Source organism: Adiantum capillus-veneris, chromosome 3 (assembly GCF_014529385.1).
Source record: "Adiantum capillus-veneris isolate H3 chromosome 3, ASM1452938v2, whole genome shotgun sequence".
NCBI classification, from domain to species: domain Eukaryota; kingdom Viridiplantae; phylum Streptophyta; class Polypodiopsida; order Polypodiales; family Pteridaceae; genus Adiantum; species Adiantum capillus-veneris.
Window position 1 is genome coordinate 103,789,331 of NC_140933.1, and position 72,089 is coordinate 103,861,419.

General features: G+C 43.4%; 2 protein-coding genes across 3 annotated transcripts in view; both read right to left on the bottom strand.

Annotated features, from left to right (window-relative positions):
- Positions 1–1,691: 1,691 nt before the first annotated feature.
- Positions 1,692–31,542, bottom strand: LOC147461422 (uncharacterized). Of its 2 annotated transcripts, none has more exons than XM_086508986.1 (4): positions 30,388–31,542; positions 3,085–3,301; positions 2,547–2,888; positions 1,692–2,420 (listed from the first exon to the last, which is right to left on the bottom strand). In XM_086508986.1, the coding sequence occupies exons 1-4, from the start codon at positions 31,339–31,341 to the stop codon at positions 2,314–2,316; spliced, it is 1,620 nt and encodes a 539-aa protein (XP_086365112.1). In that variant the 5' UTR covers positions 31,342–31,542; the 3' UTR covers positions 1,692–2,313. The 2 variants fall into 2 exon arrangements, with proteins under 2 accessions (XP_086365112.1, XP_086365111.1); XM_086508985.1 differs by having other exon boundaries at positions 1,784–2,426; positions 30,388–31,538.
- A 27,480-nt stretch (positions 31,543–59,022) lies between these two features.
- LOC147461423 (autophagy-related protein 11-like) overlaps positions 59,023–72,089 on the bottom strand; it is a 19,397-nt gene continuing 6,330 nt past the window's right edge. The window contains exons 2-5 of the mRNA XM_086508987.1: positions 60,288–61,821; positions 59,999–60,213; positions 59,692–59,893; positions 59,023–59,556 (exon numbers count right to left, since the gene is read on the bottom strand). Coding sequence (XP_086365113.1) covers positions 59,551–59,556; positions 59,692–59,893; positions 59,999–60,213; positions 60,288–61,821 — 1,957 coding nt within the window. The 3' untranslated portion in view covers positions 59,023–59,550. The remainder of the gene's footprint in view (positions 59,557–59,691; positions 59,894–59,998; positions 60,214–60,287; positions 61,822–72,089) is intronic.

Below are 72,089 nucleotides of genomic sequence, written 5' to 3' on the forward strand. Positions count from 1 at the left end.
GGGAAAAGTTACTAAACTTTCACCACGCTATTGTGGACCGTTTACCATTCTCAACCGTATAGGTCAAGTGGCCTATAAGTTAGCTCTTCCTGAGCACTCACGAGTTCATCATGTTTTTCATGTTAGCTGTTTACGAAAACAACTAGGACAGAATGATAACGTCATTGACACAGGTGTGTTAGTTGACCTTATCGAACCGCCAAGCATTCCTCATGAACCCGAAAAGATTTTGGATTCTCATGAGCTTTGCACTAGACACCATGTCAGATGACAGGTATTGGTAAAATGACTAGATAGACCTAAACAAAGTTCTACATGGGAGAATGTCTCCGCATTTAAAAAACGTTTTCCTACGTTCGTTTTCGTGGACAAAAACGATTCTCGAAGGGGGGGGGGGGAATGTAATGACATGGGTCCTATGGGCAAGGCCACCAACACGACCAGACAGTGTGTACACTAGGAAACTAGCACACGCATTACCACCGCCCTTTCACTAATGCTAACTAATTCTTTTCCACTCGCTTGGCATGCTGAACTTGGTTTGTGCAATCATGTTCTAGTTCTTCTTGACTAGCAATTTCCCATGACCTCTCTTTCATCTCACAAGGAGTTGCATCATCTTGGGTCTTTGAAGAGAAAAATCAGTGCTTGAAAACCTCTCAATGTTTATAACATACTTAGAAGTACTATGTCTCCCCTTGTCATAAAATAAAAGACTCCTCAATTGACATGATGTGAATAAAGTATGTAATAGATTTGGTGAATAGTAATTGTGCTACTGTCTTCTCATCATTTCAAGTTTCCATGGAGTCCTGATGTCAATAGAGCCTTTGCACTCTGAAGACTCTTCACATAAGAGCACTTTGTTCTGTGCTGTGAGATGAATATTAAACTACTTACCTTCCTAGTTTTGAATTGATCACACTTGCAGGCAAAGGTGTAGAAAGGCCACTCCTCAGCATTGAAGAGAGACATCTCATACCTCTACTTGCACATTGAGAGGAGGTGCCACAATGGAACATGTATGCCAAAGTGCCTCCCCCCCCCCTGCCGAGGCACTAGTATTGTACTGATTGCAGAGAAGGTGAAGTTGACCACTTTAGGTACTAAAAGCATATAAAGACGCCAGAGCAGAACTGGTGATGCAGGACGAACCAAAAGCCAGGCTACAATGCTGAACTGCGCAGTAACCTAAGGTTCTTCAACTAGCAGCAATACCTGTTAAATGGACTAATCAATCAGTTCCACTTACAACATGAATTTGTAGGCCACCACCACCAGGTAACATGTCTTTTTCACTACGTTGGGGGATAAACTAAGGACATTCAGCAACCTGTTCTCCACTGGATGCAGAAGACATTGCATATCTAGCTTTGCACATGCTGAAATTCTAAGAACATCATATGCAATTTCTGGATGAGTTGATGTATTTCATATCTCAATGATGGCGTACATAACAAATAATGTTGCCACCCATCGTTCGATGCCTAACCGCCGTTGCTGTCAAAAGCAGGATATTGCAAGGTGGGTTGTCTGGGCAAATGCCTCCAAAGTGTAACCATAGCTCATCAATTGTTCACAAAAAAATATGTTGTAAACATAATCTGCACGGTCCAAACAGCAGCTCACCATTTGGACACGAACAAGAAATAAGATGTGTCAATAAAGTTACCTTAATTAAACACTTGGACTGCAGCACAACACAGCTTTGAGACTTTATTACAAAATTATTTTGACAAGAAACGTTCTGATTTGCACCATCTTGGTGATGCTTGACATAAGGAAAGATAAATCAGTTCTCACTTACCTTGATACCATGACAAAATATACAACTTGCCCAGAAAAGCCATAGAGCCTCCATTGCAGTGTTTTCCAAAGGAAATAAACACCATGAACCTCAAAACTCCCTCTTGACTATCCACAACCTCTTGCAGCTATATCTTCAGAAGTAGCCTCGTTTACCTTCTTTATATGTATCTTCTGCAGACAATCTACTTCTCTAGAGTCAAGTACATTTATGAACCCCAAGCACGCCCATCAAGAGCACCTCAGAGCCTGTTCGATTAATTCAATGAACAATGTGTTTTACAGGGTTTACAACTTGCTTCTAGCATGCAGTGTCTTCCTCATCCCCGCTGAGTGCAAGAAGGAGCATGTTGTGCGAGACGCATTTGGTCCACCGCCAACCTCCAAACTTTCTCAGAGGTGGTTTGATGAGGGAAATAGTCTAGAATCACTACCGGCTCTGCCATGCTTCTTTGTCATGGTCCTATGATCAGAAAGGTTGCAAAATAAAGCTTCAAAATGCCTTTGTTATGTTGAGAGACAGGTGGTTGGAAGCTCCTGTGATATACAATTGGCCCATAGATTGGCCAAAGGCAGAAGATAGTTTGATCCAGACCATTCTATCAAGTGTAAACCTGTACCTACAGGAGATAATGACATCTGTTAGGGCAAACCTTGACCAAACCATTGCAATTGCTTCAAAAATGAAGGAGCTACACCTCATGTTAAATGAAGTTGCAGTTTTGGTTATATTTGCTTACAACTAAAAGAAGCCATTGGCAACAAGCAAATTTCGCAGATGGAGTCGTCAGAAGTGCTTGCAGCTTGTAGGTAGGCCTCCAGTGCAACTCCACTGAACCGCTCAATGCCCTTCCATGATACCACCGAGGTTGGTATGAAACCTTCAAGCCCATCAAGTGCAAGACGAACTCCTTCCTTCAGATCAGTTTCCAGCCATACTGCCTTGCAACGCTCCAGATCTGCACATAAACTCTCGCCCTTCTTTGTAGCCACCTGTAGCCATGCCTTATAGACATTTGAGGTTGCAGCCAGAATCAAAGCGACTATGTAAATTTGCCCAATTGCTGCAAAATATCTTTTACCTGACAGAACAATTTTCAAGTGATTATCAGCAAGTAAGAAAAGAAAAAAAGAAAGAACGAGACGTCTATTAGAGGCCAAAGTCGGCTTATGAGACAAATCAAATATACACGTGTGTGTCCTCCATCTATCGGGAAAGGACAAGAGTACAAAGTTACAAAATGTGGTTCTGAAGATGAATCGATCAAAAAGAGGTACCTTGCAGATCAGCCAACAATGCCAGATGGACACCCGCAACTCGTGCTTGCTTCCAGATATCCAATGCAAGCTCCAGCTCCGAGGCACAGACTGCCAAGATGGACGCCCATGCCTCCACAAAAGAAAATCGATCAGCCTCGGATAAAGAGTCCAATCTGAAGGAGGTGGTAGCCTCCTCTAACTGCAGAGCTGCTCCAGCAGGAATGCCACTATCGCCCTACAACAACCCATACTGCTAAATTAAATGGTTGAGAACTAAGCCATTCAGCTACCATAGTCACACAGAAATGTAACAATATTTGAATCCCTTAAATTCCAAAAACACCAAAAGCGCAAAAGTGCAACCTCATTCTCCAAGAACCTTGGATTCTTGATTCAAAAGCATATTTATGCAATTAAAGAGGTTATTTCAAAGGAAGACACAACCAGTTGCCCATCAAAGGCACCCAATTCAGCCACTGATTCATCCATAAACCTTACCATTTACTGAATAAGCAACATCCAAGCTCAAGAAAACCCTGGACTTCCAAAACGTCGAAGCATATTCAAGACACAAGTTCAAATATTTCTATGAACCATCAGGTTTGAGGGCAACTCAAAACCTGTCTTATGAAACCAAGACAAGAGTTACACTCGCATAAAAGAGACAATCAAGCGGCACTTATACACTTGTAAGAGACAGAAACTTTAAACTTGAGCACTAGTTTGAGTGAACAAAAATGAAAGCAAAAGCAATGGCGGAAGCTTGCTTGAATAAAATTCATCTGCGTGTTACAAAAATTAAACATTTCACTATCTTACAATAACAAAGACAACACACAAAAAAGTCTCTTATTTCCTAGCATAAGCTGAGAGTGTAAGCCCTTACCTAGATGAAGCATTACAACCAAGTTTGAGCACAATCTACAGAAGACGATGTTTGACTGTAACTCACTGCTTGTCCAACCAGGAAGTGAAAACATGCATAGCACCTCCTCACGACGTCAGGGCTCAAGAGCAGGTGTCACTTCGCATGATGTTGGTTACTTACCAACTTGCTTTTTATAACCAATTGAATTCCTATCACATTCCAAAGGTGATTGACAAAGGCTAACACTTGAAAACAGTAAGGAAAAATGCACTCAAACTCACAATGAGTAAGTCACTAAGCTAAAGCTTTTCTAAGTTCCCCACTTCTATTGAATCTGCTATTTTCCACAAGTCAGAATCATGTTGAAAGTAAACTTACTATGTTGCAACAAAGAGCAAACTTTTTGGAAAATTTTCAATCCAGTAACCTTCTTTAACAAGGAAACAAGACAGTAAGGGTGACAACAAAAGCACAGTTACTAGAACAAACTCGAGAAAACCTAAATGGCTGAGAATAAAAATCACCATACTTCTCGGAGAAATGCTGGAAATACTTCCGGCTCAAGGCTTTTATCTTTGATATCTACTTCCAAGTGGCCTTGAAATCCACCCAATACAATTATTAAAAAAACCTTCACCCTAACATCCATCACATACCCCCGGTGAATGATAAAATTACAGCAATCATCCTTGCTTTCCTGGTAATCAGAAAAACAGAACAAAAATTAAAGCAAAAGATTTGCATCCTTGTGGATCACACAATTTGCGGCTCAAGCATGATGTAAGAGAAAAAAGGATGTCACTGACGATGTCAAGTGAAGATATCTGGAAAGTCCACAAAGATTTCCTCAAGGTATGATTGTACCAAGGGCCAGTGTGAAGGCTTCCAATAAATGGGGTTGGTGCTCTTTTAGTCTGTTTTCTTGTTATCAGCTATGGAGCGTGACCTTTATGCTTATCAACCTCCATAGCCAACAACCTTTCAACTGGTATCAGAGCTTAAGAGTTGGAACAACTTATAACTTTAACTCTGGTCACTTTCCAATGCGAACATGCCACGTCATTATTTTGTGACGGTTCCCATGCAATGCTTTACTAACTGATGATGCCAATGGTGACCCACAGGGTCACCACTAGCAGGGTGAGGTAGGGCAAACCAGAAACCCCGTGACTCCTATTAATGCAGGTCAAATGTCACTTACTAATAATACTATCATTATTAATAAGAGGTTATAAGAGAGAATAAAGCACTCATAAAACTAAAAGGACACAAGAAAAGAAAAGAAAAAACAAAAAGAAAGAAACAAACAAACTGAATCACTTTGTTTGCTACGAAACAAAACTAGATAAAACAAAACATTATTAATAACCTTAAAAATGTTTTTAGAAAAGGCATGCGTAAAATAAGTTGACGCAACTTACTTGGCTTGAAACAAGTACTCAACTTTAAGCAAAAAAGGATAAGACATCTTAAAAACTTAATCCTAGACATCAAACTTCACACAACAACTTCTAAAGGAACACATTCTTAAGTCCTCAGGTAAGCTAAATACGAAATCGATAAATGAATACTACCACAAACCTACGAAGAGCAAAGATCCAAACTTGACAATATGTGACCTCAACTTCGTTGCTTGTCCAAACAAAAAGCGTCCTACATTGCATAACTTGTGCAAAAATATCGAGCTAGTGTTAGCAAGGACAAGACGCTCCATAAAATCAAACTCAAAAGTAAAAAGATAGAAATTAGCAAGAAAAACAGCACAATCGGTGCCCATAAGGATACCAATTGTTTACTTGAAAAGAGAGTCGTCGATGGTTATATATAAATTGTCTAAAAGAAAATTGTCACATGCACATCTAACCCTACGTGCATGTGGACAAGCTACTTCATGACAAGGGTTCCGTCAACATAGCTTAGGAAATGTTCTGGCACTTTTGTGAGTCTGTTCGCAGACCGTGCATGTCCAGACACTTAAAGTAGATGCATATCCTCTGGTTGCACACAGCATGATCATCAACATTACCATCAGAATCCATCGGGAGCATTTTACAGTGAACAGAACCTATTTTCCCTATTTTTGCCATTTTTCACTTATTTGTTGGGAAACTGGGTAGGGCAAATTTGCTAAGTTAATATAATAGAAAACTGGCAGTCACTCAGTAGAGCAAAAGAAGCAAGGAGAGCACAAGAAATCTCTTGCAGCAGGCCCTCTAGCGCGACTTCTCAAGCAAGAACCTTCCCCAAGAACCCAGCGTTTTCTACAAATTAAGCCCTCAGTCTAGCGTTTTTGGATCCTTCAACAAACGCCAGCAAACAGCAAGATTCAGCCAGCGTTTTGTTTTAAGATCGCTCCAGATCAGCCCCAAGATTAGCTAGCAAAACCCTTGTTGCAGATCCCTACCGCAAGGGTGTCGTCGCGAAGAAAACCTCAGCACTCCAGCGTTTTTACAGCCTGCTGTCCAGCGTTTTCAGAAATAAGAAACGGCGTTTTTCAGCCCTACGAAGCAGCGTTTTTCTCAGCCATCAAGTTAGCACATCAGCCCCCGACTGGTGCAGCAGTTACCGATTCGCAGCATTCAGTTTTCAGCCTTTGCATCGTCATCGTCGTCCTCACCGTCGACATCGACATAGCATCATTTAGTACTCACAACATCAGTACCTTGTATCAGATTTGTGTAATCAATAGCAATAGACCACTCTCGCCATAGAGAGTGGGGCCTTCGGAGGAGGGTTTCACATTTTCTGGTGTCGTATTTTTCTCTCTCTATCTCTCAGTCTCAACACCTTCACTCACAATGTTTACCACTTTGTTTGTGATCATTTACACTCTCTCACTAAAGAAACAGAAGGCTCTCCCTTCCGTAAGTAAAAGGAACCCTTGAGCACAATACGGAGCACTCATTCTCAGAAAAGTTCAACATTCACTTCCGTTGCACCTTACATTGGTATCAGAGCTTTGGCAGTGTTCTGTATCACTCAAGGAAAGAACCACAAGAATTTTTTTTTCTTGTTGCGGTCGCACGTAACCCAAGTCCTCTTGGGCGTATCGATTCCTTATCGTGTTTTTGAAGAGTGACGGGAATCCCAAGAAAGAAGGGCTTGTCCAGCCTTCCCTTGTGCCTCTTTTCAATCATTGAGAGCAGACCCTGCACTTAGCGGCCGGCCAATCGACGTGAGGTGGGAAAAAGCAACCTTGGTGTGAGTGCAAGGCTGCCAAGGGGTGCGCCTGCAGGAAAAAATAGAACTCGGGTAAGAGAAGATCCTTCTCTAACACAGATTCCAAGCTAAAGAAAGAACCTCAAGGACTCAAGAACCGAAGACCCCAAGTTCCTCGTGAACTTACGAACCCAAGATCTCAGTGTATGGTCATCACCCGTAGCGGAATGGATACTTTGCATGAAGGTGATGAGCATGAGGGTGGCAAAGAAGAATTTTCCCCACCAAAAGGTTTTTCCGACTCTCTCCCTTCCCCGTCTACGCCACGGTTTGCACCAAATCCGATGGAGGCTTTGGTCAAGTCAATGATGGACATGATGCTACAGCAAGAGGCGCAACGCACCACCTTTGATCGCGAGCGCGAGCAAGCGCGCTTAGCGGCTGAAGAAAGACAGTTAGCCTTGGAGCGTGAGCACGCAGACGACGACAAAAGGGTAGCCTTGGAGCGTGAGCGTGAGCAAGCGTGCTTGGCGGCCGAAGAAAGAAAGGCAGAATTGGATCGCGAGGGCAAAGAAAGAAAGGCAGCATTGGATTGCGAGCACAAAGAAAGACGAGCAGCCTTGGAGTGAGGCGCAGAGAGACCAACGCATGCAAGAGTTTGTCCTACAGGTACTCACCTCGAAGTTCAAGCCGGTCAAAGAAGTTGGTTGTTCATCAAGTAGCACAAGCAGAGATTCGGACTCCAACAACCCCGTCACAAAGAAGCTGACGTTCAGTAAGTATGACGGTAAGATGGATGCTACTACTATTCATTCTTGGTTGCATCAATTTAATGCTTACTTTGCGACAACTAAGAAGACAGGAAATAGCAAGGTTTTGACGATAGCTATATACCTTGACGGTGATGCAATTAATTGGTACCACGAATGGCAAGAGGCACAATTGGCCGCGCACCTAGAGGCAGCCGACGAAGACGCGCCCCTTTCCTTCAATTGGGCCGACTTCCAAGACAAGCTCAAGGCGCGGTTTATGCCACCCCAGTACCTAGCACGATTGAAGGACGATTGGCACGGCCTCAAGCGAAATGGTATGCCCGTTATGTCTTTCATTAATCGTGTTTTGCAGCTGGGCACCCAATTACGCAAATCAAATACTGAGCGCAAGGAGGCATTCCTTTATGGATTGGACAACTATATCAAGTATGATGTCGAGGTACTCGATCCAATCGATCTCAACAAGGCGGTAAAGATTGCTCTCGCACAGGAGATGAAGCACAATAAGGGAAAGCCTAAGGAAAACAAGACTTCTCAAAGTACCTCTCAAAACCCTCAGAACGGTAAGAACGGTAAGAATGGTAACTCTTCTAGTCAATCTTCCTCTAATCCTTCGGAAAAGAACTCACAAAATGAATCTAAGGGTAATGCTAAAACACCTGCTAAACCTAAGCTAACCCTGGATGAAAAATCCGCAAAAGGAATTATAGGAGGATACATAACGGCAGAAGAACAAGTCATTTATGCTAAGGAGGGTCGTTGTTATCAATGTCACGTCAAGGGTCACATTAAAGCGGCTTGTCCTAAGACAACCCCACCTAAAGAACCAACAGCTACCACAAGCACTTTAATGAATCAATTTGAGTCTTCACATGTTTCTGACACACACATCTATGAGTCTCTCATGAAGTGTTATGGTCATGTAAAGGGTCGGCGTTTTGTCATACTGTTTGATCCGGGTAGTATGTATGATGTGATTAGTGCCTCTCTTGTCGAGAGAGCCCACCTAGAGGTTAGTCAGACATCTCCTCTCGATGTGTCTGGCTTCGCTCCCGGTATGGACTCTCTCATCACGCAAGAGTGCCGTGATGTGTTGTTTACAATTCAACAAGCTGCCTTCCGTAGATAATTTATCGTGTCTCCTCTTTCAGGATGTGATATGCTTTTGGGCATTCGATGGTTTTGTGAGCATAACCCTCTCATTGATTGGGAGGACAATACTCTCATATTAAATGCCAAAAGTGACTCTCCCATGATCATTCGTGCTGAGGAGAGTTTGCATTCTTTGCCTCTCATTCTCATGTACAGGCAAAGCGTGAATGATGACGAGGAGTACAAGCGGCATTCATCTATGCCTCCAGTTACCCAGAGCATTCAGGCTCCAGTAAGGTATTCAGCTTTGTTTACCAAGTTTAAGCATCTCTTTTGGCAAGATGATCTTCCACCCCGTCTCCCACCCAAGCGGCTGGAGGACCATCACATCGAGCTTACGGAGGGGGCACATCTGTCAATAAGGTTCCCTACCGTTTGAACAAGACTCACGAAGAAGAGTTAGAGCGGCAACTCACGGTGTTGGTGGCCAGAGGATTCATACGTCCTAGTGTAAGTCCTTTTGCTGCTCCTATTTTGTTTGTCCGCAAGAAGGATGGTTCGTCTCGTTTGTGTGTTGATTACAGGGCATTGAACAAGATGACCGTCAAGAAAAAGTTTCCGATGCCTTGCATTGAGTATATCCTCGATAGGCTCAATGGGGCAAAGGTCTTCAGTAAGGTTGATCTCAAAAGTGGATACCATCAGGTAAGAATATTCAAAGGCGACATCTTCAAGACCGCTTTTCGCACAGAGCGAGGGCAATGGATAGTCATGCCTTTTGGATTAACAGATGCCGTGGGTACATTCAATCGTCTCATGATAGGCCGTTTTGGCGATATGGTTGGTGTACGTGGGTTCATCTTTCTTGATGATATTCTCATTTTTTTGCATCATGGGAACAACATGAAAAGGATGTAGAAAGGGTACTAACCCGTTTGGATGAGTGTCAGTTGTACATTGCAGCTAAGAAATCTAAGTTTTTGTCACTAAAGTTACTTATCTGGGTTATATCATTTTGCAAAAAGCGTCAAGCTAGACCCCGCGAAGGTGGAACGAGTACGTAATTGGAATTTGTCCAAAACTGCATATGATGTGCGTTCTTTTCTTGGTTTATGTCAAGCATATAGTTCGCACATAGAGAATTTTGCACGCATTGCCGCACCCATGACTGATGTTTTGAAAGGGGTAAAGACTCGCCAACAACGCGTGAATTTACGCGAGGCAGCCATTGAGGTTTTCGCAGCTCTCAAGGTTGTGGTGACAGAAGCGCCGTGTCTCATCCTTGCCTCTTGGGATGACCCCTTTGAGGTATGGACGGATGCGAGTAATGTCGCCATAGGCGATGTGCTTCAGCAGCATGGTCGTCCAATAGCTTTCCTTAGTCAGAAGCTCAATAGTGCAGAAAAGAACTATCCAGTTAATGATAAAGAACTATTGTCTATCATTCACTCTCTTAAGCATTGGAAGCATTTTCTGTATGGTAGAGAGTTCACAGTTCGCACAGATCACCAAGCCCTCAAGTGGCTCCAGTCTATGCCTAGTGCACATTGGAGTGATCGCCAAGCACGGTGGTCACAATTTTTTGAGCAATTTGGAGGTTTGATTCAGTATGTGCCTGGAAAAGCTAACCCTGTTGTAGATGCGTTAAGTCGCAAAGGACAGATTTTGGCTCTTGAGTCAAGATCCACAGTTTCTCTTCAGGGTGTGTCTTTCGACAGCATGAAGAACCAGTATGCGGATTCCAAGTTTGGTAAGCAATGGTTGCAAGCTCTTGCTTAACAAGGGCCAAGCAACTATCTCATTCGTGATGGTTTATTGTATTTTCGTCAACGTCTATGTGTGTTGCTCTCTCTCAGGCCAACCATATTGCATGATGCACATGACTCTCTCACGGGTGGGCACAGGGGAATGAACACCACTCTGGAAAAAAATAGAAAGATTCTTTTATTGGCCTAAAATACGAAAAGATGTGTTTCGTTATGTCACACAGTGCACTATTTGTCAAAAGGTAAAAGCTCCTCGGGGTAAGCAGCAAGGCCTCTTGCTTCCGCTGCCTATTCTCGATGGACCTTTTCAAGATATTTCCATGGATTTTGTGACTAACCTTCCACTTAGTTTGCATTCAAGGAACACTCAATATACCTAGATGAATTCAAGATAAGCCCAGATTCACCCTTAAAGGAAAGTGCAAGGTATAGACCCATGGTAGTCACCCACAAGACAATATAACCATCAGCTTCATCATGCACAGTATTGACTACATACCACGACATTCCCACTAACGTCGTCAGTGCCCAATAGCGGGTGTAGAACTAGGTACTAACATATGCTCCCAAACACAACACACACCACACGCACACACACATAAGCATACATCAACACAAAGTTCAGCGTATTGAGTTTCTGTCATGACTCTGGAGATCAAGGGCAGACTCAGCCATAATGAAGCCTAGCACTAAAAGAAGCATTAAATCGAAAAAATTAGCACAAAAATGAGGTAGTTGATAGGACATATGCACCACAAAAGATAGAAAGAATTAGCACAATATCAACTGGTCGTAACTCGGACGAAAACTTCACAATGTGAAGTCTGCATGTCTGCTATACGACTAAAAAATATACCTAGATGAATCCAGGATAAGCCCAGATTCACCCTTAAAGGAAAGTGCAAGGTATAGACCCATGGTAGTCACCCACAAGACAATATAACCATCAGCTCCATCATGCATAGTATTGACTAAATACCACGACATCCCCACTAACGTCGTCAGTGCCTAATAGTGGGTGTAGAACTAGGTACTAACATATGCTCCCAAACACTCAATGTTTGACAATTGTTGATCGTTTCAGCAAGTTTTGCATGTTAATTCCTTGTAAGGTCACAATCACCACACAAGATGTGGCACGGTTGTTCATAAAGCATTGGTACCCCCTGTGTGGTTTGCCAAAATCGATTGTTTCAGATAGGGATGTTAAGTTCACGTCCAATTTTTGGCGCGCACTCTTTGAAAATTTTGACACTAAGTTGAATTTTTCATCGGCTTTTCATCCACAGTCATATGGTCAGACAGAGATTTACAATCAATTGGCTTTTGATGTTTTAAAGTCATATATGCATGATCATCAGTCTCATTAGGAGCTCTATCTCCCACTGGTTCAAGCTATTTTGAATGACTCTTTTTCCTCTGCCATTGGTCGAACTCCGTACGAGGCAGCTTTCGACCGTCCGTTCCAGTCACTTTCGACTCGCTCGATCGGTCAAATGCCTGATGCCAATGCTGAAAGTCAGTCATTGGATGAGATTTCTGAGAGTGTGAAGCTTCGACTAAGCAAGGCTCAAGAGTCTTACTCACGCCAGGCTAACAAGCATCATCAGGATGTTTCGATCAAGGAAGGGGATTGAGTGTATTTAAGAATCATGAAGCAACGTCTTAAGCAAGTTGGAAAGAAGCGTCCAAAGTTGTCTTTCAGAATGTACGGTCCATTTCCTAAATGAGGTTTCGATGAAATTGCAATTGCCTACCTCATGATCAATGCACAACGTTTTCCATGTTTCTTGGTTGAAAGTGTTTCAAGGAACACCTCCAAAGGACATTTCCGAAGAAGAAGAGCCGGAGATCATCGATGAAGCAAAAGTCATGGAGCCGGAGCAAGTGTTGTTGCATCGGTTTCGCCATGGTTCAAAGAAGCAAGTGAGACAGTACTTTTTGAAGTTCAAGAATCGAGGAACACACGAAGCAGTGTGGGTTGATAAAGAGTTTTTCAAAGATTATCCCGAAATGTTGGTAGCCTACAAGTAAGCCATGCAGATCGGTACCAGTATCTCACTTTAAAAAGGAGGGGATGTCACGTGCACATCTAACCCTATGTGCATGTGGACAAGCTACTTCATGACAAGGGTTCACTCAACCTAGCTTAAGAAGTGTTCTGGCACTTTTGTGAGTCTGTTTGCAAATCGTGCATGTCCAGACACTTACAGTAGATGCATATCCTCTGGTTGCACACAGCATGGTAATCAGCATTACCATCGGGAGCATTTTACAGTGAACAGAACCTAATTTCCCTCTTTTTGCCATTTTTTACTTATTATTAATAAGTGACTTTGTTGGGAAACTAGGTAGGGCAAATTTGCTAAGTTAATATAAAAGAAAACTAGCAGTCACTCAGTAGAGCAGAAGAAGCAAGGAGAGCACCGGCACTCTTGCAGCTGGCCCTCTAGCGCGACTTCTCAAGCAAGAACCTTCCCCAAGAACCCAGAGTTTTCTGCAAATTCAGCCCTCATGTTCGTGGACAAGGTACAGCATGATCAGGGTTCAGTCCGTCCAGTCAGTCTAGATTAGAAGTGATCTGGCACTTTTTGTGAGTCTATTCGTAGACCGTGCATGCCCAGACACTTAGTGTAAATGCATATCCTCTGGTTGCACACAGCATGATCATCAGTATTCCCATTAGAATCCATTAGAATCAGTTAGGGGATTTTTCCAATGCATTTAGCCTATTTTCCCTATCTTTGACATTTTTCACTTATTATTTTTAAGTGACTTTCCAACAAAAGTAGGTAGGGCAATTTTGCTAAGTTTGTATATAAGCAAACCCAAGTTAGTACTAAATGGCAGAAGAGGCAGCAGGAGCTTTCCGCTCATCAGGCATCTTCTCAGCAAGAACCCCTCAGCACCCACAAGCACCTGGCATTTTTCAGCTTTGCCGTCTTCGCCAACACCCCTTCAGCCCTAGCGTTTTTGCATAGCGCTAGCTTCTCCAATAGCCTGGCGTTTTCAGTTCCTGCATCGCCATCATCCCCAGATTGGCCAGCGTTTTCACTAACGCTATCAGATCAGCCTAGCGTTTTCCATTTTCAACCTCATATGCAGCAGATGGTCAGCGTTTTCAGCATGCATGAACAGCAATAGATTCAGCCCTAGTCATTGCAGAAGAACCTCATTTCCAGCCCCCCAAAACGCAGCAAACCAGCGTTTTTCAGCCACCCGAATCAACCCCGAAATTCAGCAGATAGAAGACCACAGATTTCAGCCCTAAAGTCGTCTTCGTCATCCCCGTCGTCGTCACCGACACAGCCCCAGGTTGCATCAGTCCATTGCATCGTCATTGTACCACTTTGTGCAATCAATAAGTAGACCACTCTCGCCGACGAGAGTGGGGCCTTCGGAGGAGGGTTTTACAACGTCTCTGGTGTCGTATCTCTCTTCTCTCTCTATCTCTTAGTCTCATACACTTGCACGCACAGTGTCCATTCACTTTGTTTGTGATCATAGCACTCTCTCATTAAGAACGGAAGGCTCTACCTTCCATAAGAACAAAAGGAACCTTGAGCACAGTTCGGAGCACTCATCTTGAGCAAAGCGCAAACAATCATTCCGCTGCACCTAACATTGGTATTAGAGCTTTGGCAGTGTTCTATATCACTCAAGGAAAGAACCACAAGAATCACAAGAACTTTTTTTTGCTTGTTGCGGTCGCACGAACCCAAGTTCGCTTGGGCGTGTCGATTCCTAATTGTGTTTTTTGAAGAGTGACAGGAATCCCGAGAAAGAAGAGCTTGTCCAGCCTCCCCTTGTGTCTCTTTTCACTCATTGAGAGCGGACCGTGCACTTAGCGGCCGGCCAATTGACGTGAGGTCGGAAAAAGCAACCTTGGTGTGAGCGCAAGGCCGCCAAGGGATGCGCCCGCAGAAAGGAGTAGAACTCGGGTGAAGAGAAGATCCTTCTCAAACACGGTTTGCAAGCGAAAGAAAACCTCAAGATCCTCAAGAACCCAAGAACCCAAGACCCTCAAGAACCCCAGTTCCTCGTGAACTTAAGAACCAAAGATCATAGTGCATGGTCGTCACCCGAAGTGGAATGGATACTTCACATATAGGTGATGAGCATGAGAGAGGCGGCGAAGATTTTTCCCCACCAAGAGATTTTTTCGACCCTCCCCCGTCGCCATCTACGCCACGAGTTGTACTAACTCCTATGGAGATGATGGTCAAGTCAATGATGGACATGATGCTGGCACAACAAGAACGAAATGAAAGAAATGCAATACAACAACAAGAAGCGAATCGAGTTGCGTTGGCACAACAAGAAACCAATCGCCTTGCTTTCGAACGTGAGCGCGATGAAAGAAATGAACGAAAAGCAGAAAGGGAGGCCGAGCGTGCAGCTCAAAGAGAGCTACGCACTCAAGAATTGCTTCGACAAGTGCTAGCCTCGAAGACCGAACCACCCAAAGATCGTGGGAGTTCCTCAAGTGGTGCAAGCTACAATGCGGATTCCAACCATCCAGTCACAGAGAAGTTGACTTTCAGTAAGTATGACGGTAAGATGGATGCTACGGTTATTCATTCTTGGTTGCATCAATTTAATGCTTATTTTGCGACAACTAAGAAGACACGAAATAGCAAAGTTTTGACAGCAGTTATGTACCTTGCCAGTGATGCCATTAATTGATACCACGCATGGCAAGAGGCACAGTTAGCCACGCACCTAGAGGAAGCCGACGAATTCACGCCCCTTTCCTTCAATTGGGTTGATTTCCAAGACAAGCTCAAGGTGCGGTTTATGCCACCTCAGTACCTTGCACGATTGAAGGACGATTGGCACGCTCTCAAGCAAAATGGTATGCCGGTTATGTCTTTTTCTAATCGTGTTTTGCAGCTAGGTACTCAATTACACAAATCGGATGATGAGCGCAAAGAGGCTTTTCTCTTTGGATTGGAGGAGTATACCAAGTACGATGTCGAGGTACTCGATCCAATCGATCTCAACAAGGTGGTAGCCATTGCTCTCGCACAGGAGATGAAGCACAACAAGGGAAAGCCTAAGGAGAACAAGACTTCCACAAGTACCTCGCAGACTTCTCAGAACCCTCAGAACGGTAAGAACAGTAAGAATGGCAACTCTTCTACCCAATCTTCCAACAGTCTCTCAAAAAAGAATTCTTCCAATGAATCTAAGGGTAAGGCTAACACAATTGCTAAACCTAAGCTTACTCCAGATGAAAAGGTGGCACAAGGAATTGTAGGAGGATACATCACGTCGGAAGAGCAAAGCACTTCTTCTAAGGAAGGTCGTATTTTCATTGTCACATTAAGGGTCACATAAAAAGAACATATCCTAAGCTTGAATCGAATGAATCTAAAGAATCCACAGAACCCACTTCCTCTGTCAATGCAATTAATGATAACACGAATGTGCCCCAAGTTTCTCATGACCCTCCCATTGATGATTCTCTCATTAAATGTTATGGTCATACGTCGGGGCAGCGTTTTGTCATATTGTTTGACCCAAGTAGTATGCATGATGTGATCAGTCCCTCTCTTGTTGAGAGAGCCCGCCTCGAAGTTAGTCCGAGATCTCTTATGGAGGTCTCTGGCTTTCTTCCCGATATGGACGCTCTCATCACGGAGGAATGCCTTGATGTGTTGTTTGGAATTCAACAAGCTGCCTTCACTAGAAGATTTGTTGTTTCTCCTCTCTCAGGATGTGATATGATTTTGGGCATTCGATGGTTTCGTGATAATAACCCTTTCATTGATTTTGAAGCTAACACTTTCACTCTCAATGCCAAAAGTGGTTCTCCCATTGTCATTCAAGGAGAAGACATTGTTCACTCTCCCTCTCTCATTGCTAACATGCAGGACAAGATTGAAAGGATTCGGGAAAAGGAGACTCTCTCAGTCTCTTCTTCTCCCAAGCCTAACACAGAATTTGCATCTTTGTAAGCAGTATGATGATTTGATTAATAATGATGAGTATGATGATTTGCATGATCAAGATGTGATTTCTCACAAGCATGATGATTTGCACGATCAAGATGTGATTTCTCACAAGCATGAGGATTTTCATGAAGATGATGTGATTGTTCACAAGGATGATGTGTTAGTTGATGCTTTTTCTAGCGACGCTAATCTCGTTGCAGATTCGATCAATCACGAAGGATCGATCTTGGCTCTCGAGCCTAGGTCCACAGAACCCTCACAGGAAGTATTATGTATTCGCATGATTGATACGCACGCATGGATGAGCACGAATGTATGCGGATTTTTCATGAAAAGCTGAAAAGTATGTATCTAAGGAAGTCACATTTCATGTCTCTTCCTTGGCATGACACAGTTTTCGAGCGAGCACATGAAAGTATGAGCACCAAGCATGGGCATTTCCGTAGTGTTTTGCCACAGTTGATTGATTTTGATCAGCACGACAAGATTAGATCTCATTGTTTGCATGTGTGTGGTGAATGGTTTAGCACTCCGTCTATTTGTTCATCTGCATTGCATGCACAGTCTTTCGAGAAGACAAGATTTTTTCCACGTACTTTACATGGAATGGGTATGTTCATGTTTTTGTGTTGGAAATGGTTTCAGGAATTTTCAGCCATGGAGATTCTTGAAGAAGAAGTAAGCAGGTCTCTAGACGAAGTTGAAGCAAGGAAGGAGCCACAGAAGCCTTTGTGTCGCTTTCGGCGCGGCCCAAAGAAGCAAGCATTGCAGACCTTTATGAAGTTCAAGTACCGCACAACCCATATATCCGAGTGGGCCGACGAAGAGTCCCTTCCAAGATTCCGGATGCTATTGGCGATCTCCCTCGACCCCATACAGTTCGGTACCAATACATCACTTTGAAAAGAAGGAGATGTCATGTGACACAACCAACCCTATGTGTTCGTGGACAAGCTACAGCATGATCAGGGTTCAATCAGTCCAGTCAGTCTAGATTAGAAGTGATCTGGCACTTTTTGTGAGTCTATTCGTAGACCGTGCATGCCCAGACACTTAGTGTAGATGCAAATCCTCTTGTTGCACACAGCATGATCATCAGTATTCCCATCAGAATCCATTAGAATCAGTTAGGGGATTTTTCCAGTCCATTTAGCCTATTTTTCCTATTTTTGACATTTTTCACTTATTATTTTTAAGTGACTTTCCAACAAAAGTAGGTAGGGCAATTTTGCTGAGTTTGTATATAAGCAAACCCAAGTTAGCACTAAATAGCAGAAGAGGCAGCAGGAGCTTCCCGCTCATCAGGCATCTTCTCAGCAAGAAACCCTCAGCACCCACAAGCACCTGGTGTTTTTCAGCTTCGCCGTCTTCGCCAACATCCCTTCAGCCCTAGCGTTTTTCCATAGCGCTAGCTTCTCCAATAGCCTGGTGTTTTCAGTTCCTGCATCGCCATCATCCCCAGATTGGCCAGCGTTTTCACTAACGCTATCAAATCAGCCTAGCGTTTCCATTTTCAGCCTCATATGCAACAGATGGTCAGCGTTTTCAACATGCATGAACAGCAGTAGATTCAGCCCTAGTCATTGCAAAAGAACCTCATTTTCAGCCCCCAAAAACGCAGCAAACCAACGTTTTTCAGCCACCGGAATCAACCCCAAAATTCAGCAAATAGAAGACCACAGATTTCAGCCCTAAAGTCGTCGTCGTCACCGACACAGCCCCAGGTTGCATCAGTCCATTGCATCGTCATTGTGCCACTTTGTGCAATCAATAAGTAGACCACTCTCGCCGACGAGAGTGGGGCCTTCGGAGGAGGGTTTTACAACGTCTCTGGTGTCGTATCTCTCTTCTCTCTCTATCTCTTAGTCTCATACACTTGCACGCACAGTGTCCATTCACTTTGTTTGTGATCATAGCACTCTCTCATTAAGAACGGAAGGTTCTACCTTCCATAAGAACAAAAGGAACCTTGAGCACAGTTCGGAGCACTCATCTTGAGCAAAGCGCAAACAATCATTCCGCTGCACCTAACACCTCAGCCTAGCGTTTTTGGATCCTTCAACAAACGCCAGCAAACAACAAGATTCAGCCAGCGTTTTTTTTCAGATCGCTCCAAATCAGCCCCAAGATTATCTAGCGAAACCCTTGTTGCAGATCCCTACCGCAACGGTGTCGTCGCGAAGAAAACCTCAGTACTCTAGCATTTTCACAACTTGCTGTCCAGCGTTTTCAGCCATAAGAAACAGCGTTTTTCAGCCCTAAGAAGCAGCATTTTTATCAGCCATCAAGTTAGCCGATCAGCCCCCGACTTGGTGCAACAGTTACCGATTCGCAGCATTCAGTTTTCAGCCTTAGCATCCTCATCGTCGTCCTCACCGTCGACATCGACATAGCAATCAATAGCAATAGACCGCTCTCGTCATAGAGAGTGGGGCCTTCGGAGGAGGGTTTGACAACCTTTCTGGTGTCGTATTCTTCTCTCTATCTCTCAATCTCAACACCTTCACTCACAGTGTTTATCACTTTGTTTGTGATCATTTACACTCTCTCACTAAAGAAACGGAAGGCCCTCCCTTCTCTAAGTAAAAGGAACCCTTGAGCACAGTACAAAGCACTCATTCTGGGCACAGTTCAACATTCACTTTCGCTGCACCTTACATTGGTATCAAAGCTTTGGCAGTGTTTTGTATCACTCAAGGAAAGAACCACAAGAATTTTTTTTGCTTGTTGCGATCGCACGTAACCCAAGTCCTCTTGGGTGTGTTGATTCCTAATCGTGTTTTTGAAGAGTGACAAGAATCCCAAGAAAGAAGGACTTGTCCAGCCTTCCCTTGTGCCTCTTTTCACTCATTGAGAACGAACCGTGCACTTAGCGGCGGCCAATTGCCGTGAGGTGGAAAAAAGCAACCTTGGTGTGAGCGCAAGGCCGCCAAGGGGTGCACCCGCAGGAAAAAATATAACTCGGGTAAGAGAAGATCATTCTCTAACACAGATTCCAAGCTAAAGAAAGAACCTCAAGGGCTCAAGAACCCAAGACCCCAAGTTCCTCGTGAACTTACGAACCCAAGATCTCAGTGTATGGTCATCACCCGAACGGAATGGATACTTTGCATGAAGGTGATGAGCATGAGGGTGGTGAAGAAGAATTTTCCCCACCAAGAGGTTTTTTCGACCCTCCCCCTTCCCCATCTACGCCACAGCTTGCACTAAAGCCAATGGAGGCTTTGGTCAAGTCGATGATGGACATGATGCTACAACAAGAGGCGCAACGCGCAGCTATAAATCTAGGCTTTATAGGGTGGAACTTCCAAACGTATATAAAAAAGGTAATTTAGACTGGCACTTGAAACCAAAAGACTTACAAAAGTCTTGATGTTTCAAGATAACCTCTTGCATCGCAAGATCACAATCATTGTAAATTTGAGAGTTTACTTCACCTAGCAAGCATTCTAAATAAAACTTTTTGCACGTAACAACAAAGTTATTAGAGCACTTATCTACGTAAGAGATTACAAAATCACGATGAAATTTCCTAAGAGCATCACGATTAGAAGAAGATAAGCTATTCCTTCATAAAGAAACGTTCCTAGAGTAAGATGCTAATTTCAAAGAAGCTTTCTTGAGGACTACAAACTTCAAATGGATAAAAATACCTTGAACTCCTAAAGACTCCTCAACCTTTACTACGAAACTATAAATTCCTTTCTCTATGGCTTTGACAAGGCAAGAGTCATTTGAGGAAGGGAGCCTATATTTAGTACCTCTTGAGAAAAGGTCTTTCAAGGAGTCTGAAGAAAGAATAGAACAATCGGAAGTAACTACATGACCCAAAGATCCATTTACGTAAGAAGAAAAGGCAGTTTTACTACAAGGGCAATCAATACTTGAGATTGCTAGCCTTTCTTGCTTTTTAAGATTACGTCCGATGTCACTATAGTTGAAAGCTTTTTGTCCTAAAGTTTTCACATATTTGAAAGCTAGGATGGGATGGTTCCATACCTTTCTTACACAAGGAGGGAGAGCATCCAAAGCTTCTTGAGATCTCAAAATAGAGCTTAATCCAATCTTGTCTAAGTCAGGGGAGGTAAAGATAGTTATCAACAAATCTTTCTTTCCAACCAAGGGATTTTTCAAACTGGGACACTTGGACTTCAGAAATTTGCCTAACATTACTCAAAGTTGAGTACTATGAGACTCTTTTAGCTCCAAATCTTCATAAGAGTGGTTCTCAAGGGTATACAAGAGCTTAAATAGGATCCTTATATTATACCTTTCGAATAATTTATAAGAAAAAGAACCCAACTATAAATCAATCTCCGTTCGAAATCCCTATAAGCAAAAATACTATGGTTAGAAGGGCCATCACTCTCAATTCTAGAGATTGAAGCCTTAGGGAGACCTTGTGCAAGAGCCGAAGCTTCTTCACTGTTAGGGGACAACAAGATGTCACCCCAGCAGGTACTCCAGAGGGACTCATCGAGGTCAGGCTAAATATCCCCCTCATCCAGTAGCATCAACAGCAACGAGGTAGGTGCCAAGGATGGCCCTCCTCATCATCGGCGAATACAAGCCGGCAAGGAAAAGTGCCGCGCTAGATCAGCCTGAGGTCAAGAGTACCTCTTGAGAAGAACTCAATCAGGCAGGTGAAGGCAAGAAGTCCCGATCCTAGCCCAACGATCAACGGGTGAGCCAAGCAAGGCAATATCCCCCAACTCAATCCAGACGCGGTCAACAACATCCAAGCCCCAAAACTTCAAAAGCAGGACCGAGTGCCTGTCGAATATCAGGCTATATCCAGAGCCTCAGTATAACAGCAAACAAGATCTTCATAAGCAGGTCAGTGTGCCTGCAGACCATCTCGCTATGTAAGAGCCAAGATTATCATAAGCGAGGCCGGGATCCGAAACGACTCGGGTGGACCGTGCACAAAGACAGAGCGGTGAAGCCGAGGACCCAAATCGACTTGGGTGGACCAAGCAAAAGAGACAGCGAAGCCGGGTACCTGCGAGCGGGTGGACCGTGCATCCAATCGAAGCCGGATGACCCAGAGGTGGTGAACCGAGCACCACAGCGAAGCTGGAGGCCTGCAAGCGGACGGGCCATGCATTTTTTTCAAGCATAGAGATTTGGGGATAGCCCCCCATAAAGACCGCTCAACGCAAGGGCCACATGAGGAAGGCCCCCTCACAAGAAGGCCGCAGGTTGAGTGATGCCTCCCGCAGTGACTGTCCTGGAGGACAGCACTGCTCATGAACCAAAGCCAATATCAGCCCAATCAGAGTAGGCTATGTCGAGTCACTGTGCGACATAGACCTAACAAGAAACGTATGTAGTGCACCACATCGGGCTCGAGAGGATGAGCCTCTCCATCAAATCCTCTTCTTTAAACTGCACCATCGACCTTCATCAGGTTCGCAGCGGATCCAAAGCAAGTGAAAACAGGAAGATCCAAGATGAGCGATTCTCAAGTTTTGTTTTCGGTGGCCAACGAAGACAGGTTTGTGAAGAGCAAGTCAAAGTTCTTAAAGAGCAAGACAGATACATGTGAGCATTCAGGCTCAATACAAAGACAAGCTTAGAGCAGATAGCGAGGACAAAAGCAGATTGGCCATCTTCTTATCTAAGAATTAACTACTTCAAGTCTTGCCCTCATGTTTAAAAGACTCAGATCAAAACATTCAGGTTCAACCAAGTCCTGAAGTATATCAAAGTTTCACGGAATCAATGAGAGTTTCCTCCTCGGGTGGCAATTCTCACGAAAATCTTGACTTGTATGGTAAAGAGAAATCAGATAAACTTCATCTATTTGGTCAACGGGGTGACCAGCGCTCAATGAGTCTAGCAGACGACTCGTAAACATACCTTACTTCTACAGCACGTAAGACTCACATCAAGACTTCCGGTCTACATGAGCACTCAGTAAGTGCTTCAAGAAGGCAAATCCGAAGCCAAATCTTTAGGAGGTAGCCAACAGCCTCGGCATTCAAGCCGAAGGATCCAATTCGGTAGAGTATCTTACTCTCATGGAACGCAAAGCGGGCAAATCTATTTGGTGCACACTACTCCCACACCCATGCAATCAACATAGCTTAACGCGAAGTGGACCTTCGTCGCCATTTAGGAAGGAACAAGCACGAAGACATCCGAATCGACTTTCAAAGAAGTAGTCGGAATCAACGCGACTTGGTTCTTACACTCGAGACGAGTGCTGCATCGTCACAACAACATCAGGTATGATATCTGGAACAGACAGGTTCCTCGGCATGGATCAACACAGCAACGTGGTCTATGCCACTATGTAAATTCTTACCCTATCAGCCCCATTTAAAAGTGCCAAGCGGACTTGGTACTCACAACTTCCTGCCTTGAACCAGCACGACTGCTTGAGACAAACACTGCCTTCTCGGTAAGACCGCTCATGCATCCCATTTTACAATAAGTAGACGCACTACGTTCTACGCCCTCCAAAGCATTAACCAGGGAGATTCATGCCCTACCAATGCTACTCTCGGGACGAGAGTTTTCTAAGTGGGGGGTGTATGTTAGACTCCGCTCGAGCGGGGGTCTCCGGGGTGACGGTGGGACGCGACCACCCGATCTTGGCAAACCACGGCCCGGTGCCACGGGGCGCGTGATGGACCCGGCCGGTATAGGGACGACGGACGATGGGGTATAGTCTTGACCATCATTTCTCAACTCACCGTTTGGCCACTACGGACGCGTGATTGGGTATGAGAGCGCCCGGTAACGGGAGTGTCCCCCTCCATTTCACAACATGGAGGTATCGGGGAAGTCCGCCTCGCACGGGGACTCCATGACCCAGTTTCGGGGCCGTTGGCTCTTCGTGGGCGAGTCTCATTGGTGAGCGTCCGCTCGGCGCTACCGCGGACGGGTTGTCCGTTTTGGACGTTTAGGTACTCCACACGGAGGCCTCGACTTCCTCCTCGAGATCAGCCATGCACATTCATGAACGCGCGCCCGAAGCGCTCCTCGTTCGCGACCGACGGCTGTCGACAGATTCGGCACGCCGGCCCAGGCCCGAGGCGGTCCGAAGCATTTTGGGTGATTTTTCAAGTTTGCCCAAAGTGGCCTAAGAGAGTTCCAGAGGGACCTCTTAGACATGCGCTCAAGGCCCGAATAGCCTCGTTCGTTCAATATGATCCTAAAGACGCTTCCGCACTCAACTTAAACTTCATGAACACGCGGTGCCAAGAAGGCTCCAGCAGGCAACGAGCTATACGTGATCTCGATTCTCGGGCCGTTTTCTGGACGAGCCCACCAGCGAGCCGCCAAAGGGAACTCAAGTCAGCTAGACGCGAGCCTCCCAGCCCGCGTGCTCTAAGTTGCGAACACTCGGTCTCTTGGTAAAGGTGTCACCTTGAGTGTCCCGGGCACACCGGTGGGCCGTAACACTGTCCCCTTTGGCGGCTCGTTGATGGGCTCGTCCAAAAAACGGCCCGAGATCACGTATAGCTCAAAGCGCGCAGGAGCCTTCTTGGCACCGCACGTTCATGAAGTTTGCTTTGAGTGCAGAAGCGTCTTTAGGATCATGTTGAGCAAACGAGGCTATTCGGGCCTTGAGCGCATGTCTAAGAGGTCCCTGAGGAACGCTCTCAGGCCACTTTGGGCAAACTTGAAAAATAGTCGAAAATGCCCTGGACCAGGCCAGGCCAAATCTGCCAACAGCCGTCAGTCGCGAATGAGGAGCGCCTCGGGCGCGCGTTCATGAATGTGCATGGTTGAACTCGAAGAGGAAGTCAAGGCCTTCGCGTGGAGTACCTAAACATCCAAAACGGACAACCTGTCTGCGTGTAGCGCCGAGCCGACGCTCACCGATGAGACCCGCCGACAAAGAGCCGACAGCCCCGAAACTGGGTCCTAGAGTCTCCGTGCGAGGCGGACTCCCCCGATACCTCCACGTTGTGAAATGGAGGGGGACACTCCCGTTACCGGGCGCTCTCATACCCAATCACACGTCCGTAGTAGCCAAACCGTCAGTTGAGGAGAAATGAAGGTTAGGACTATGCCCCATCGTCCGTCGTCCCCAAACCGGGTCCATCGTGCGCCCAACGGCATCGAGCCGTGGTTTGCCAAGATCGGATGGTCGCGTCCCACCGTCACCCCGGAGACCCCAGCTCGAGCGGAGTCTAACATACACCCCCCCCTTAGAGAACTCTCGTCCCGAGAGTAGCATTGGTAGGGCAGGAATCTCCATGGTTAATGCTTTGGAGAGTGTAGAACGTAGTGCGTCTACTTATTCCAAAATGGGTTGCAGGAGCGGTCTTACTGAGAAGGAGGTGTCTATCTCAAACAGCCGTGCTGGTTCAAAGGCAGAAAGTTGTGAGTACCAAGTCCGTTGGCACTTTTGATGGGGCTGATATAGAGTGGCATAGATCACGTTGCTGCATTGATCCATGCCGAGGAACCTGTTTGTTCCAGATATCATACCTGATGCTGCAGTGACGATGCAGCACTCGTTTTGAGTGTGAGAACCAAGTCATGTTGATTCCCACTGCTTCTTTGAAAGCAGATTTGGATGTCTTCGTGCTTGTCCCTTCCTGAATGGCGATGAAGGTCCACTTCGCGTTAAGCTGAGTTGATTGCATGGGTGCAGGAGTAGTGCGCACCAAATAGATTTGCTCGCTTCGCGTTCTATGGAGAGTAAGGTACTCTGCCGAATTGGATCCTTAGGCTTGATTGCCTAGGCTGTTCGCTACCTCCTGAAGATTTGGCCTTCAGATTTGCCTTCTTCAAGCACTTACTTGAGTGCTCTTGTAGACCTGGAAGTCTTGATCTGAGCTTACCTGCTCGTTGAAGTAAGGTACGTTGCAGAAGATACCTTCTAGGCTTATTGAGCGCCAATCCGCCGGCCCTTGACCAAATAGATAAATCCTGTCCGATTCCTTCCTTGGCATACAAACCAAGGTTTTTGTGAGATTGTTGGAGAGTCAATCCCATTGATCCCTCGAAGCTTTGACATACTTCAAGACTCGGTTGAACCTGAATGTTCTAATCTGAGTCTTGCAAACTTGAGGGCAAGACTTGAAGTAGCCAACTCGTAGAGAAGAAGATAGCCAATCCGCTTTTGTCCTTGCTATCTGCTTTAAGCTTGTCTTTAGTTGAGCCTGAATGCTCACATGTATCCGTTCTGCTCTTCAAGAACTTTGACTTGCTCTTCACAAACCTGTATTCATTGGCCACCGGTAACAAACCTGAGAATCACTCATCTTGGATCTTCCTGTTTTCACTTGCTTTGGATCCGCTGCGATCCTGATGAAGGGTTGATGGTGTAGTTTGAAGAAGAGGGTTTGATGGTGGGGCTCATCCTCTCTAGTCCAATGTGGCGCACCACATTCCTTTCTTGTTAGGTCTATGTCGCACAATGACTCGACATAACCTTGAGCCAGTCTTCGTCTGAAGATGAGCCCACTCTGATTGGGCTGATATTAGCTTTGGTTCATGAGCAATGCTATCCTCCAAGACCCTCACTACGGGAGACATCACTCAACCTCCGGCCTTCTTGTGAGGGAACGTTCCTCTTGTGGCCCTTGCGTTGAGCTGTCTTTATGGGGGGCTATCCTCAAATGTCTGTGCTTGACAAAAAAGTACAAAGCAAAGGACATGGACGTTTATCTGGCGCCATAAAGGATTGTTTGACAGATGACATTAGAAGAATGCATGGCCCGTCCGCTCGCAGGCCTCCAGCTTCGCTGTGGTGCACGGTCCACCACCTCTGGGTCATCCGGCTTCGATTGAATGCACGTTCCATCCGCTCGTAGATACCCAGCTTCGCTGTCTCTTTTGCTCGGTCAACCCACGTCGATTTGGATCCCCGGCTTCGCTGCTCTGTCTTTGTGCACGTTCATCCGAGTTGTTTCGGGTCCCCGGCTTCGCCGATGATAAACTTGGCTCTTACGTAGCCTGATGGTCTGCAAGCACACTGACCTGCTTATGAAGATCATGTCTCTCTGTTTGTTGGGGCTCTAGATATAGCCTGATATTTCGTAGGCACTCGGACTTGCTTTTGATGAACTGGGACTTTGGTTGATGCTGCAGAATGCATCTTGGTTGAGTTGGGGGATTGTTGCCTTGCTTGGCTCACCCGCTTATGATTGGGCTACGATCCGGACGCCTTGCCTTCCCCTGCCGATTGACTTCTCCTCAAGAGGTACTCTTGACCTCACTATGATCTAGCGCGGCGCTTTCCCTCGCCGGCTTGTTTCGCCGATGATGAGGAGGGCCATCCTTGGCACCTACCTCGGTGCTGCTGATGCTGTTGGATAAGGGGGCTATCTAGCTTGACCTCAATGAGTCCCTCTAGACTACCTACTGGGGTGACATCTCGTTGTCCCCTGACGGTGAAGAAGCTTCGGCTCTTGCTCCTTTGCTCTGATTGCGTCGAAGCAACCCGTCATCTTACGATAAACGCTAGCTGGCGGCTTGCTGCTGATGTTGTCTTACTTCAAGACGCCGCGTCTCCGAGCTGTCCCATTCCAATCCAGAGATACGTAGAAGGATGAGCGACCCCGTCCCATCCCGAGTGCTTTAGAACTCGCGGCTTCATTGTGCTCGATTTGATGATGATACATTTTGATGGTAGCATCCTTGTACCTGTTGATTCGTTTTCCTCTCAAGTGGCTCTTTAATCCAGTCCTTCCATTCCCAACCATGAGGGTGGAGTACTCCCCACACGCCCTCCATCCAAGGCGCAAACTGATGTTCCGATTTCTCATGGGGCTTCCTCTGGAATTCTGGTGAGCTCCACTTAGCTCCACTGTTATGACGACAAAGGTTTCCAGGCCTAGGCCGCTGAATTGTGTTGCTTTTCTTTCCTACCTGTGAATACTTGAGTTGATAATGCCGTCCAAACTTGTTTGCCATTCGGGTTCCCATGCCCTACTGGACAATCTACACTTGCTGTCGATGTTCGTGTCAAGGATCCCACTCCCTGTACATTCTTCATTCCATTTACCCTTTAAGCTCGATAAATGCTTTGACTGCATTTTCTGAACGAGGGACAATCGTGACCTTGCCACAAGGGTCTATGTGCATATGGTTTGCATTTTGATGATAAGCCATTGCCACAATGACTCATAGCCTGTGCCACAGGCTTGAAGTGCCAATGCTAAATTCATTTCGCAGTCCATGCTGACTACGAAGGCTATATCTTTGATTGAGTCGGCCCCTTACCTTGGGCCGCTCTGCCAAGCCATACCAATACCAGGTTGAAGCTCAATGGATGATGGTCACATTTGACTCCGGGTCAGCTTACCTCTTCACAAGGTGCTTGACAACTCCTAACGAGCCTGATTGATGAGAAATTTCATATCTGGGGGCCGATCCAACTGGTTCGCCTGTTTGAAGGTGATTGCTCAGGGGGACACTTAGCATTGTGCCCCCGCGGCTGCCCGATGGCTAGCCGCTGACTTGCTTTCTTGATTCATGCTTGCTGATCATGGAGGGACTCTTCACCTAGAGCCCCAACCAAAGAAAATTGGAGCCGACGTCTCCTGCCGACTCGAATACCCCTGTCGGGCATGTATTTGATGTATTCCTTGAGCCACAGCTGAGCCACTGCCGCCGGGCTTCCCCTTTCCATTGGAGTCGCATCACTTTGCAACCCCGGTCACATTCCTAGTGACCCAGTGCGTTTGCATTGCTAGCTCGCACCTTTCGTGATTCATCTTGGCAGTAGATATTGCGTACTTTGCTTATGATGTCCCGCCGTTGGCTGACGGGGATGACTAGGGTCCTATAATGGAAACACTCCCCAGTGCCTACACCTAGCAGACACCGGCGGACCGCGATGCTCGTGCAATCAGAAGGTATGCAACTAATTAAGTGCCTGGACATGTACGTCCTGCGAACAGGCTCACAAAGGTGTCAGAACACTTCCTAGGCTGTCCTAAACCTAGAAGTAGGAGTTACAGCTTGTCCACATGCACATAGGTGCCTGTGACAACCTAAAGAAAGTCAGCACAGGTCCGCAAAGATTAGTGTGAACCAACTCCAAAACTGTAGTAGCTCGACGTGTAGAGTGCTTTGGTATAGCCTCTCTATGCTGCTTCCCACAAATGCATGAAGTGCATTGTCCTTGCTTACTCCCAACATCTAGTAAGCCTTCTATCATCTAATCACAAAAAGCATGAAGAAGACCATGAACATTCAAATGGCCAAACCGATAATGCCAAAGATCACCTATAGAAGAACTTGTAATTCAGGGAAGAGCTGGGAGCTTGTACAAACTATTATCCACCGCGCCTCCTCTGACCTCCATGCCGAAGTCAAGGTCCCGTATACACACTGCATCTTCTGTAAAGACCACCTCCATGCCTAACTTACACACTTCATGCACCGACATGAGATGGAAATCCAACTTTGGATCATAAAATACCTTGGAGGTGTGCATAACACTCTACCATTTGGAATCAATTCCATAGTGCCCTTATTGTGAACAAGAATCACCGATTTGTCGCCATTGAAAATAGAACCATAGTGTCACCACATGTTGGATAATTGATCCTTTGAAGGTGTCATGTGCCGTGAAGCACCACTATCAAAAATCAATCTCTGATAATCTAGAACCACAAGAGCGCTCTCAACCTCCGACGTCGCTAGAGAAGTCTCAAAAAGTTTACTTACTATCCATCCCATCACTTGCCTGAAGTACTTACAATAATAGCATAGCTCAGTTGCTTCCTTGTCCCCTACAAATCGAAGCACTCTCTTTCCAATGAACTATCATGGCTTCGGACCACGGAGAACAACGAAGAGGAGAAGCAGTAAAATATTTTTTACCGACTCAAGAGAATCGAGACTAAACAAGAGGACAAGTAAATTGCAGAATTTGAGCAACAAACAAGCCGGTTTTGATGTGCACATAATACAAAATTATAAAAGAAGACAGCTGAAAGCGGACAAATTTGACATGCATTGACCACATGTTGACCGATGGTTGGCAGGCATCGATAAGCATGGGATCATAAGTGCGACCATGGAGAATCATTTATGAATAACTTGTATCGGAAGATTTTTCTTGTTTTTTCCTCTAAAAAGCACGAAAAGCATGTTGTCTCTTGTTTTGCAAAAAATTCTAAAAATCTCTTAAAAGATCTAGAGACTCTACAAAAGCAAAGTTGATACTCGCTTCAAGCTCCATGCCCTAATGCAAACAGTTCTTGTAGATGCTCACAAAAACACTTCCATATCATTCAGGGAGGTGTTAACATATGAGTTCACACAATGTCTATGTAACAACTCTCTTACAGTACAACGAGGTGTACGTGTGAGTGTTGACATAGCCTGAACAGAAAAGTGCACACTTGTTAAGTGGATGCAAGAGCTATCTATTTAAGAAGCTCATCTCCTTCAGAGCTATCTATACGACAAGCTCATCTCATAATACAGCAAAGCATATGCAATAAACAAGATAGTTGATTGTCTCCCTCCCTCCACACTCCCAGCATGTGGCGGGATGGTCTGCAAAGGTCAAAGATCACAGTTGTCCATGTAAATATACAAAAATTGCTGCAGCTTCAAAGTGCATAAAAACAATCTATCTCTAGCATTTGTTTGTTATGTGATGAATCAATTACTTTACAACAGTCTGTTTGTTTTAAAAAAGAAAACAGCACAAGAATTCAACAGGAATTCATCATCAGCATATCATATGCAAGTCTTACCATTCAACTAAAAGCGCCTAGTACCTTTGAAGAACCTGTCTCTGAAGCATACTCCAAACCTAAATTCAATGTGAGCATGCTCTTTTCCAAGTCGTAACTTGCACCAGCTGCGCTGCTTTGATAGCCCATGCTGTTTTCAAGCTCGTTGAGAGGTACATTGTTGGTATTTTGAGCATTTGAAAGTGGCTGGGCTTCTGCATAGAGATTTGCTATCAAGTTTGACAACTCTTTGCTGCTTGATGATAAAGAACTGGTGCCAACAACTTTCCCAGTATGACCTTGAAACCGACTAGGAGCAGGATCCAGAAGCTGTGTCTCTCCATTCTCTGCTTCAAGCTCAGTATCGCCAAATAACGACAATGGAATCGGTGAATTGATTTCCCTCGAGACACTTCTCCCGGGAATTTCTATTTCCTGTTCAGAGACTGGTGTGTCTGCAACGAAGGTTGCCTGCTGTGCTATGTCATTGCTGTTAACACCCGTAGCATGCAATGAAGCCCCACTTCCTTTTAAGTTCGAAGTACCTGTTCCAGTGGAAAAGTGAAGCTCAGCAAACCCCAAATCGTCAGTCTTCTGTTCTGTGTGCTGCACTTGCACTTCTGATGGACCAATCCAAAACCCATCTTTCCAGTCACTAGAAGGGTTATTGGCAGCTGTGAAAGCTTCAGAGGGAGGGTTTTGCCCAGCACCGTGTGGAGTGGTAGTAAACCAATCAAATGTCAGTGTCTTGTCCCAGCCTTCCGAAGAAGAATGCTCAACGAAATCTCCCCAGTCGTCATCAGAGTTGCTCTCCACGGGCTTGATTGTGGAGGAGGTAGTACCCGCAATAGCAGAAAGGTGAGCTTTTGGACTGTTGAAGGAGGTACCCACATCCAGCTCATTAGATGTATTCATGACAGGAAACTCGAATGGGACAGGCACATCCTTCACTTCAGCTGCAACAAAGGTGAAGTCCCCAAAATCATCGTCAGAATCCATTGTAGCAATATTCTTCAAGCATTCATGCCTTTGAGCTCATCACAGATCTGTGCAAAATATAAGTAAGAGGTAGATAGATCGAGGAGACGCCTGTCGATCGAAAACCATAAGGCAGGCCAACGACAAAACCAACTTTGTTGAAACTTAAACTTTAAAATAGAGAAAAGAAGGCAGCGAGAGGGATGGTCCCTATAATAAGCATAGAGAACATACTTCTAAGCATAATCATTCTACGCATACAGTAAGCAAAATTGTCCGTGACGTTTAATCCGCTATGTTATTAACAGTTTTGCAAAGTTCATAACAGTAGCAAAATCAATTAGACAACAACAACTTAATTAGTTTAAGAGAATTTGAGGGACAGATGCAACATCAAGTGCCTAGCCCCTCCGCCCCTGGGGGCGTCAAATCATTTTTTTTAAAGACATTCAATCTCTAGAAGCATATAACTATACTAATTCTTCGAAGAAGCGTGGGGGTTGTGAAGGCGTAGGATTTCTTTACTTGCCACTTCTCTAGCTCTGAATGAAGCACGACAAAAAGAATCTTAAGCATTGCCTCCGTGTCAAGGACTCGAAGCTATGCTAGTTGCAAATGCCTACAAGAGAAGAAATAACTTAGCCTGGAGCTAAGTGAATAGTTTTTCACTATGTCGCTATGGCAGAGGTAGCTCGTCCACAATGATAGACTCTACTTCTACTTGTGCAATTGATATCCATAGTTATAGTAGCTAGAGGCAAAAAAGGCTATAAGAGAGAAAGAAGAAGACTCTATGCACCCTTCTATTAAGAAAGAGATGGAGAAACCCAATATTCATATTCATTTAGACAATGGATTGCTCTTGATTACGAACTAGGCCAAAGCATAGAGTGTTTTGCACCCTCATAGGCATACCCAACGGCTATTGCTTTACCACTAGCATAGCCTCCAGAGGTTGAACGGCCTATATTCAAACATTAATAAACAACTTGGAAGGAGCGGGGGGGGGGGGGGGGGGGGGGGGAAGATAAACTCACCTAGAGATGTCAATCACCTAATTTGCTTGCCGCACGGCCAAGGAACCCCACTCCACAAAAGCCTTTTGGAATTCATTACAGTAACCTTTTGCTTTTTCCTTCGTAGCCATCTAGACCTAGTAAATACCTAGGTGCCCTCTTTGAACACAACCTTTTTGGCATTCATTGCAATAACCTTTTGCTTTTCCTTTACTAATTCTAGTAGCCATCTAGACCTGGTAAATACCTAGGTGCCCTCTTTGAACACAGTCTGCCAATGTAACAAAATCAACAAGGAAAACTTTCTTTCGTAGCTCCTAAGAATCCAGAGATTCCAAAAAGAGTATCCTCTTATAAGGAAGATAAGCAACCTACAGTTTGAGCTCCCACTGTTGGGGTGGGGGAACTAAAGCATTAAAAGAAAAGTTAATTGCAGGTTGGCACTTTCTAGCAAAAGAGGGGCGCGCAAATGAATGCAAAGAAAAGGCAAACGGGGGTGGGGGCCATGCGGGGGGGGGAGAGAGAGAGAGAGAGAGAGAGAGAGAGAGAGAGAGAGAGAGAGAAGGGGGGGGGGGGGGGGGGGGGGGGGGGCGATTTTTTTTCTTTTTTCTTTTTTTGCAAATGCCCATGTAGACAAATGGGATGGGGCCGGAGGGGGCGGCATAGAGGGTGCAGCGTGTGAGAGAGCGTGTGTATGTGCACGTGTGAGTGTGTGGGTGTGTGCGAGTGAATGTGTGTGTGTATTTGTTTTACAATTTTCAGTTTTTTCTTTTTTTTTGTTTTAAAGACCCTTATTTAATGTTTTTTCTCTTTTTGTTTTGTTTTTTTTTTTTAATTCTCTCTTTCTCTTAACTGATTTGGGGAAGCGGGGGGTAATTATAAAAAATGAAACAAAAGAAAATTACTCAAAATGAAATTTTTTTTCAAAATATAGGAAAAGTTAGCAAAAAAATCTGCGAAACAAATAGAAAAATGAGTAAAGATTACATCAAAAAGAAGGAGAAAAAGAAAGGGAAAGAGATGTCAGTGTTGTGGAAAAGGGGTTATTTATTTATTTTTTCATTTTTTTTTCAAAAAAAAGCAAACAATGAATAAAAAAGCCCGAGATTCAAAAAATATGCAAAAAAATGCCCAGAATGCCAAAAATTTGTGAAAGGTTGATGATGCATAATGCACTTTTTGAAATGACCATTCATATCAAAATTTTCCATTTTCATTATTTTTGAAAAAAAAATCAATTTTAAGTAGGAAATTAGCAAAAAAATAGCCAAAAATTTACCAAACAATTTCTATAAATATGCAGCCAAATCAAGTCAAATTGCAACACTTAGAGTGTCATTACACCATTCAATCAATCATTCATCAGATTGCTAATAAAAATCAAAGTGTTTTTGGATCGTTTTTTGACTCAATTTTGGCTCAAAAATTAGTCTTATTAATGGTTTCATTAGATTTAATTTTTGCACATTGGCCAAATATACTATCAAGTCAGCATTTGAAATAATCCATTTTGCACATCAATTCACTCATTCAAATCAATTTTCAAGTGTGTAAATTGCACATAAGCACACACTTAACAAGCTTACATGCACAAATTCGAACACAATTTTCTCATGACTTGGAACCCTTTTGCCACCTCCAATATGGTTGTTCAATGTGGCTTGATGTGGCTATTGAGTAGATGTTAATTTTAAGTTTTTTGTTTCTCTCATATTGTTCTATTAAAAAAGCATATCCATGCCACATGGGAATGTCCATTTTTGTCTATTGTTTTGAGAATCCCATCTGCTCCATTCACAAAACCATCCAAAATGTTGATATTCCTAGAGCATATTTCTACTATCATCCTTGGCTTTAGCTCAGGATTTGTGGCCAGCCATGTAGGTAGCTGTGAGTTGTTTGGAATGAGAAGGTTTCTCGAGCATGTCTTGTGTGGTTTGTTAGGTGCCTTGATGACATATGCACTTGTATGGAACATCTCAAAAACATTTTAATTATGATGGCTCTTCAATGTGTTGGTGAAAAATAGATGAGGAGTTGTCACAATGTCGAAGATCTTGTTTGTGTGTGTGGTTTTGATGAATGACAAGTAGTGTTCGGCTCTGATTCGTTTCAAGATCTCCATTAATATATTATTTGATTGGCGCATGGGTGACATGAGCTCACAAAACTTTGTGTGAGAGTTCCAGAATGAAGGTGCTAGGATATCAAGTGTGTTGATTGGGTCATTGAATATCCAACAATTGTGCACAAGGCTTGCCTGGAAAAGATCCCCGCAAAAAAATTACGTCTAGCCTACCAAATGGTTGAGTGTGATCATGCATGATAGCTTGAAGCCGTGTATCTATAATATGAAGCATTCTATTCCCTATCAAAGAGGCCTCATAAAAAACAACTAGCTTGAGATTCATATACATTGGTGAGAGATTGCTTAGGGTCTCATTGGAGAGAGCTCAGAGCAATGTTGTCATTGAGTATCAATCGAATCCACAAAGTTGAATGAATGGTCATGTTGCCAAAATTATAGGCTACTTTGCCTCTTGATGGTTCTCTCTTGTGGAACAATCAAATGAGGATTTATGCTTGCTACTTGCCATGATCTCAAGTTTTGTGAACTTTTTCTTATTTTCATTAATTGTGCCAATGTTAGACTCAAATTTATCTCTCCATGTTGTCACACATGTGTCAAACTCAATCTCATTGCATGTGAAAGGGAGAAAGAGCAAGCAAAGCTCAGAATAATATCTCTCAGCGTCAAGCCCTCTATTGAAATTTGTGTACCTAATCACACGAGGCTTTTTTGCTTACTTTGTGCACCATGTGAATTGATAAATTGGCTTAAAAATTTGGCCAAGCATAGGTGTGATAAAGGTGTTGGTCTTTTGGTGTATTTAGTGACAAGATCATCAAAGAAAATTTGTGTGTCATAAAGATCAAGCGCCTCTAAAGTGGACCATTTTTTTAGTGGTAATGTTCTTTGAGATTGGAAGTCTACATTTATGAAAAAAATGTCTACTAGTGCTAAGAAATTGCAAGGAGAGTGCAATATATGTCACTTATTGGGCTGAGATTTCTTGGCTGTTGATCACGACACTCCCAATTTTTTTAAGTCACTCTAAGGTGGGCAACCTATTTTTCGTGCAGTTGTCAAAGACATTTTTTATTGCTTTGCTTGTTATTGAATTGTCTTTTGTCATGTAGGATGTGCAATATGATGCAAGTCCATGAGCATTGAAAATAAATTGGATGTCAATATTGCCATCCCATAAGGTACACAATTATTTATTGAAATTATTTGTATAGATGTCCTTTAGATGTCTTTTAAGTAAAATTGTAGGTTGTGTGAGTGTTAATGTAAGTGTCTCAAGATATGATTTCTCGTCCATAGTAGATAAGCAATTCAACCATTCATCAAAGCTCAATTTTGGTTCATGGCCAAGGCTTACAAGGTCTTCTTCAAGCTTCTTTTCGCTTGCAAGAAGTGTATTCTTTCTCGACTTACTTGTCTCAATCAAATGTAGTATAGCTATTTTCTTGATCGGCGAACGGAGAAATCCAAAGTGGCAAGCTTTTCTATGGATTTTGCATGTCTTTCAGCGTGAATGAGTCTGAACATTTTTTACCTCATCCACCAGTACATCTTTGTCAGTGGAGATGTACTTATCAACAAAGGTGATGACATCTTGATCTTCAATCACACCAAACTATGGTGCATCCTTGATTCAAAGTAACCTGTGGTCATGGTAGTTGACTCTATGTTGAAATTCAGTCACAAAAATAAGTCAATGATTTCACCAAGTATTCTAGAGTTGCACTTGAGCTCTTTCTTCAAAGCTTTGACTCTATGAACATAGTAGTGAGCTATTCATGTGACAGGGGCAGATCGCAATAAAGAGCAAATGAAAACAACACTAGTATGGAAACCACGTGTTTTTATTTGTGGGTTGAGCAATGCAAGATATTTATGTAGAGGTTTCCACCTTTGATTTTCACAATATGCTAATGAAGATAGCGGGTTGCCCTACTTGTTGAATCATTGCAAAGACATTGTGCTTAAGCTTGGATTTGCAATCACATGATGTGTGCAGAGTTTCAAAATTACGTTAGCCAAGTTGTGATTGGAGTACTCGCTCAATGTTAGTATTTCCTTGGACATCACTTGCATGTAACTCTTTCCCCTGCAAGTTTTCCTTTCAAAGACAAACCTATATGGAGCCTAAAACCTTGCATACGATAATTTTCATGACCTTGAAGAAAAGGTTCTTGTTGTCAAATGCAAATCTTATATCCTTTGTGTTTAAGCTTTCACTAGTCAACCTTTTGATACTAATCTTCTTTCTTCCCAAAGAATAAAGTTGGGAATGAAAGTTCTTCACATGCATCATCATCATCAAACAAGCTAAGTGGACTAATCCCTTCACATGGTGCAACACTATGTGCATGCACACTAACCACTTATTGTGAGGAATAGATCCCATGCACAAGTGTATCGGGTTGATCAATTGCCACTTCTGCAGACTCATTTTCTTTGTGCAACACAACATCAAGCACTATTTGGAATGTGGAAGCCCAAGATTTATTTATGGAAACATTGTGCTCAAGATATAATGGAGTTTGAATCAATGATGCTAAGGTTCAAAGCACAAGGAATGGATGGACTGCTCTGCTAAGATATGCATGGTTGAACTCTAGTTTTTGTTTCACCTTGACAATGATTGCTACATGCTCATCCGCAAACCGGGGCAAAATTATTTGAACCCTAGACAAATCTGCCACATAACATTCAAATACACTCCCATGCAAACCATATTGCCCTTCATAGTGAAGCTCCCTTATTTGTGCAAACAAGATACGAAACGATACAAGCTGTCTCTCAATGGGATTTAATGTTGTGACCTCAACAATTATTTTGTTAAACTCAAAAGCACCATGTATACAAAAAAGAGGACTTTGTTGGGCCCGTAAGTGCTACCTATAACCGTCACACACTTTTATACTAGCACATGAATTCAACAAATCTTGCCCTACATGGTTTGGAGCAAAGACACTTCTAATGGGGTTGAACAATGTATACTCTTTCCAAAAACAAGAGAACCACAACAAAAACAAGGAAAAGAAGGTGTATCAAGTGTTTCCTCTAAATATTTTTGCTTTTTGGGTCTTTGAGGTGGAATAAAGCCATGTTCAATGTGCAACGACTTCAACAATGAATAAGTTTTTATCTAAATTTGTTTCCAGCTATAAAGGCAAGCAACCTCCATTTGAAACTTATATGATTTCTCAAGTGCATTGGATTGTGGGAGAGAATGAATGAGATCAACTCAAGGTAAGCTCCCTTGACCACACACAATGCTTCCAACTAGAGGTAAGCTCCCTTGACCACACACAATGCTTCCAGCTAGAGAGTACTTGCTTTTGAGGAAAGATGAATGTGACAAAATGGAAACTAAAAACAAGAAAGCATGTTTTTCAAAAACCACACCTCCAAATGGGTTGACAACAAACGATTCCTCAAAGGTTTGTTCATTGAACATATGAACAATACATGCTTCTCTTAGCACTCGACATACTAGAGAAATTAAATGAATGAACAAGAGAGAAGACGTATTCTTCATGTTCAAATTAGTGTGAAATCCACATTTAAGTGCAGCTTTATACAAAGGTTGAGCCATGTAATCATCATCCCAAACTTTCAACCATACATTCGAAGTCTCTTCATTATCACTCTCAATATTTTGTACAATAAGCGGAACAATAGATTTTTGAAGCATATCCAAAGTCCAATCATGGCCAAACATAAAGAGAAGAGCACACAACACATCTTGATTTTGATAATATTTCTTCAAAAAAAGAGGATCAATTTTAAAACTACTGCCATTGACTTCAAAACTTGCCTTTGAATTTAAGACCATATCGTCTCAAGGGATACAAGATGATATAGTTCACTTGTTATTGTAGCTGCAAGGATAGAGAGAATTAGATAATAGCAATGATAGGCTTGAAAAGTAGGTAATGAGCAAAATGAGAATCAAATGTACAACAAAAATAAAAAAGGGAAGCCAACTATTCTACAAACAAGAGCATGGAGAGCCCTGTAAAAATACTGAAAACGACATACTAAACGGCATAAAACAAGAGATCTGCATACCTAGCAAATCTTGTGAGCATATAATCAAAGTTCTATGCGAACCCTGGGGGATTCACCATGGAAAACTTACCGCACCACGTAAGTGCAGGGGAGGGGGGTTTTTTTACAAGTTACATAAGCGTATAAGCTAGGGGCAGGCCCCCAATAATTTATCTCCCAAGCTTAAAAATAAGGGAGGGGGTTATCATACTTAAAAGGGGGAAGGGGAGACTGACCCAGGTTGATTACTTATAACGAGGTCCCGGTGTACACTAGAACTTGGATGAATTATGGGAAAGTTTTTTATCATGTCACGCATTAAATTTTGCATCAAGCTGGTCATATATAAGGGCTCATTTGGAGCAGGTCAAGGGTTGATTTATACCAGCTTTAGATGTGTCAAAATTGGACAAGTAGCCAGAGTGCAGGTTGATCGGGCACATAATTTGAAAGTCAAACTAAGACACATTGAGAGTACATCTAATTATCAACAAAAGTGGTTCCTTAGTATGTTGCCAGTCACTATGCTACACACTCTTTTACTAGCTTTACTTAGTTAGATCATGTTGTTAAGTATGGAGTCTGATTTACCCTTGTAATTTTCTGTGGTAAAAGCGCACATTTGTAAGGCCCTCATTATGAGGAGAAGCCATCGTGCGTGAAGGAAAATCACTCATTGGAAACCAAAATTTTCACGGACAAGAATCAGGGGCAACTTTAGAGGCCTCGGGGACGGAGGCCACCGAGACTTTTTTTTTTCGCCGGAATATTATGACTTGATGGCGGCCGAAAAGTGGTCGGAAAACAACCGGTCGGCTGGCCGGTGGCCGGTAGTCAATGGCCGATGGCCGGTGGTCGGAAGTCAATGGCCGGTGGCCGATGGTCGGAAGTCAACGGCCGGTGGCCGGTGGCCGAATTCAAAAGCGGACTTGTCTTCTCAAGGGCAGCCACACATGGGTGGATTGGAGGGTCCGATTTGGACTTATTCGCACAAGGGCGGCTACACATGGCTGCCTCTCATAAGAGAGGGCAGCCCTTTTGGCCTATAAAAGGAGGCCATTTCTACACACATTTCATAGTGTGAAGTTGATGCAACAAGGTGAGTGTGAGGTGGTGAGAGTGAAGCAAGGCGGGAGCTCCATTAAGGGTATAATCCCTTTGTAAACTACTTCTTCTTTTGAAGTGCTAAAGCCATTGAGTGGCTGCTTTCCCGTGGACGTAGCCCATATTGGGTGAACCACGTATATCGTGTGTACTCTCTCTCTCTCTACTCTATAATCTTTTGTCTGTGAAATCTCTCTCTCTCCATTAAGTAATCTACTCAAAAATCTATTTAGCTACGTCTTATTTCTTAACAACTGGTATCAGAGAAAGGTTTGCTTGTAGCTAAATTATCTCAAGGAAAGGATTCCTTGAATTGAGTGGGAGTTATGGCGGAGGAAGGGAAGCTCAAGATTGAGAAGTTCAACGGCAAAAACTACCAACATTGGAAGATGCAGATTGAAAACTATCTCTACTAGAAGGACCTCTATTTTCCACTAGGCGGTCTTGCGAAGAAGCCCGCAACAATGGCAGATGAAGCATGGATTGTCCTTGATCGAAAGGCACTGGGAACAATCCGGTTAAGCTTGGCATCAACGGTGGCCTTCAATGTTTTGGAGATGAAGACCACGGAGGACTTGATGAAGTCACTTGACGACTTCTACGAGAAACTATCAGCATCCAATAAGGTATTTCTTATGAAGCGCTTGTTCAATCTAAAGATGTCAGAGAATGGTTCAGTTGCAGAACACCTAAATGACTTTAACACAAACATAAGTCAACTTCGATCGGTGAAAATCAATTTCGATGACGAAGTGCGAGCTCTCCTTATACTATCATCTCTACCGGATAGTTGGGGCAGCCTTGTGATGGCTGTAAGTAATTCTATCTCTGGTACAAATACTCTTAAGTTTGATGATGTTGCGGGTGTTCTCCTAAGCGAGGAAATACGAAGGAGAAGCACAGGAGAATAATCAAGTGCTGCATTGTCAGTGGAAACAAGAGGAAGGCCTAAGGAGAGGTTCAAAAGCCAAAAGAGTCGTGATCGCTCAAGACGGAGCAAGTCACGCACAAAGTCAGTTCTTGAATGTTGGAATTGCGGCAAGAAGGGCCACGTCAAGAAGGATTGCTGGTCCAAGAAGAAGAAGGAGACAGAGTCTCAAGACAACAAGCCAACATCGGAGGCCAATGTGGCAGGTAAAGTAGAGCAAGATGCTCTAATTCTCTCATTAGACAATGTGTCTAATTCCTGGATAGTAGATTCCGGGGCTTCATTCCATGCGACACCACACAAGCAACATTTCCAAGACTACACCGAAGGTAATTTTGGGTATGTATACTTGGGAGATGATGAAGCTTGTGAGATTGTCGGCAAAGGTACAGTTTCTGTCAAAACTGTTAACGGAAATGAATGGAAGCTTAAAGATGTTAGGCATGTTCCTTCTCTTCGCAAAAATTTAATCTCTACAGGACAATTGGACGATGAAGGTCACAACATTGCATTCGGAAACAAACGGTGGAAGATCTCAAAGGGATCTTTGGTGGTTGCCAAGGGAGAAAAGGTCAGTACACTTTACTTGTGTACTGTTAACACGCAACCTTCAGCTTGTGCAGCAACTACAGAAGTTGACAGTGCGGTGTGGCACTACCGACTTGGGCATATGAGTGCCAAAGGAATGCAAATCCTTCAAACAAAGAAGCTTCTACCAGGTTTGAAAGAAGTGGACTTAGAGTTCTGTGAAGATTGTGTTTATGGTAAACAAAAGAGGGTAAAATTTCAAAAATCAAGAAATGAAAGAAAAAATAAAAAACTTGAGTTGGTTCATTCTGATGTTTGGGGTCTTGCAAGTACACCATCACTTGGTGGCTCATTGTACTATGTAACATTCATAGACGATGCGACTAGAAAAACATGGGTTTATGTCGTGAAGAATAAATCCGATGTATTTTCCATATTTCAAAGGTGGAAAGCCTTTGTGGAGAATGAAACAGGTACCAAGGTTAAATGCCTCAGATCCAACAATGGAGGCGAATATTGAAACCAAGCTTTTGAAATATTTTGTGCTAGCAATGGCATTCGGAGGCAAAGGACAACCCTAAGGACACCTCAACAAAATGGGATTTTGGAAAGGATGAACTGAAAATGGTGACAATGTGCAACAACGTCAACCAAATGAGGAGCCTCAACCTATTCCCCGAAGATCTACAAGAGCAAGTAGACCTCCAAAAAGGTTTGTTCCTTCCTTCAACCATCTCTTGATCTCAGATTCTGAAGAGCCGGAATCATACGAAGAAGCTATGCAACATGAATCCAAAGAAGAATGGACGAAGAGCATGCAAGTGGAGATGGACTCACTACATCGCAACCAAACATGGGAGTTGGTTGAGTTGCCTAAAGGTAAGCGGGCACTTCAAAACAAATGGGTGTACAAGTTGAAGGAAGAAGAAGGTGGGAAGAAAAGGTACAAGTTTAGGCTTGTGGTAAAAGGGTTTTCTCAAAAGAAAGGTATTGACTTCAATGAAATATTTTCTCCTGTTGTAAAAATGAACTCAATTAGGCTTGTCTTAAGCCTTGTGGCTGCTCATGATTTAAATCTCGAGCAAATGGATGTAAATACGGCATTCCCTCACGGTGACTTAGAGGAGGAAATCTACATGCTTCAACCAAAGGGGTATGAAGTAAAAGGTAAGGAGAAAATGGAGCTTGTATGGTTTAAAGCAAGCATCAAGACAATGGTACTTGAAGTTTGATCGATGGATATTGGATCATGGATTCACAAGATGCAACTCGGATCACTGCGTCTACACGAAGAATTTGGGAGATGGGAAGTTCATCATCCTAATGTTGTATGTTGATGACATGCTGATTGCAAGTGCTAACATGCAGGACATTAAAGACCTAAAAGAGGAGCTGTCTAAATCTTTTTCAATGAAAGATTTAGGTGCTGCAAAGAGGATACTTGGTATGAAAATATCAAGGGACAGGGCGAAGAAGACAATAAAGCTATCTCAAAAAGATTACATCAAGAAGGTACTAGAAAGGTTTGCAATGCAAAATGCAAAACTAGTTTCTACATCTTTGGCTGGTCATTTTAAACTAACGAAGGATATGTGTCCAAAGACACAAGAGGAGCTAGCCTATATGTCTAAAGTTCCATATGCTGCAGCGGTAGGTTCTCTAATGTATGCTATGGTCTGGACAAGGCCAGACATTGCACATGCAGTGGGAGTTGTGAGTAGGTTCATGGACAACCCAGGTAAAGAGCATTGGCAAGCTGTGAAGTGGATACTTAGGTATCTAAAAGGGACAACAACAAATGCTTTGTATTTTGGAGGAACTTATATTTTTCTAGAAGGGTATGCTGATGCAGATATGGCAGGTGACAAAGATACTCGAAGGAGCACTACTGGCTATGTGTTCATGGTTGGAGGCACAACAGTAAGCTGGAATTCAAAGCTGCAGAAAGTGGTTTCACTTTCTACCACGGAAGCAGAGTATGTAGCAATGACAGAGGCAAGCAAAGAAATTCTGTGGCTTCACAGATTCTTAGAAGAGCTTGGATTCAAACAAGACAATTGTGTCTTGTACAGTGATAGCCAAAGCGCTATCCATCTTGCGAAGAACTCAGCCTTTCATTCAAGGACAAAGCACATTGAGGTGAGATATCACTTCATACGCACTCTTTTGGAAGAGGAACAGCTAAAGCTAGGAAAGGTGCATACAAGTGAAAATCCTGCAGACATGTTTACAAAGGTGGTCAACAAGGAGAAGTTGAGCTTTTGCTCATCTTCAATCGGCATTCAAAGATAAAAAGCCAGAATGGAAAGCAGTCACAGGTTTGGTTTGGAGATCAGTCTCCAAGTGGGAGATTGTTAAGTATGGAGCCTGATTTACCCTTGTAATTTTCTATGGTAAAAGCGTACATTTGTAAGGCCCCCATTATGAGGAGAAGCCATCGTGCGTGAAGGAAAATCACTCATTGGAAACCAAAATTTTCATGGACAAGAATTAGGGGCAACTTTAGAGGCCTCGGGGACGGAGGCCCCCGAGACTTTTTTTTTCGCCAGAATATTATGGCCGGACGGCGGCCGGAAAGTGGTCGGAAAACAATCGATCGGCTGGCCGGTGGCCGGTAGTCAATGGCCGATGGCCGGTGGTCCGAAATCAATGGCCGGTGGCCGGTGGCCGAATTCAAAAGCGGATTTGTCTTCTCAAGGGCGGCCACACATGGGCGGATTGGAGGGTCCGATTTGGACTTATTCGCACAAGGGCGGCTACACATGGCTGCCTCTCATAAGAGAGGGCAGCCCTTTTGGCCTATAAAAGGAGGCCATTTCTACACACATTTCATAGTGTGAAGTTGATGCAACAAGGTGAGTGTGAGGTGGTGAGAGTGAAGCAAGGCGGGAGCTCCATTAAGGGTATAATCCCTTTGTAAACTACTTCTTCTTTTGAAGTGCTAAAGCCATTGAGTGGCTGCTTTCCCGTGGACGTAGCCCATATTGGGTGAACCACGTCTATCGTGTGTACTCTCTCTCTCTCTACTCTATAATCTCTTGTGTGTGAAATCTCTCTCTCTCTCCATTAAGTAATCTACTCAAAAATCTATTTAGCCACGTCTTATTTCTTAACACATGTGAGACATTAATTTTTTATGTAAGATAGGGGTATGATATTTTTCTTCATTGATTCTTGTATAAGCGTAGAAAGGGGAGTCATATTTCCTAATATGAGTCGTATATAGGGGTTTTATCAAAGTTGTCTGCTCGCAGGTGGCATCCCGTTTTGTATATAGAGTGAATCCCCCGGATGAGAACAGAGAGATAGAGAGTGAGAAAGAGTAAGAGAGCACGTGTAGATGTACCTCCTAGAGCGGAGTGCTACACTGGCACGGCTAGAGAAAAGAGAGGAGAGGAGAGAAGAATAACATAGACACTGGATGCAATCTCCCCCTGGGCAAGAGTGAGCATTTTCCCCTTGCACGTATTTATTTATAGATTTCTTGAATGCTCAAAGTGAGTACATATAGGCCGACCGGACATAAATGGCCATAGCTCATAGAAGAGCATTTGAATAATGAAACATACATAAATAAGACGTCCTTTCATATAGCTCATAGCTCGATCATTCTTTCTCCACTTGTCATCTGCAAATATCAAAATATCAATTTCCATTACATACCTCTCCATTAGAAAGCAAATGTCCTCAATTGCAAAAGTAAGAATCTGTAAACCATACTTGTAATAAACAATGGTTAGTATTATGTGTCAAAAATATCACATAGTTATATAAACATTCATAAAACTAAACAATATTGCTTATGCCTACCGTCATCTACATACTACATATTCTAGTGTCCCATACCACTAGAATAAGTAGTATATGTCATACCTTGATGAATCAGGATATCATTGGTACACACCATCAATTTTCATAAATCTCGACTCCAGTTCCATAGCATTTTCCTCTTGCACGTATTTATTTATAGATTTCTTGAATGCCTAAAGTGAGTACAAATTGGTAGGATGGACATAAATGGCCATAGTTAATGCAATATACATAAATAAGATGTCCTTTCATATACCTCTTAGCTCGATCATTCTTTTTCCACCTGTGAATTGTAGTAAATATCAAATTATCAATTTCCATTACAAACTACTATGCCTTAGGTTTGTAGCTTATATAACCTTGTTTGTCAATGGAAAATGTACCAATTTTCTTAAGATTAACAAGTGAGCACTTGTTGATCTCAAGTGAGCACTTGAGAACAAGGTTATTCTCATATAGATGTAAGAAACTCTAAGAAAGTCAAAGCACCTCATCAACCACTTTACCATGCAGCACAACAGAAATTGGTTTTTTATCATGATCTATCACTTGTGCTTAAACAGTGGTAACTCACACTATTTTGCATGAAAAATAGTAGGGATTGAAGCTTTGATGGCTTACTTGGCTACTCTTACAATTGCCACAACTGTACTCAAGACCGAGGCTATTCACATTGACCACCTCAAGAGTGCCAAAGACATAACTGTAACAAAAAAACTACGTTAAGTGCTTAAAAGAGAACACAAATTTGTTGAGAACTAATGCTCACCTTGTTCCCAAATCCCAAAAGTGCAAGTTGTTTAGCATTTATATCTTTATAATGAATAGTCAAGTTCTTGGGCAAAGGACACAAGATAGTGTAGTCCACAATAGAGAGCGTGCTAGAATTCGTTCACCATACAATGGTAGTCAAGCCTCCTATATGGAACAAACAAAAGATAGTGTAGCTCACAATAGAGAGCGTGTTAGAAAAATTCTTGCAGACTTCATTCACCATAAAATGGTAGCCAGGCCTCCTAGATGGAACAAACATAAGCTAGAACAACATGGAAATTAGGCACAGCCAATAGTGGCTGATACTTATAGTCACAAGATGCTCACACTTACTCTATTAGAGAAGTCTAGACCGGATCCTTTATCTTGTGCTCGAAAACAATGACAAAACATAATCAAATGGCTAAGCTGGTGTCAACATAAAGGGCAAAAGAAGAATTCCCTCCATCATTTGCATTTCTTTACTTCATGGCTACACCCTCTATGTGCACATAATCGTTCACTTCAAAACACTCAACAAACTGAGAAATGTGTCCTTCACTAACAACAAAAGTGACAATGTGATTAGATGACTTATTAGTCAAATCAACTTTCAAGAACCTATTGCATGTCACTTTTTGGACCTTGTAAATTCCATACTTGGCCAAGACAAGCAAATCAAGAGTGGATAGCCTCAAAAAGCTCAAAAATAAGAAGAGATGGCAAAGCGTGACTGAAGCAACCTGTGAGCTGAAAAATTCAGCAAAAGGTTTTGCTTTCACAATCTCTTGCACAACTTTCTCACTACAATCATAGACAACCATCAAGTTTTTTTGCAACTTTATTGGAACACACAACCGCACCATTAGTCGCTTGACCTACACAAAGACAACAATTGGACACAGCCTAAACAACCCTACACTCAAAAATCAACCAAAAGATTTACCTTCAGCATAAGACAATGCTTTTTAAATAGGATTTGTGGGCCAATTTTTCTTCAACTTGGATTTAGGGCTAAGAAACTTGGATGTAAAATACTTGGTGTTGCACCAACAACCTCAAGCGAGGTCTAAATATTCACAAGTGAGATTGGGGAGGATATCTCCTCAAGCTTCTTATTGGTTTATACGAGTAAGGTTCAAAAAATCAAAAATCAAGGGGCAAGATATGGAAGTAAAGTGCTAACATTCATCATGCAATCCTCGAAGACCTTCAAATCAAGATAGCTCTACAGATTTAAAAGATCCATCAGCAAACATCTCCAAAGAGAATAATGAATTGCAACCAATACTATAGCATTCAGGTGCTGTAAGTAAAGGACAAGGAAAATGGGATGAATATTCAAAGTGGCACTGCAGATTACTGCTACATAGGCAATCAAAATGCATTGAAATAATGATAGGCTAATAATTGTCGTTCTTGTACAAAGGACAACTTGGCTATATTGGAATGGGCAAGGTTGGTGGCGGTTAACACAAGCTAGGTAGAGTTGAAAATAGGCAGTAAGAAAGTTAACACAACACATAAACCTTTGGCTTATGTCTATATATACCTAGTGCTTGCACTAGCTGCTAAGAAATGAAATTTCCCTCTATCTTTCAACCATATCTAGCAAATAAATATCAAATCCACCCCATTCATACCAAGATTTCTTGGTATACGTCGTTTAGAGATGCTAAAGCCAAGTGCCATAGAGAGAGAGAGAGAGAGAGAGAGAGAGAGAGAGAGAGAGAGAGAGAGAGAGAGAGAGAGAGAGAGAGAGAGAGAGAGAGAGAGAGAGAGACTATTGGGTTATGGAAAATATAATTTATAAATCCCTAATCCTTTTGGAATGCTACTCAAACAAGACCTTAAGAAATACAACGAGTCTCTTGGGAGTTTAGGGTTTTGTCTCGACGTAAGTTTCAAGTTAATCCCATCTTGGGCGATTCCCATTTGTTTTCTTTGCACCATTTTCCATCCATGGGGCATCTCCATGGAAGCAATGGGAGTTTTATGTTTAAGCAACACGGTCATCACTTCCACAAAGGCATCCAAAGCCTTCTACAAACTCTAAATCCAAAAAAACCCGACTAAGAAGAGCTATAGAAAAAACTCCATTTGACTTTGTCAAAACAGTCAGCATAACACCTGCAACACAAAAGAATTCTTATTAACTACAACATCAAAGCTCAAACAAGAACATGGTGAAATGGCCAGCATGGGTAATAACTAGTCAGAAATGATTTTATGTGCACCTGAATAACAAAGCAAAACTTCTAAAAGGTGCACCCTTGCCCATTCTGAGCATCAGCCTCACATCTAAACATGTGCTAGCTTATCACCATCGGCTCTAAATGAGCCACCTTCTGGATGTGCATACTCGCGCTCATCCTCCCCGCTGCAGACACAGATCGGCAAGATTGCATGCAATTCATTCTGTAGTGGTCAACAAACGGATATGTAGAGATTGAAGAATAGGTCTATTGTAGATATGCACAGAGGAACAAAACAGGTCACCAAACAACACGGACTCCGACCAAAATGATAGGAGACTCATGAAAATTCACAACCTCAACAGAGCATTGTCCATGCTGGTTGCAAAAATCTGTTGATGCTTTAACTCTTATGGAAACTTCCCTCTCCTCCTTGTCTACAGTGGTAGCTTTGACTGCACACGATTCCTCACTTTATGCCAGCCACTGAACCACGACTCACTAGCAACCTTTCATTTGGGCAACCGGGGGGGGGGGGGGGGGGGGGCACATGCAACCAACCTCAGTGAGCCACAATAAAACACATAGACAAAAGGAAAGAGCTTAGGGTAATGAGCTCACCATGATGCAAGCCTCAGCGAGAAGAGCTTTTGACAAAGATGCAGCGATGGGCAAGCAGGACAAGCCCTACATAGCAACTGCCTCCTAGTTCCCCGTGGAGTAGCTTTAGAATGAACACTCAATCATGAGAGCCTCATAACCCTAGCTCAGTCTCATGAACGTAAAGAGAAAACGATTTTATTTTCTTCAATTAAAACAAAACCATTGCCTTTGTCATTAGCATTTAAAAATAATAATACCACAACCTTTTTCATAACAACAAGGGGAGGCATCACTGCCTCACCCCTTTTTGGGGCAGGCCAAAGGGCTAAAGGGATTGGGGGGTATTCTTATTTATTTGTTGTCACTAGTCATTTTGAGGTCTCATGATATAAAGAGACATCTATTTAGGGATTTTCCATGTTTATAGTCCTTTTGGACACAAGGTTAAGTCCACAAAAGGACCATCCTTTTAAAGGACCACACTAGTATCCCTCACTGCTCTCCCTTATTTCATGACTGTCAATAGCCTCATGGATGTGGAAACTAGTCCCCCCCCCCCCCCCCCCCCCCCCCCCCCCCCCCCCGTAAAACTAGAAGAAATCAACAAATGTTTGACACACAAAATTGGTAACAATGATGGGTCATATACACAAGAAATTCATGTGAATGGACACTTTGTATGGCAACTGCAGGAAGGGTAGAGCAACCCAAAGCTGCAAGCAATTGTCCAAGCACAATGGGATGAAGGGGATTGGGGAGCACCACAGACGGAGAGTGTGAGAGAGCGAGAAGGCTGGCTGTGATCGTGTGCATCCGGCTGTCCTGCTCCCATGTAAGTCCATACACCACCAGACGTACCGCACACGTACTGCAAGTATGTATGCAATACCTGCATATCTCCCTCGTGCACTATGCCATCATCAGTCAACAAACGACTGACAGCCCCAACTGCAAATGCTCCCACAGCAACTGCGATATCTGGTCTCAAGATCAGCATCTCATACATGAGACCACCGAATGCCGATGCAATGCTAGCGGGCCCTGCTAGCTCTACGGAGCATGCATCAACATATATATCCCTGGCAATAGGCATCTCTGACTGACAAGGCGTGTCAGCCACATGCATCTCCTGACTGTCCACAAAAGACGCATCAACCTGTCGTGCAACCTCAGAGCAAACTGACGCATCAACCTGTCGTGCAACCTCAGAGCAAACCAGCTGCTCTAGGTGTCTGCTGGAAGACATATCCTGCACAACTATATCCCCATGCCCACTGTCGAGCATAGAAAGGAATGATTGCATAATCGCTAACGTCTCAGCCTCCTCTGCAATCCTCCACTGCAAACATGACCACTCAATCTGCTGTGACTCACTAGAGCTCTCATGCTCTAACTCCGTATGCATAGACTCTTGCACAACGTCCTCCTGTCGTGACTCACTAGAGAAAGACCGCTCTACCTGTCTATCCTGCATAGAAGTATCTCGCACAACTGACTCTTTGCTTTGCTCAGTCACTAGCAAAGCATGCATGTCTGACTCTGTCACCTCTCTGTGTGACTGCTCAAGTTGTGCCCCAACTGTGTGCACAATGAGCTCACTACTCTGCACTCCATGCAAAGCATCCTGCAACCCACAAGCAAAAGAGACTCGCCTGCTCTCTCGCTGTCTACCTGGCTGCATGATCACAGAGACAACACCGTCTCTCTCGTGATCCACATGCAATGGATAACCTGTACCACTCCTGGCACCTCTCTCAATCACTAGCGAACCCAAATGCATCACAAAATCTCGCTCTCGTAGAGAAATCTGACATCCACTATCCCGTAACTGTCTGACTGAGATCAAATCCCGTCTCAGATCTGGCACATAAGGCACATGACGCAGGGTAAATCTCATACCACTGGGCAAGGACAAACATACGTCTCCTGTACCCTCAATGTCATACACAACACCATCAGCCATGTGCACACAACCAAGTCTCCCACTAGAAAACGTGCTAAACCACTCACGATGTGACGTGACATGGAAAGTAGCATCTGAATCTAGTAACCAATGTGAAGACAATGTGCAATCCGATATGCAATCCGTAGACATAAGATCATCTGAAGACAAGCTAGATGTAAATGTGACATCGCCATCACAAGCATACTCAGTAACCACGTTACTGATCTCACTAGCATCTGTCATGCCCAAATATGCATCACGCATATGTCGCCTCCGTTGTCTCAAACGCCTGAAACATCGACGCCTAATGTGCCCTCTATGTCCACAATGCCAACATGTCAAGTCTCTATGCCGTCGAGACTTGCGTGTGGGACCAATCTCTCCCATGGACATAGAAGTGGGACTATACTCCCCTGTAGACATGGATGCCGCATACATAGCATGTAAACTCTGCCATAAAGCATGAGTTGTAGTCTCCCTCGAGACCTACCAGTAAACAGACTCAACCAGATGCAAACAAATCGTAGACATTGCTAACTCATCAAGATCCTGCCAATCATCATCACGCATAGACTTGGGCTTCGCCGATAAACCACGCAAGGGTTTATCCTGCCCCAAATCCGCCAATGCAACAAGCATATGCTCCTTCCAAGCAACAAAATCTGCACCATCAAACTGTGTCAGACCATAACGCTGGAAGTCAAATGAAAAATCAGCCATAATGCTCGCAAAAGAGCAACCAACAATGAGTAGCAAATGTCAACCAAATCAGCCCTAAACTGGCTCGAATCGCATCAACAAAAGTCTGCAAATATGGCTGTAAAATCTGATGCAAAGTTGCACCAATAACCGTGCAAAGCCTTGCACAAAATCACAAGTCAATATGACTCAATCGTGCATAAATATCTGACAAAATTTTGGCAGAGTCTCCTTTGTAACTGGAGCAAAATCTCAACAGTAAACCTCAAAGAGACAATAATATATTCCACAATGGCCAATCCGGGAATAAACTCGACCGGAATCACCTCACAAAGTCATACATATGTGCACACCTGCTCTTGCTGGAGTACCACTCAACGGCACCTCAAATGACATACATGTGAGTGATGATTGCTGCCAAAATACCTGTCAAAGTGGGAGTAAACTCAACCAAATGATGACTGAAAATCACCTATCAAAGTGGGAGTAAACTCAACCAAATGATGACTGAAAATCACCTGTCAAAGTGGGAGTAAACTCAACCACTAAACTGTCAAAGAGCAACCTACGGATACGTAGAAGCTATGGCGAGAACCTGGATAAAATCCAACAGAGTTTCTTCTATAAATTGAGCCAAATCTCAAATAATCTCAGCCATAAACAAATACACAAATCCATATATGGCATACATAAACCGCCAAGACCATGGCAACATAGCTCACTCTCGCATGAGTGGCTCTCTGGACAAATGCATATCCAAAAACCTGTGTACACCTATGAATTTGCTGGTTGCTGCAGAAAATACTCCGTGTGTGTGAGATATACAAAAAACAGTGTTTTTGGGACCCGAAAGTGCATAAATAAACCTGCTGCTGTACCTGCTGTAATTCAAAGCAGAATTTCAGCAAATAGACATCACCATCGCGTCCGGAGCGTGCCAAAACCTTGACCTAGACTCCTGGATCATGTAGATCTGACTCTGTATGACGGAGCTACGCAAAAAACTCCGTTTTAGAGCCCAAAAATGGCAAAAACGAGCTGCACACAGTCTTGAACCTGCTCCTGCTCCACTCTGCGTGATGCAATGTCCTCTCAATGCAAGCTCCAACGCAAGAGCTCTGCCACAACAGCATCCAAGCACTCGAATGTCAAGCTCTCCTCCGCCGAGCACTTCTCTAACAAGCTCCACTGAGCTCAAAAGCTCCTCTCACCAAGGAAGCCGCAACCGCCTCCTCGACCAAGCTTGACCACACCAAGCTCCTAAGCTCCAAAGACAATGCTCCTCAAGCTAAAATCAATCTCCGTGAAACTCCGCGATCGAACTCCACCGTCGAGAGCGAGCGAGCTATCGCGTGAGCTATCGTCTCGAAGCTCTCAAAGCCGTCGTGCTCTCCGCGGTCACCATAGCTCTGATACCAATTGAAGGGGATCGGGGAGCACCACAGACGGAGAGTGAGAGAGAGAGAGAAGGAGACACACACACAATGTGGGTGGGGAGACTCAAAGAGTGAGCAGCCCCCTATACACTTATGCTATGTATAAGGTATACAAGTCAGTGGGCGCCCAGACTCTGGGTGGTCGGGCAAGGCACAGACGCCTATACCCCAACATGGGAGACTAGTAGTTTGATTGCTATCATACAGTATGACTGTAACTAGGGGATTCAAGTCAATATTGAGGATGATTCTACTAATTTAAAAGGGACTTCCATTAGGAGAGGGAGAAATTCCTCTTAGAAGTCTTTTGAATCATCAAGGATGAGAAAATCAAGATCTTAACGAGCTGCACTGGCATAAAAAGGAGGAATTATCTTAGGGATCATGCAGACAAAAGAGCGAAAGTGATTCTTGTTACTAATTTGAGAAGACGAGCATTTTGATCATGAAATGGCTCCTTGAAATGAAGGCCCTAAGTGGTCTCTTGAGCAAAGAATCAAAGGAGACAACATCTCCACCTTCTTCTCCATCAAACTCTTAAAGGAGCGATTCTCCTTAGAAAGACCACTATGATTTCGATGGACTCACAAAACAAAGGCAATAAAAGGTTCATCCCGCTTCTAGTGGATGAAAAAGTTTAAAGAAAAGGAGAAAGAGCATCACTTTTCTTTTCTTTTGTGGAATCTAGGCAACATTGACAAAAACCTAAATTTTGGCCAGCAATTGAATGTTAATTTTGGACTCTAGTGGTGACCATTCAGTTGAGCAATGAAAGACATAACATGTAGCTATGTATCCCCAAAATACTACCAAGCAATGGTATTTCCCATTAAGGATCAAGGAGTGGAAAGCTAAGAACAAGGACGTGCTATTCTCCACCCAATCACTCCTCTTTTAGGATCCCTTGGCCCCCTCTCCTCTAGCACCCTTGCTTTAGCATTGGGCTTTACTCCCCCTTGAAAGAGAGTCCTCATCCTCAAAACCATCAGTGAAAATCTTCTCCTAAAAGCGCCCTCGTCTTCCTAATAAACTAATGTTTTGTCTAACTATTTGATCATAGAAAATTTTGAAACTTGTAAAAAGTCTATGATTGCAATCAAACTATCAATTAAAAATTCTAAAGAGACCATCCCTTTGGCTAGAAAGGATTTGAACTAAGAGAAGAGCCTACCTCAGTTGAGGTGCCCCAATTGAGAAAAATGTATTGCTCCTACTCTTGAAGCGATTCCATTCAGAAGGGTGGAATGCTTACATACTAGTGTAGATCAATCAAGCAAATATTGGTAGTTGGACTTGTGTGTGGAACATAGAGGTTTTGGTGCCTTGGTGTCTAAGTCCACAAGTACATTTACTCTCTACATGCGGAGCAAATTTGTAATAAGTATTTTTTTCGTGAAAAGAATACTAGCCTTGGGTGGAGTGACTATACTGAAGAGATTATAATGGGATCACAAAATTTCTACGAGAACGACTAGGGCCGATGGCCCTTCTGATATAGTATGTGTAGGAGACTGGAAGTGTCTATCAATGATGAACAAAGTCTTTGTGCAAATCCTTCGCATGTGCATTGTAGACCAAAGCTTCTTATAGCATCTTTGGATGTAAATGAGAAATTGTAGCTTGATGTCAAGATGCAATCCACGAAGAAAACCTTGACCTTATATCTCTTGGTACTCAAAGATATAACTAGTTCGAGGGGAATTGTAAGTAACTATTATTCAAACCTTCCAATTCTGCTATGCCTCATTGCTAGGTAAAATTTCCTTCTAGAACACAATCTCAAAGTGTGTCCATGTCTTGGCTTTTGCTCTCAAGGGAAGTAGGCCTTGCCTTCCAATGCTAGACTGGTCTATGTAGGCCAAAAGTCTGATGCGTCTCAAAAATGATTCACATCCATCCAATTACACAAAAAATTATTAACAATTTCCTTTATTGCATGCCCAATATTCGCCTTTGTAAACCAGCTACTTAATATCTTTCATCCATGATCAATTCTTTTGAGTATCGGACACCGCAACTACATGAAGAAGAGGAGACTTGATTCGAGGAACTTTGTTTGGTACTTTGCCATCAATAGCCAAAAGTTTTGACATGTCAACAACAACTAACAACAACATGAAATTATTGGCTAAGTCGGTGAGCTTAATCAAATTGGTATTGAGCAAAGATAAACTTGTTTCAATCTGTTGAGTGCAGCCTAGAATAGTATTAATTTCTCTATTCATTGTGCAAATCATCAGCCTCATCTTACCACATGCCTGGCATAGGAGCACCCAATCTTGGATGTGGGTGAGGTTGGTTGGATGGCATCATCGTAAGAGAGAAAGAAGAGTCTTGCTAAGATGTCTTGCCATAGTTGAACTTGTCTAGGGAATTGACTTGCCAACGCATAGTCCACCTTTACCATAGTCTCAAATTGCTAGTTAAAGTTCCAAAATCTATACACTTGTATGTTGTGTCTGCAAAAAGAACCCAACTCAGTGCCTTTATAGGTCGGGAACAATTTTATGATGCTTTAAAATTAACCAAACTAGTGGAAAAGACCCTTAAATTAAGGGGTGTCCAAAGTTTGAATGCCCAAAATAACTAAGGCTCTAAAAAAATAGAACCCCCAAAGCACTCTAGTGATGGCATTCTTAGCCAACAATGCTAAGGAAGTAGGTGGGCCTTGTACTAGTTGTTACATATTGTTGTGGGCCCTCGATCCAAGAAGTGAAAAATGTTGAGCATGCTTCAGGGGTGACACTTTTTTAAGCTAGCTACAGCCAATTTGGCATAGATCAACGTCGAGAAATTCACTAGACAAGAGATGGTTTGCACCAAGTTGATGGTGGGTGCCAAACGATGGCACCAGGTGCTTGGATGTGGCATGAACGGCTTGTCATGCACAGATGACACCATAAAGAAGAATCCAAAAATTGATTTGATACCACTATAAAGTCAAGAACAAGGATGTGCTATTCTCCATCCAACCACTCTTGGATTTACTCCTTATAGAGGAATGCAAAGAATACTTAAAATAGGAGAGAGTAGGATCTAGTAGTTTTCAAGAAAAGAGAAGGTAAGCTCACACCTCAGTTTCTCTTTTGAGGGTGCTAAAGTTTTATTGAGTGTAAGGATAGAGGGAAATGACATATAGCTCTCCACCTAACAAACACATATATAGACCTTGCTATCCTAAGCCCCCTTGTCATGACATGTGGGCTCATAGCCCCTTGCCTAGGCCCTTCCCAAGACTCTTGTCCTCACACTACTCCCTCTTGGAGAAAAGTTTTTGTCCTAAAAAACAAAAGTGTAAAACTATTTTTTAATCACAATAATGTTCTCCCAAGCGAAACCTTCATCAAATTTGACTTTTCACTTGACCAAAAACTTTGCGAACATCATAAAGTACACGCTCCCCACAAATAGCAATGGAGTTGTAAAAAAGAAAGTTAGAATGCTTGTGGCACAAACACTTCATAAGTGGATTATGTTGATGCATGTGCTAAAAGAACAATAGGTAAAGATTTTGTCAAATTGTGCATTACTACCATACAACTAGTCATAAGGTTGTCATACTTATTTTTCCACTTTTGTAAGTAGAATCCTAATCATATATATATAGAAAACCTTGGCCATGTAATTGCCTAAAAAGAGTAGTGCAAGAGAACTCATACTATCCACATGTGGTATGTTCCTCAAATGATGTCAATACCTCAACCATCTATGCTAGTCTCCTTTGGAGACAAAAAGTGTGTTATTATGTGGCTAAATTGAACTCCATGAGATCTAGACCATATTATCCACCCTTATGGCTGATAACAAGTGTCGTAGAAAAGGCGTCTACCCTTGTAGTCATGGGATCTTCATAATTCTATCTTGCTTTCAACATTGTGTAAAACATCTACATCATAAAAATAATTATTCCCTTGGTTGATACCTTTGTAAGCTATGGATGTCTTTGTCATAAATGAAAAATCTCCCCTCATGTGAAATCTTGGAGCCAAAACCATAGGACCCTTGTCCACAAGTTCTGTCATCTTAATTGTTTGGATCCTTGTCCTAAGCGTAATTATCATGAAAACTTAACCTTTAGTATGTCTTTACATGGATCATTTAATGAGATACATGCCATGGATGAAACATAGAGCATAACAACGGAATGCTTAATTGTCAAATGGTAAATAGGCAAAATAAATGCCACGTAATTGGTTTTTTATGGTTCATAACCATGCTTATTGAGAAGAAAAGATGGCATCTATTGCATGCATATCAGAACGAGGAGACTCAACCATAAATGAATCAAGGTTCATCCATAGAGGCAAAATAACTCCCGAAGCAAAAATATCCATGTCCAAAGCATAATAAAAAATGTGCATAGGACAAAAGGAATGGCAGTCAAAAATAGAGTTGTTAAATGCATGGATCCCTATGCATAAATGCAAAGGCACCCTTGTGTCGAAAGATCTAAAATCTATGTTCTTATGCACCCTTGGGCATGCCTTGCATCGTTACTAAACATTTTGTTTCCATGTTGGTATCTTCTTTATTGCTTAGGAGGAGCATCCATTATTGAAACTTGGGCCACAATGTGGTCGATTTGACATAGTTTCGTGCATTGTAGCAAAAGTGTAAATAAACGATCGTGTGGATTTAAGTCCATCGTAGTGGCATGCCTTGCATGTAGCTTCTGCAACCTTGTATGATCCACCTTTAAAGTTCTTTTGTTTCTTATCTACTTTTATTTATCTTCTTCAAGTACACATCTATTGTAGGTGGTCATAAGAACTTACCGTGGTGGTTGAAAGAAAACCTGCTTGAAAATTGTAGATTGTCTAATGAATGGATCTTCACCACAATTCTTTATAGTATGAAGTGGATAATGGATTAATCAAAAACATTTTGGAAACACTCGTGGTTGATACATAACATGGAAACTATTTGCAAAATATTGCAGACCATTGACAACTTTTTTGTAGAAAATTTGAAGAGAAAAGATTGACAAGATTGGATTGAAGTTATCTTGATCACCAAGTGTTGGCACTTACATCCGATTGTTGGCCTTTTAAGCCTTGCTTTGCTTTGTGTGATTGTCCAAGAAGCCTTCCTTCACAAGTAACCATGAAGAAGAATAAAAACGGTGTGTTACTTGACTGATGTTGAGATTCTTGAAGCAAAAGCTCGAGTCTTTTCCATCTCCAATCAGCAAAAAAATGATAAAATAAAAATGAAGAATGTTGTTTAGAGTACTAAGCATGCATTGCATGCACATAACCTTTGCATGGCTGTGTATGGCTTTACATGTCTTTGTATGAGCTTCACCTGACTTTGCATGGGCTTCCCCATTCGTAGTATGGATTCAAATAGATGGGCTTCCTCAGCATTTGCATGAGGATGACCCCTTAGGGTGGCCCTAGGCACTCTTTTAGTGCCCTAAAGTCAATAAAATGTGAACATGAAGTTCAAGAAGCCATGAAAACTATATATATATATATATATATAGAGAGAGAGAGAGAGAGAGAGAGAGAGAGAGAGAGAGAGAGGGGGGGGGGGGGGGGGGGGGGCACAAGAAGTTTTGGACAAATTCTCACAATAATTTCCACATTGTCAACATCATGAGCTTTTGTGAGGGAGGCACAACATACCTAGCTAGGTACGATTGGGGTTAGGGGACCACCAGCTCGATGGGGGGGGGGGGGGGGGGGTGCAATGGTCCCCTGCCCCCAATCGTACCTAGCTAGGTATGCGGTGCCTCTCGAGCAAAAGCTCATGATGTTATGCATTGTATGAAAAACATTGAAAAAGACTCTGTTTTCCTACATGAGAATTTCTAAATCTTCTTGTGGCGGGATGATAGTGCCTACTTGAGGCTTCCACTCGTATAGGAAATGAAACATTCCACATGAAATATAACACCTCAAGTTGTAATACCCCAATCAGAGCAACACTTTTTAGTAGTGCTATGCTTAGTATTGTAATCACTTCTTTCACGAACCATAAGAAAATATGCTTGTAGATTACGGTGCTTCCATGTTTTCTGTCGAAAGGTCATGTTCATTGTGGATAAGGACCGGCCTTCGATATTAAGATAAAGTAGATAGTAGTTGTACAGTACTTCATTCTTGAAGGTGTAGCCTCAATGCTGTCATTTGATCCAAAGCAAAATAGTGGACTCCATCATAACAATTGTTGTTTAATCTGATCCTGGGATAAAAGTCAAATGGATATTGAGGGAGAGCTACAGTTAGAATGTTGCCTTTTCTTTTCTTGCTCCTGTAATCGTAAATATGAACTTCTATCTCAATGTAAACTCCAAGGTCACTCCTTTGATAAGCCAATAAGTTCAAGGAGTCTATTCTGAATATTGTGTTCAAGGTTTTATGTGCACAAGTCAAAGTTGTAGAGGAATCAATGGAGTAGGAATCTAGGGATAAAAGGATGAGCTCACATAATGGATATCAAAAGTTTCACCTATGTTAAGGAAATATTTTACCAACTTTGCTGCAAACAAGTATGGATGTGATCTTTGACTTGATTTAGTAAAGGTAAAAGACACCATCTCAACATGTCTTGGGCTACCAAATATAGAGACACGTTTCCCCCAAGAATAGGCAGAAGGTCGAATTAATCATATATACAACGGAGCAGGATGTCGACTTCGTAGCCAAGCCTGAACCTGCCAATATGGGTTTAAGCTACACAAAATTGCACATTTTCCAATGTCCTATACACAACCATGTGCAAAAGCATCCGAGCTCCTATACAAAGTAGGTAGATGAGCTAAAATGTTATGTCCACTACCTACATGTCGAAGGCTATAGTAACACACGAAAGCCTGGGGTTAATCTCGAATGCCAGCATATTCGTAGCCAGGCGTAAGATTGCCAATACTTTCGACATTATCGAAATCTGTTGACATGATTGGGAAGGTCCAACAGTAGGGGTTTCTCTCCATGGCCTATTATTAGGCAGCAATGGGTATTTTCAGCCATGTTGGCCAATTTTTCTGCATGTACTGGAATACATTCCATTCTCTCCTGTTGCGTAATGAGTTCAGAGCAAGCTCATGCAGATGAAGAACATGAGCATTTTGTGCTTCTTCATTCATCTCTGCAGCATCAAGAACACCCATTTGTTACTAACTCAAGGCCCAACAATTGGAACCACCTACAAGCAAGGACTCCATCATCTGCACACCATCCTCATAACTCAGACCCCATTTAGACAGACAGAATCCACTCACACCTGCTTATGCAATCTCTGCCTCTCATACTGATCCTTCAAAAAGTCCATCTTCGACTTCAACTCGGCAGCCAATACACTATTGCTTACACACCCAGAAGACTGGACAAGCCTACACTCCTTCTGCGCAAGCTGGCCCACCCTCTCAGCTAATATATGCACACACCTACTGAATTCCTCTGTGACATCATCCCTGCTACCTTGCCTGGTTCATTCAAAAACACAAGCGACTTCGTCCATCAAAATGATGAATTATATAAAAGAAAAGCCTGTTAAGAGGGCCTCCTTACAAAAAAGCATATGAACTGACCTGTCCAAAGAATCTGCAAATGCTTGCAAGGACTGTAGAAGGCCCGTTTGCGATGAGAAAACACAATGCCTCAGTCTTTCGACCAGGCCTCGTAATTTCACACTAGATGCACGAAGAGAGTTGTACTCTGCTGCTTTGCGAGTGGCAAGACACTGATTTGTCCGAGCTTCATCTCGTGCCAAGAGCAGGTTTCCTTCCAATCCAGCACAATTCATCTGACGGGCAGTAATCCTAGTTTAGAAAGAACATGAGTGAAAACAAAGGTGAAAATATAAGAGTGTTAACTTACATAGCATTCATTCAAGAGAGCTGTTTTCTTCTGAAGCTCTTCCTTCAAAACAGCCGACTCTTCTAAAGCAACTTCAAGCCTCTTTTCCACAGCAGTACAGCGATTCCCTGCCTGCAGTACTGCCTCTTGCAAGGCAACTAACTCCTCAGCTTTTGTAACTTCGGACTCAGCAAAGCAAGACCTGACCTCCCTTTCCAAGCCTGTTGGCAGCTGCATCTGTCCAGAATTAATTCCTTCATGTTGGACTTCACATACCACATCTCTAGTTGATCCTCCACAAGTTTCAACCATAGCCTCGTCATCGCCACCTAATGTGGGCTCCACCCTGTTATTTTTCACAGTAACTGCAGGCTTCCTATCACTTGTGCATTCATCCATAGGCTCAAACGGACAATCTGGATTAGGTATCCTCCCTTCACCTGTTAACCCAGAAACCTCGGTATTCTGAGAGCAGGCTGTGCACCTATCTGATGCTAGCCCATGTAGCTCACTATAGTGATCTGAAAGCCTCTTCTCCAACTCTCGAACACGCTTCTCATACGCACTGCATTGCATCTGACTGGCACTTAACATGCTCCGTAAATGTTTAGCGTGGTCGTCTTTCAAAGCCAAAGCTTCCATTGTTCTTTTTGCAACTAGTGCTTCATTACTCAGCTGAGCTTCATCCCTGTCACTAAAGGCCAAGGACCCAAAGTCAGAGTCGATACTACAGAGCAGGGCAATAGCCGAGGCATACTCTGCTTTCAGCCATGCGTTTTCCACTTCTAACTTGCTTGTCCCAGCAATTTCAGCAGACATTTCATCAAGAGCTTCTATGTTAGGATTTGCATTAAAAGCCTCTTCCAAACTTGTAGAAAGGTGATCATTCTCAAGAGTGTTACTAGTGACAGAAGCCTTCAAATAAGGTCCACATAATGTTTCTGGAGCATACCTCTCCAACTCTTCGATATGAAAATCAATCAAGTTTGTGTCATAAGGCTCAATATTTACAATGCATTGGCTGGGGTTACTAAATAGACCCATGGAAACTAATAAGTCACGTGGAAGAATGGCACATTGTGCACGCAGAAACTCATCCCGCCTGACAGCCTCATCCGCTCTTTTCTTTGCCATCCTTTCAGCCATTTGACCAGCTTGACCCATGTAAAGTTTCATACTTGCTTTTCTTCTCACCACCTCTGCAAGGCAGGCTTTGTAGCAAGGACCGACTTTACAGACTAGCTTAAGATCAGAAAATAAATCATCCTCTTGGTTCATTGCCTCATTGAATGCTGACAATTGGTTACGCATATCACGGATACTAGATTGCAAAGCCGCTACCCTCTGCATGAATGTATGCAGACACACACTCATCTCATTCTTCTTTGCCCTGAAAAAACTTAGAAGCTTCTCCAACCTTTGATGGTAAGTTTCGATCTTGGGGAGCTGGTTTTTTTCATGAACATCATACATGGGACCAAGGGCAGCAATAGCATCATGAGGCTGCAATGAACCAAGGGAATTCACGAGCTTTTTGACTGTATCCACGTCCTTTCTGCACAAATGAAAATAGCAGAATTAAACAAACAACTCAAAACTAATGATATTTAAACATCACTTGAGACGAAGAAAACCTTGAAATCAAATTCTCAAAAAAACCCTCCTTGACATGCTGAGTACCTTTTGACAAAGTTTTTACTGTACTACAAAGAGAAGAAGCTCGAGTGCTAGTAATTTGTCAAGAAAATTTAAAATCTTGTTATGACTCAAGCTGAACAAACCTGAAAAGAGTTTTTTTGACAAGTTTAAGTGTCAAATGCAGCCGATGATGCATGTGACAAAATCAGATATAAAACTGACATAAACACCACTTCTTGTTCCATTGTTCTACTACCGAGTTCTTTGGTTCCTTCTTACTAACCGTCCTTTGACCTTACGAGGTATGTAGAGGAACCTCCGAGTTTCTAAATCCCAGAATCGACAAACAAAGTTTATAGGTCATGGAAGGCTCTCTAGAACTTGAAGCAGGCTTCATGTGCTTGGTAACAGAAGATTGATGCTTTGTTCACGCCATCGTTTTCACTGGTCTTCTATAGACCTCAACTTTCAAAGAACGTGCTTAACTGACGATTGTCATCTTTTATGTAAAAGATTAGTAGTAGCCATGCAGAGCAGACCTTGGCCTAGAAGTTTCAGATCTCAGGTTAGTTCATTATTTTCTTGGACTCAAGATTTGGTGTAGTGGACTATGGGGTGAAAATCCAGTTGCAAGGACCAAGAAATAGTAATTGATGTAAAATTGAAAGGCAAATAAGTATCCCTTATATTGGCTTCGTACATTTCTAAATCAATGAAATCAAGTCTTTTTGTTTACTCAATGTTTCTCGATAATGAGGACGACAACAAGGATTCCAATTTGTCAGAGTTAAGAGTCAGAGCGGTAAAGTTTTGTGCAAGCTCAAGACGATTGTTTCTCAAAGGGTTTGCCTCACGAGTTACCGCCGGAAAGATCAGAGGATCACACCATCGACCTAATCCCTAGCAGTAGTCCTCCGAATAGACCCCCCTAAAAAGTGAGCTAAGCTTAACAGGAAGAGATTATGAGCCAAGTAAAGGACCTTTGGAGAAAGGATTGATCCAGCACACTACACCATGTAAGGTGCAGCGGAAGTGAATGTTTGAACTTGCTCAAGATGAGTGCTCCGAACTGTGCTCAAGGGTTCCTTTTTCTTAGGGAAGGAAGAGCCTTCCGTTATTTAATGAGAGAGTGCAAGTGATCACAAACAAAGTGAATAGACACTGTGCGTGAAGGTGCATGAGACTGAGAGATAGAGAGAGAAGAGAATACGACACCAAAATGTTGTCAAACCCTCCTCCGAATGCCCCACTCTCTATGGCGAGAGCGGTCTACTTATGATTGCACAAATCTCTATAATGCTTGGACTTGCCGACAATGTCGACGACGATGAGACGGGCTGAAATCGGCAAATCTTTATCTGCTGAATTCTGATTCTATGTCGGTGACGATGGCGATGACGACGATGCAACGACGACGCGCTGAAAACGCAGATGCTGAAATCTGCGTTTTCCAGGCTGAATCTGCAAACTTCGCAGGATCTGACTGTGCGGCGAGGATCTGCTGCGGGAAGGTGAGATCTGCGAGGTTTGGGGGTTCTACTGCGGAAACTGACTGCTGAAAACTGAAAACGCTCAGTCTAGGGCTGATTCCGTCATGAAGATCTGCAAAAACACTGAGGTTGATCTGCAAACCAAAAACGCTAGGGCTGAAAATGGGTCCTGCTGCAAACACGCTGTGGATCTGCTGGTGCAAACCACTAACGCTAGTGCTGATTTGTCCTTTGCTGTCGCTAGCTGATCTGCAATGCAAAAACGCCAGGCTACTAGTCTTGTCCAAAAACGCTAGCTTTGCAGATGGCTGAAAACGCTAGGTCTTGGGGGTCCTGCTGAGAAGGTGCCTGTTGAACCGGAGTTCCAACTGCCTCTTCTACCAGAAAGTGCTAGCGCTAGGTTTCTATATATACAAACTTAGTAAATTTGCCCTACCTAGTTCCCAACAAAAGTCACTTAATAAATAAGTGAAAAATGTCAAAAATAGGGAAAATAGGTTTATGCACTGTAAAAATGCTCCTAATGGAATCTAATGGGTTCTGATTGTGCAACTAGAGGATATGCATCTAATCTAAGTGTCTGGACATGCACGGTCTGCGAATGGACTCACAAAAGTGCCATATCACTCCTTATTCTAGACTGACTTGACTGAACTGAACCCTGGTCATGTTGTAGCTTGTCCAGGGACACATAGGGTTGGATGTGTCACGTAACATCCCCTCCTTTTCAAAGTGAGGTACTAGTACCGAACTGTATGGCAACGAGGGAGATCGCCAACAACATCCGGAATCCTCGAAAGGACTCTTCGCCGGCCCACTCTGATGTGTGGGTCGTGCGATACTTGAACTTCATAAAGGTCTGCAACGCTTGCTTCTTTGGGCGGCGCCGAAAGCGACACAAAGTCATCTTCAATGCTTCCACTTCGTCTATAGTCATGCGTCTACCTTCTTCAAGAATCTATGAGGCTGAAAATTCCTGAAACCACTTCCAACACAAAGACATGAACATACCCATTCCATGTAAAGTGAATTGAAAAACTCTAATCTTCCTAAAAGACTGTGCATGCAATGTAGATGAAACAAGAGACGGAGTGCCAAACCGTTCATCAAACACATGCAAAACATGAAATCCAAACTCATCTTTCGGATCTAAATCAATCAATTGTGGCAAATCACAATGGACATGCCCATGCTTGATGCTCAATTCTTCTCGTGCTCTTTCTACGACTGTGTCATGCAAAGGAAGAGACATGGAATGTGACTTCCTGGAATGCATACTTGTCAGCTTTTCATGAGAAATCCGCATACATCCGTGCTCATTCATGAGTGGATCGTGCTCAACGTACAATATGGCATGCCTAGGAAAAGGGATCACATAAGGACGGTGACTAAAACCAGGAAAGCATCACGAATGAAACACTCGAACAATGCGTACTGACTACTCATTCGAACACATAATACTTCCAGTGGGGGTTTTGTGGACCTAGGCTCGAGAGCCAAGATCGGTGCTTCCTGAGGGCTTGAATCTTTATGTGGGGGTTCTGTGGACCTCGACTCGAGAGCCAAGATCGGTTCTTCGTGATTGATCGAATCTGCAATGAGGTTAGCTTCACTAGAAGAAGTATCTACTAAACCATCATCCTTGTGAACAATCACATCATCTTCTTGCAAATCATCATGCTTGTGAGAAATCACATCTTGATCATGCAAATCATCATGCTTGTCATTGTCATCCAAATCATCATGCTTGTCATTGTCATTCAATTCTTCATGCTTATCAGTATCATTCAAATCATCTTGCTTATCTTTATCATGCAAATCCTGTGTGTCAGGCTTGGGAAAAGAAGCGACGGAAAGAGTCTCCTTCTCCTGATTCTGTTCAAACTACGTCTGCACAATAGAAAAGAGTCGCAAGAACTCTTTCATGTGTTGGTCGCTCTTTGCTTGTCTTGCTTTGTTCTCGCGATCAAATTCTGCTTCTCTTTCTTTGTTCTCGCGCTCGTACTCACGCTCTATGGCTGCCATTCTTTCTTCGTATTCACGATCTATGGCTGCCCTTCTTTCTTCGTAGGCCTTTCTTTCTGCTTTTTTTTCTTCGCGTTCTAGCTTTCTTTCCATAAACATCTGCTTCAACTCCTCCATAGGAGTTAGTGCAATCCTTGGCGTAGATGGGGAAGAGGGAGGGTCGGAAAAACCTCCTGGTGGGAAAATTCTTCTTCGCCTCTCTCATGCTCATCACCTCCAAGCGAAGTATCCATTCTGCTTCGAGTGATGACCATCCACTGAAGTCGTGGGTTCTTGTGGTCCTGGGTTCTTAAGTTCACAAGGAACTTGGCCAAGTTCTTGGGGTTCTTGAGGGTCTTGAGGGTCTTGAGGTTCTTCTTTCGCTTGCAATCTGTGTTAGAGAAGCATCTTCTCTTTACCCGAGTTCTGCTCTTTTCCGCGGGTGCACCCCTTGGCGGCCTTCCGCTCACACCAAGGTTGCTTTTTCCCACCTCGCGTCATTGGCCGGCCGCTACGTGCACCGTCCGCTCTCAATGAGTGAAAAGAGGCACAACGGGAGACTAGACAAGCCCTTCTTTCTTGGGTTTCCTGCCACTCTTCAAAAACATGATTAGGAATCGACATGCCCAAGAGGACTTGGGTTACGTGCGACCGCAACAAGCAAAAAAATTCTTGTGGTTCTTTCCTTGAGTGATACAAAACACTGCCAAAGCTCTGATACCAATGTAAGGTGCACCGGAAGTGAATGTTTGAACTTTGCTCAAGATGAGTGCTCCGAACTGTGCTCAAGGGTTCCTTTTTCTTAGGGAAGGGAGAGCCTTCCGTTCTTTAATGAGAGTGTAACAAACCGCTGACATGTCAAAGCCTAAAGAATGGAGCCAACTTACAGATGACGTGGTTGCCCGAGAGCAGAAACCCAAACTGCTGAAACCCTAATTTTGGAAACCCTAACCCTAAAACCTGCAAACCCTAATTCTGGAAACCCTAACCCTAAAATTGCAGAAACCCTAACCCTAACCCTAAGGGCAACAGACAGATTTCCGAAATTTGTGCTGACATGATGACGTGGTAGGTTGTACGTATTTCCGCGTTTTGTGTTGGCCGATGACGTGGCAGGCTGTACGGATTTCTGTGATTTACGCTAGCAGCTTTTTGGCTTTGCTTTTGGACCAAATGCTTTTAAGTTTGAAGGCTTTTCACTGTAATTGCTTTTAGGCCAAGGGCCTTTAAATATGAGGTTAGGACTCATTCTCTGGCATGCTTCCTGGAGAAGGTGCAGAGTCTGGAGTACCGGCTTGTACTGTGTTGATGCAATATAAAGAAATACCCGAAGGGGCGCCACGGTTTGGGGCCAATACTCTCTGGGGTGAATTTCCGCCACTCCGTGTCGCGTGTGCTCTCTCTCTATTTCAGTTCAGTTGTTATTTGAGTGCTAAAAGTCTGTTCAGTCTGTTCTTTTATATTGGCACGTGGTGCCCGTCTTGTGACAGAGAGAGTGCAAGTGATCACAAACGAAGTGAATAGACATTGTGCATGAAGATGCACGAGACTGAGAGAGAGAGAGAGAGAGAGAGAGAAGAGAATAAGACACCAGAATGTTGTCAAACCCTCCTCCAAAGGCCCCACTCTCTATGGCAAGAGCGATCTACCTATGATTGCACAAATCTCTACAATGCTTGGACTTGCCGACAATGAGGACGACGACGAGACGGGCTGAAATCTGCAAATCTTTATCTGCTGAATTCTGACTCTGTCGGCGATGACGACGATGCAACGACGACGCGCTGAAAACGTAGATGCTGAAATCTGCGTTCTCCGGGCTGAATCTGCAAACTTCGCAGGATCTGACCATGCGACGAGGATCTGTTGCAGGAAGGTGAGATCAGCGAGGTTTGGGGGTTCTGCTGTCACCAGCGTGTGACTACTATCTATCCTTTTTGTTTATTTCTTTCTTATTATCTATTTACTTTCACTTTTTGGAAACACCCCTCGGGAAATCTAACTGCCCTGCATTGCATAGCTAGTGTGGAACTGTCCGGAGGGAGTCCAGGCCTGAGGGCAAGAGAGCACTAAGGTTGGACAAGGACTATGGTTAGCCAAGTGGGGTCATTGACTAGCCAAAGTGGAATCCTTTGTTACAGAGGCTACATTTCAGTTCTGGATGTGGCCGCAGTGTACAAAGAGGGTCGGATGACCTAGAAAGATACAATGGCAGCATCTCCTAAAATTTAGGGAACTGCTATTTTGGGACCTGAAAATGTGTTGGCGTCATTACCTCCGGAATGACAAGGGGAACATTTTCTTACTCTGCCGTGAAGTCAACTGGGCAACTGGTTGGGAGATTTTTAGGCGGCAACCCCGAAATGGGAAAATGCTTGTAAATGTGCCAAGTGGCACATTCTGGTGCAGTTTCTAATGCAAGAGAGAGTTGGCGCTGAATTTGAAGAGAGGGGCTGTTTTGCAAAAATTGTCACAGGTTAAGAGCTATGGAGTGCTTGCTTTCCCTCTTATGCACAGTGCGGTGCCAGGAGTGATGCCCTGCACGCTACGCACTGCCCTCTCTCTCCCCTTTGGCAGTATGTTATGCCCCACTAGTGGGCTCTTCATTTGACCAATGTACGGTTGTGTGGGTTCATGCGCGATTGCCGAGGCAAGAGCCTCTTGTACAGGTACTGGATTAGCTAGCGGCTAATCCCCCCGCAGGTACAGGTGAATTCGGAGAGGTTTCACGCCAGAAATCTCGTCCGATTCAAAGGGCAAGTAGCCCTACAGGTGCGGGAGCTCGAGGACTTGCTACGGATGCGACCGGCACGCGAAACGGAGCCCGAAACAGTGAATTACAGCCTGCTGTGTATTTTTGCAGGTTTAGGGTTTTGGCCCTAAACGGACCCTAATACCCCCAGGAGGTTCGGGGACGCAAGGGGACCGCTGTACAGGTGATCTGGCGCATTTTCGGGGCTGAAAACAGAGAATTCAGCGTGCTGCAGATCCTCACCAGGTTTTGCAGAGTGCCCGTATGCGTCGGGAAAATCATTTAATGCGTGGGAATACTAACCGTGAAGGGTTCTAGTACAGTTATGCTGCCGAAATCAGGCCAGAACAGTCAAAATTCAGTCAAGGTTGTGCGGGGCAGCTTGGAAAGAACCACAGCGTTTATTCCCTCTTTTAAACAATAAAGAAATACCGAAAGGGGCGCCTAAGTTAGGGGCCAATCTGGTGTCGGTCTTCTCATACAGGTGCATTCTAGCATCTGTATCCCATTCCCCTCTCTTGTGTCACTATATCGCAGGTATAATAGACGACTAATAATGGGTGAAAGCTAAATCAAGGTTTAAAGTAATGTCTACCGCCCTTTTTGGATTGAACAGGCCGGTTTCATCTGCTGCAGAAACTGACTGCTGAAAACTGAAAACGCTGAGTCTAGGGCTGATTCCGTCGCGAAGATCTGCAAAAACACTGAGGTTGATCTGCAAACCAAAAACGCTAGGGCTGAAAATGGGTCCTGCTGCAAACACGCTGTGGATCTGCTGGTGCAAACCACTAACGCTAGTGCTGATTTGTCCTTTGTTGTCGCCGGCTGATCTGCAACTGCAACAACGCCAGGCTGCTGGTCCTGTCCAAAAACGCTAGCTTTGCAGATGGCTGAAAACGCTAGGTCTTGGGGGTCCTACTGAGAAGGTGCCTGTTGAACTGGAGTTCCTGCTGCCTCTTCTGCCAGAAAGTGCTAGCGCTAGGTTTCTATATATACAAACTTAGTAAATTTTCCCTACCTAGTTCCCAAGAAAAGTCACTAATTAAGTGAAAAATGTCAAAATAGGGAAAATAGGCTTATGCACTGTAAAAATAGTCCTAATAGAATCTGATGGGTTTTGATGTTCATGCTGTGTGCAACCAGAGGATATGCATCTAAATCAAGTGTCTGGACATGCACGGCTGGCTGCGAACACACTCACAAAAGTGCCAGATCACTTCCTACTCTAGACTGAGTTGACTGAACTGAACCCTGGTCATGCTGTAGCTTGTCCACGGACACATAGGGTTGGATGTGTCACCTGGTTTTGCTTCAAAAGAAAGAAGAATCTTGGAGGATATGCATCTGCCATCGATCATTGGGCAACAAGGTCACCATCAAGAAATACCCAAGATCAATGATATACTTGACAGATTGCAAGGTTCTACTTGTTTTAGTAAAATTGATCTTGAATGTGACTATTATTAGATTAGAATTGATCCTACGCTCAAGACGTCCTTTGGATTGTACAAGTATTTGGTGATGCCTTTTGGACTCACTCATGCTCTTGCAACGTTCAACCAGATAATGGATCAAATCTATAGAGTGTCACGTGCACATCTAACCCTATGTGCATGTGGACAAGCTACTTCATGTCTAGGGTTCAGGTCAGCTAGGGAAGTGTTCTGGCACCTTTGTAAGCCTGTGCGTACGCCGTGCATGTCCAGGCGCTTAGAGTAGTTGCATATCCTCTGGTTGCACACAGCATGACATCAACATGACAGTCAGTACCCATCAGGAGCATTTTACAGTGCAACCCAATTTCCCTATTTATCTATTTTTCACTGATTATTCAATAAGTGACTTTGTTGGAAAACTGGGTAGGGCAAATTTGCTAAGCATCTATAAAAGAAACCTAGCGCTAGCACTATCTGGCAAAAGAGGCAGCAGAAGTCCCAACAACTTGCAGTGCACCTTCTCAGCAAGACCGGCAGGAGGCCTAGCGTTTTCCAACCAACAAGAATCAGATTACGTTTTGGTTGCAGATCAGCCTAGTGTTTTCTACAGCAGAACCAACCTAGCGTTTTCAGCAGATAGCAGATCAAGACCAGCGTTTTGGCTACAGTTTACATGGTGTTTTTGCAGATTGCAGATTGCCTAGCGTCTTGGGCGTCAGATCAGCATATTGCATCAGCGTTTTCAGTTTTCAGCACTTAGACACAACAGACCTAGCCCCTAGCCTCGTAGATCTCACCTACCCGCAGTAGATCCTCGCCATACCGTTAGATCAGTCAGCGTTTCCAGATTCAGCCCGCTGTCCGCAGATTTCAGCTTTGCGTTTTCAGCGCATCGTCGTCGCGTCATTGCCATCGCCATCCTCACCGACATAGTGTCAGAATTCAGCAGAAGTCAGCATTTTCAGATTCCAGTCTGTCCTTGTCGTCGTCGTCGTCATTGTCGTCGACATCGTCCGCAAGTCCATTGCATCTAGACGATTGTACCAGATTTGTGCAATCAATAGCATAGACCTCTCTCGCCATAGAGAGGGGGGCCCTTGGAGGAGGGTCTGAGAACTGTCTGGTGTCGTATTCTTCTCTCTCTCTCTCTCTCTCTCTCTCTCTCTCTCTCTCTCTCTCTCTCTCTCTCTCTCTCACACACACACACACACAGTACCTTCATTCACAGTGTCATTCACTTTGTTTGTGATCATTGCACTCTCTCACTAAAGGAACGGAAGGCTCTCACTTCCGTAAGTAAAAGGAACCCTTGAGCATAGTTCGGAGCACTCATCTTGAGCAAAGTTCAACATTCACTTCCGTTGCACCTTACATAGAGTGTATCGCCAATTTGTGGGAATGTTCTTTGATGACATCATTGTTTTCTCCTGAGCCGAGACTGAACATAGAGAGCATTTACTAAGAACGAGTGCAAAAAAGCAAAAGTTGCACTCGCAAAAAGAATTTAACAAAGCTCTTAATAAGAAGATCAGTCAATTGATGAAAAGCACAAAGCACTCTCGAAAGAAAAGTAAATCGGCAGATTACCCCAATTATTACTTTCGAGGTGGCTAGTAAATCCAAGAAGTTCAAGGATGGACCCAATTTATCTTTGTCTTTAGACAAGTCCGATAGTTCCTCTTCCTCTAGTTCCACAAGGAAGTTCCTAAAGTGACTCAGGAGCCAGCCAATGCAGGGAAAGATAAAGCTACGGCTGAATCAGAAAAGGGACCAGCGAAGAAATGGAAAAGACGTTTTCCTCGCAAGTCGGAAGAGCAAAAGAAGGTCTTGAGGTCAGAGAACAAATGCTTTATCTGTGAGCAACCTGGCCACATTGCTTACAATTGTCCTACAAAGAAAAGGCCAGCTGATTCTGAAGACAAGGAAGACAAGAAAGAAAAGAAGCCCATGGCTGATTTAGTGTCAGATATGGTGGGCGATAAGCCAAATTCATATGCAAGTGAGCTTTGCAGAGCATGGGGAAAGGTCAGGGATCAAACGGTGCTTATCTTCTTTGATCCAGGTGCCAAAGCCAACTTCATTTCCCCAGAATTGGCTTCCAAGTTGGGAATCAAACCTGAAGAGATGGGGCAGGTTTGGCATGTCCTGGCCATACAGAGGCTGTGACACCCATAATTGGAAAGTTACGTCTACATATCCAGTCCTATGTAGATGCTGAAGAATTTTACATCATGTCACTGGACGGATGTGATGTGTTGTTAGGTATTCCTTGGTTGTTTCGTGTACAGGGACTCATGGATACCTACAACAAAAAGATCACTGTACAGAGCAGGGGAAAGACTCACATTCTGGATGTAAAGCTTAAAGGGGAGTCTATTCCCACTGTATCAGCTTCTGCTATTACTTCTGTAATGAAAAAACATCTTTCTGCGTACTTGGTTTTTGCACGTGAAGTGTCAGATTGTGATGAATCAAATTTATATATGCTAGATAAAGAAAGGTC

What these genes read in the sequence shown, in the direction of transcription:
- LOC147461422 (XM_086508985.1), bottom strand. Translation starts at nt 31,341, where the DNA reads ATGGATTCTGACGATGATTTTGGGGACTTCACCTTTGTTGCAGCTGAA. An exon ending in CAGAGACAGGTTCTTCAAAG is followed by an intron (nt 3,302 to 30,387) that starts GTACTAGGCGCT and finishes GGGTTGTTGTAG; the next exon opens with GGCGATAGTGGCATTCCTGC. An exon ending in ATTGTTGGCTGATCTGCAAG is followed by an intron (nt 2,889 to 3,084) that starts GTACCTCTTTTT and finishes TTGTTCTGTCAG; the next exon opens with GTAAAAGATATTTTGCAGCA.